Source organism: Symsagittifera roscoffensis, chromosome 1 (genome assembly GCF_963678635.1).
Source record: "Symsagittifera roscoffensis chromosome 1, txSymRosc1.1, whole genome shotgun sequence".
In the NCBI taxonomy this organism is placed as follows: Eukaryota; Metazoa; Xenacoelomorpha; order Acoela; family Convolutidae; genus Symsagittifera; species Symsagittifera roscoffensis.
In genome coordinates, this window is record NC_087062.1 from 235,238 (window position 1) to 307,326 (window position 72,089).

At 41.7% G+C, this 72,089-nt stretch overlaps 1 protein-coding gene across 1 annotated transcript; it reads left to right on the forward strand.

The window, feature by feature from the left end:
- Positions 1–4,626: 4,626 nt before the first annotated feature.
- LOC134856878 (uncharacterized) lies at positions 4,627–17,019 on the forward strand. Its single transcript, XM_063873173.1, has 7 exons — positions 4,627–5,082; positions 5,223–5,296; positions 5,362–5,408; positions 5,482–5,928; positions 6,076–6,359; positions 7,667–8,075; positions 15,643–17,019. The coding sequence occupies exons 1-7, from the start codon at positions 4,676–4,678 to the stop codon at positions 15,997–15,999; spliced, it is 2,025 nt and encodes a 674-aa protein (XP_063729243.1). The 5' UTR covers positions 4,627–4,675; the 3' UTR covers positions 16,000–17,019.
- The last annotated feature ends 55,070 nt before the right edge of the window (positions 17,020–72,089 follow it).

Consider the following 72,089-nt stretch of genomic DNA (forward strand, 5'->3'; position numbering starts at 1 on the left):
GTCCTTTTAACCCAGGCCCAAATGGATATTTTCCGTTTCTCAAATTGCCCTAGAAGGTTTCTCTAAGTTTTCAATAAGGAGGGTTGCTAAGAGGTTCAAGTCACTCCGAAGGGTTACTTCGGAGGGTTGTTAAGACACTTAGCCTACTTCGTAGGGTTACCTCGGAGGGTACCTTAGCCACCCAAGAGACTTCGGAGGGTCCCCTTTAACTCACTAAGGAGGGTCAATAAGAGGCCTTATATGCTCCGGAGGATTACTTCGGAGGGTTCTTTCAAAATTTTCAAATTATTGAACCTCACTTAGAAGGGTCTTCAACTAGCTTCAGAAAGCGTCAAAGCAAGCTAAATTCTCTATGGGGGTTGTTTTAACTTCTTCGGAGGGTCTCGTGGAAAATTTCTACTAAGGACGGTTGCTAAGGGGCTTAAGTCACTCGGGAGGGTTACTTCGGAGGGTTCCCCAAAAATCGTAAAAACGGGTTATTCTACCGCGGTAAAGTCCCCGAAAGCGGTCTAATTGACTCAAAACTAATTTGGCTGACGCGGTCAACCTTCCCAGTTGAATAAAAAGGTAATTTTATAAAATTTTCTGCCGCTCGGAGGGTTCCCTATAATTCGGACTCTCCGAACCAACAAATTCTAAAAAATTTCTCTTCTCCAAGACTATCAACCCAAAAACGGTTGTGCGGTTGTGGTCCGGAAAAGTGGTCAAAAACTTCGACTTATGGTACCAAAATTATCCCGATCGGTTGGCTAGTCTTTGAGAAATCGCCAAAAACGCGATCGTCAAAATGGCCTTTTTTCACCACCTATATAGGTTCTGAAAAACTTTTGACGCAATTCTCAGTGAAAGTGCCCAAAAATAATTAAAACGAGCGTAGTAGCTCCGTACGGCACTGGAATTATGCAAAAACCTGAACCAAAATTGGTTTGGAAACAAAAATTTGGCCAATAACTATCAAATTTGGACCCTCCGATTCCTTCTTTTTCCAATCCTGAAGTCGTTAGCTCTATCCACGGAGCTAGTCGGAGGTTTATGCAAGCATATTTCTGGCAACCGAGCACGCTATGCTAGCACGCTCCTAACGCAAAAAATTTTATTGCTCTACTCTAAAAGCTCAAAAACTTGATACCCAAAACAGATTGACAAAATTCAGAAAATTATCAAAATTTAGATCGAAAAATTTTCGTTCCCTCTAACTTCTACTGAGTCCTTTTTCACGCGGTTTCGTTAGTCAGGGGGATCGATCTACGTAGCAACTCCCTGTATAAAAGCTTTTTGCTGTTCGGAAAAGCTCGGATATCCAAAATTTTGAGGGTCTATAGTTTGGTCAAAAATCAGTAATTTTCGACAAAATTTGGGTGTTTCTTGGGTCTAAATAGGAGATAAGTAGTATATAATAAGGATAATAACCTATTAGTAGTCATTAATGAATATTACAATACCCTCCTTTGCACCAAAATACCCGAATTAAGACCCTTAACTCGGAAATTTGTGATCGATGGAGGGTACAATCGGACCGCGCCAATCGTGCACCCCACCAATTAAGTTTTAATGAAATAGTACCCGAACAAAACTAAAACTGTTTCAACGATACCCAACAGTCGTTGTGGATGTTGTCACTGATGTCCCTGTTGAGTGTGGAACACGTCGGTCAGCTTGCCACTCTACCCTCCGGCCACCTGCAAAATCACCATTAACGTGCTTAAATACTCATATTACACTCAAGGGAGGGTACCCAACCCTTCACCAAAACACACAATCTTTCTATCAGAAATGATATAAATCAATCTGAAACAGCAACAAAAAGAAATGTCAGATCACATCTTGTCCGGAAATAACATATTAACTGTCACTTTATTTTTTTTCTGTTTTTGGTCTTTTTTGGATTTTTTTACTGTTTTTGGTTATACACTATTTTTGTTTGGTTTTACACTTTCTCTTTAATTTTTTTTGGTTACGGGACCTCGGGACAAGCGGGCTCATGACTTCCCACCTAACCCTCCGGCCCCCGGATTTTTCGGTCATAACTAAGTTAAAAAGCTAAATAAAACTAGGCGGAGGGTACGCACCCTCCCCCTAGCGCAATAAAGGTCATTAAGGCCTCTAAATTGGGCATACGCCCGGAGCGGAGGTTTCGTCGCTGAAACGTTTGCTGATCATGATGGTCTTATGCCTTTAACAGGCCCACCCAGGAGCGCCATAAAAACCTCTCTGTAACATTCGCCCAAATACTACACAACGAAGGAGCGTAAAAAAAGTACCTATTAACGACTGGTGAGCGTCAGTTACCTTCATTCTACTCGTTTTTTGCCGTCTCGGCCTAGCCAGTTGATTTTCTGGTCTGTTTCCGGCTAAGTAAAAAGTTACTATTTTTAGGCCATCAGTCAAACGACTTTTGATCAGCTTTCGTTTACATGTGAAAACAACCACATAGCTGAGTCTCGGATCCTCAGACTACGTGATTGCTATAAAAAACACGGCTCGAACACCCTATTTTGTTAAGTTTTTGTTGACAGTTCTATTTTAAATACATTGGAGATGGATTGACACTTTCCTCTTTCTAGCTACTCATATTCTAAACTATCAGATAATAACGGTGTCAATTTAAACGTTTATGGCATCAGAGTAGATAAAAATTTAGTTTACTACAGTCTTTCACCATATATCAGTCTCTGGAGGACCAAGCCTCCGCTTCCGTGTCTTCCTTGTAATAACGTCGTTATTACTCTCTATTCGTGGCACGGGAGGGTTCTGTTCAATACGCCTTCCCCACTGAAGCCTCCTTTCCCACTATCTTCTTCTGCTAAGGGTCTTATTATGCGTGATCGTCACGATAAAAAGCTTCAATTTTCTGCCTTCACGTCCGACTGTTTTCCACTATTTTTGGCGCTGACTTTTTTACCTTTTTCAGTCAAAATGGCCGCTTTTCGTATTTCTGAGAAATATTCGTTCGTCAATCGAATATTGAAAATGGAAATTTCTAGAATATTTCGACCCTCCTTTTCAGCGCTTTTTCGTCGTTAAAGCCTTTAATCGTTCTTTCGTGTTCAGCCGGAAGGTTGCGCTGTGCCAGTCTGGCAGAATGGCACATTGTTGCAATTATATATTTGCATTTTGATTTTAGTTAGTGGCTTTAGAGACACTTACTATTCATTTAGAAAGGTTTGAGTGAAGAGTTTATTTAAACATTCCAGACTGCATGACTGTTTGTAATCAACTAGGACGACTGATCACTTTGTGGTGACATGAAAGACTTGGGTAATCTCCTGAAGAGGGAAATTGTTTCATTGTTCTTCCCCACCACAGAGTTCCGTAATGTTAATATTCAGGACCAATAACAACTAAAAATTCCGGAGGGAAGAAGCATAGTAGGATAATTTTATCTTTTTGGTTGGCAGGGTTGTCCTGAAACTAACACCTTTTAAAACCTAGGAGACAAAATTTTATATCAGGGCACCGACATTGGAAGTCGGAAAATTTTTTTTATCTTAGGTCATATCCTTGAAAGTGCAGATTAGTGAAAGAATTTGGAAGGCTATAGTAGTGTAGTATGATGCCATTCATATTCTGCAGTGAGTCGATATGACGTGGATAAAAGTGATTTCGAGCGTTTTGTAAATTATGTTCGATGGCACTACCATTCTTACACAGACTACGCGATTCAATGGGGACATTGACCGGGCCGTCCGGGGAGTATGTGACATTCGACCAGAATTGACAGAAAAAGCCAGTTTGAGTTATTAGCCATTGACCTTGAGAATTGGCAGTTTTAACAGATTAGCGACGTTATTGGAACGATTAGACAAACTGTGAAGGTCAGAATATTTTGGTATTTTAAATTTTTTTAATTTCGAATGGTGACGTCAGGTTTCCGAGAAACATCAAAAGCGGCCATTTTGGAAGAAAACAGAACAACGACAGAAGTTGCAAAAACAAAAACAACGATAGTTGCGAGAAAAACGACGACGAGAAATAGAAAAATACGACCGAGTATAAGCAGAGACCGCTCCGAGTTGCAACGATTGTGTCGCTACCATCGTTGCAAAGCCATTCACGCTAACGGTGAAGGGTGGAAACCAGCCTTCCGGAGAGGGAATAAGGGTGTTATTTCCCCGGATTCAGGAATCCGGAGGGGTCTTGAGACTTGAACTCAAACTGTTTCAAACTAAGTGTTAGCTGCCTGGTTATGTCCTGAATTGAATTTAAATAACACCTGGATTCATTTTCTGACGATGAGAAGCTAGGAGTTAAGGGAAAGGGTTGATCCATCTTCGATGGAGTTGATGATTTTTATCTACTAAACAAAAACACGAGTAATATAATAAATAGTAGTAGCCCTGTTTTTAGGAGTGACCTCGTGGTCTGGGGATACTGAGACCCAGCCTCGAGCTCACCATATTTGCATGTTAGTAAGTTAATTTGAGTGTTTTGACCGAAGCCAAAAGCAGTAACGTTTTTGTCGACCCGATCTTAGAAAGACCACCAAAAGAACTGGCTTTGGCAGAGACGGTGAAAAGCATGAAGAGCTTTGGTTAGACGCTGGCCAGTCGTTTTATAGCTTAGTTTTATTTTCCGTCGATATGTACTTCCGGGCGAATGTTACAGTCGCTTTTTGTCTTCAGAGCAGTTGATTGCCGTTCCTTTGGTGTGGAAAGTGCTGCATCTTTTAAAATCGATGTTTGGACGAACTGGCAGCAGCGCTGGGGAAACCAGGCCCTTATCTGTAAAAACTGACTCTTCGTGCGAACTATTCAAACCCCAAGATCGTGTTTTTTGGTGTTCTTACAAAGCGTGCAATGAAAGTGGAGTGATAGAAACTAGAGTGGGTACGTCATCTGGTGATCCCAGTACGGCATCATATCTGATAACCAAGCTAAGTGATGGCTCCAAATTGGAAATACCTGGATACTTACTCAGAAGAAGTGCGAAATATCATGCGTACCATACGAGAAACAGAAGCACTCACTCAACATGTAGCGCACACACAACTGGGGCTAATTGTAAGAACATAACGAAAATTCCTCACGAGCGTAAGAGACGTCGCCATGCTAGTGGTCATCCAACAATGCATACAGATACGACGTGAGATATTTTCGTATGGCCACCATATTTTTGCACGCAAAATATATCATTTCACGCAATCTGAGAAATATTTTGCATGCAATCTTAGAAAGCACGCAAAGTATATCATTTTAATAACCTTATTGGAAGTCTGTTTTTAGGGCTAAGAGCTTAGGCAATGACAACAAAGGAAAGAGTTTGCAGCACAGTATATTGTCTCCACCAGATCGAAACGGTAAAAAAAATGCTGGGTTTAAAGTTTAACATCGCGGCCAATTCGTCTTGTTGTGATTTGCTTAGGTCTAGAATTGGTCAACAGTAATCATGAAGAACTCCCTGGTGCAAATGTAAGAATTTACTCAAAACCTAAACGCTTTTAAAACCAATAGCTGCTGATCATCTGAATCGTAAACTTTACAGAACCCCTGCGGCTGTGTGATAAGACGATCCAACTCCGGGATGCCTGCAGATGCTCCGGCGGCAACTACATTCACCTTCTCAATTCCTGATGCAGATAGCGAAGAGGCAGGCCCTCTCTCTACGTCGCCCTCTGCCGATGAAGGCGTTGATCTGAGTGACGCCATGTTTAGCTTTGACGATGACATAGTGCAGTCGCCTCCGAAGAACTCCACGCAGAATCCTTTCCATTTACGCGGAAGACAGCTGGACCAAGAGTCAACGAGTGCATTTGTTCAGAATAGGAGTACTAGCGAAGAGGAAACACCGCGCACACCTGTCGCCGTAGCAACATATCAACAGACGGTGGCAATTTCTGGTTCTTCGTGCTCTGGTGCTAGTTTGTTTCAACATCATGTAGATACAACTGGAAGATACTTCTCAAGGAGCCAAGTACACAGACAGGCTGAAGTTAGTTATTTTAAAACATGATCCTGTTCATAAATGTACACGAAGTGTGCATTTATGAACGGGCATATCAATTGGAAGCAAAGTTGCTTGGATGTTCTCGCGAGTTCTGAAATGATGAGTTATCACAGTTAATTCACTGTGCTTCAGATTGAAACAGTTGGCTATGATGAAAACGGAACGGAGGATCTTTTTCCATCTTGTGATGATCCCAACTATCTTTGTGGTGTTTCTCAAAATGATGCTGTTGAACAGAGCACACCAGCTATAGTGTCAACGAGGGGTGTCTTCGGTGCTTCATTTGTTGCTAGTCTCACAATAAACGAGAACAGTTGCGGAGTGTCTGATGAGGGGATCGTAGACAACGACAATGACAATGCCACTGTTGCTGGAAGAGGTTGCCAAATGACAACAACAACAACAACAACAACACAGTTAGTTGATGCATTAATCGCGTTTCAAAATAAGAACTGTCTTGAATTTTTTTAAAAAATAAACACATTAATAAAAACTATTGGGCCATAAAATGTCCTCGCGGGCCTAGTAATTGTTTCTGATGCTGTTTTTTTTACACTCGAGCGTGTCGTGTCATCATTAAAACTAAACATGTTGGCTACTTTTCTTAAGGGTAGATGCATCTTGAAGTGGAGTCTCATTAAGATCTTTGTGAGATCATTTTCTCTATAGGATCCCCTTCATGCTCTTTCTTGAAATAGCTCCTTCTTGACTGACTAAGTTTGGAGCGTATTCTTTGATCTGAGGTTTCCAGACGCTGTCTAGTTTTTTTTCGTTATCTTCCACGATTTTTAGCTTAAGGGGTTGGTGCTTGGTTTTGTATAGAAAGTAGCTGCGGTAACTTAGAGAAAGTGTATTCTCAATAATAAGTATGTCGGTCTACGATCAGAATGATCAGCAATGTCGCAACTAACATGATTAAGTAGACTTGTATTAGGTAGGCCTTCGCTGTAGTAAATATCGGGTAGAAATCGCGCTACGGGGCGCTGACCCCCCTGGATTAATATAGGCTATAGAGTATCCGGTCAACACCTTATGTATTAATCTAGGGAATGGAATTTCCAATGTTTTAATATAGGTTAAAGGTTTCAGAGTTGCAGATGGTAAGTTTTTTTTGGCGCCCGATTTTGCCAAAACAGCGTTGTTTAAGATGCTCTAAAGCAATGTATGAAATCCTTTGTATTAAGATATGGAATAGCTTATTTTCTCAAAATACTTCGGGATCTGAAACTCGCCACTGAGATGGCAAGTTTCAGAATACCTTTAAATTTTAATTGCAAATGCATGTTTATCTTAAATATTCGAAAATTGCTTTTCGATGATAAGTTTGGACAGAAATGAGGTTTCAAATTAGAGAATGAGAATGTGAGCTAAAATATAAATGTTTCAATAAACTTTTCCCATATACTTCAAGTTAGATCTTGCTTGTTTTTGCGTGCTCTACCTTCTTGAAATTGAATGAATTTTGAATAAAACTTTATTCAAAAGTTGACTTTTAAGCAGAAATATTAAAGCAAAGTTAGCATGAAAAACCTTTCTTGCTAAGCACAAAAATACAAGTTCAGAAAAGAAATCTCTGAACCAGATAATTGTATGTTTTTGTTTTGTCCCTCAACTTCTATTTCTGAAGCGATCTTTCAGACCAGAAGCATGTATTTTTTATCTTGAAATTTTGGGCAATTGTTGCGAAGCTGCGGTTTGCCTCTGTGAAGAGATTTTGACCTAGATTGCATTCACCTGAATCATATGGGGCCGCAGATGTTTCGGAGGACATGAGCGATAGGGAAGACGGAGAGAGCAGAAAAGATGAGGTGGACAATGACAATGAACAAGCAGATAGTCGGAATCGAGCCATGTCAGTGGGGCCAAAGAAGCAACATTCCAGTACAGGGGACACTAACTGGACCACGAATAGCGGCGGGGGTCTACATGGAGTGACGAGTTCGAGGAAAAGTAGCAGAGGCAGTGAGAACAGCAGCTGTGGCGGCGGCGGGGGTGGAATACCCGGCAGCGGAAGTGGCGGCGGAGGCTCCTCCGGCTGGTCCGTGAATTCTGTGAGCACATCTAGTTCTTTGGATCAGCTGACCTCGAGCATTGCCAAAATGAAGACCAAACTCTCACCTTGTAATCCTTGTGTAAGTGTTGTTGATGATGGAAGAAGAGGCTTGCTTCCACAATAATCACTAGTACAAAGCTCGCCCTGCCTATTTTTAGAAAGTTTTGAACGCAACCAATCAGCTGTTGAATGGTCGAATCAATACTTATGTTCGTTCGGTTTTTCAAGTGTCTATGGATGTAGTGAAGACGTTTATACAAGTCTTAAAATTTCAGCTGTGATGATTTTTTTCTGAAGTTGGCTTTGTTATTTTTGTTTGTTTTGTGTGACTTTTTTTGGCGAATTGACCTTCAAAGTTTTTTTTTCACGAATGCACAATTTTAATTGATTTAGCTATATCCGCTTTAATAAATGGCGGCGATTTGTGCTGCCTCATGTCATGGCTAAGATTAGGCTCGAACCCCATAGTTGTCAAGTTCAGTTCATATTACTTTGCTAAGGGTAAACGCCGCTCTGCAACTATATTTCAAATTATATCTTCATCTATTTTTCTCAATTTGGTTTACTTTTATCTTAAAGTGTGAAGGAAATCAGGTTCTAGAAATTCATAGACCTTTAAATTGATTATTTTTTTTTCTGTAACTCAAAAACTTAAGTTTTTTTGAAAATTCGATCACTCCTTGCCGATCTTTTAGAAATCATCTAAACGCTTTTTATTTTTCTGATTCCTATGGTTAATGCTAAGAAATTTCTGCTAAGAAAACGCTTAAGTTAATACTTTGGTGGTTTGATCGTTGTTTTCCATTCCCTTTGCATACGCTCAAATTGCGATCTTCAATAACAAATATGTAAGCGTGAATGGTTAAGATCAAAGTTTTCCTCGGAGTTAAGTTGCCTTATTGATCCAGTTTTTTCCTTCTTGGCTTTTATATAAAAAAGTGTAAATAATGACAGGTTTTATTTTCAAAGAGACGCTGGTATATATTTTTGAAACCTTTTAATTAGAGACAAGCAAGGGTATTGTAATCGGGTACCAGATTTTTTTGCTGTAAATAACTTGGCTCAGATTTATCAATTTTGCAGGATTGGTAAATTTCAAACATTCTCAAGTTCCTGAAAATTGATTAGAGCTACCTTCATTTAGGTAGTAAATAGGCGGAGTCCGTTTCAGGCACTAAATTCCATCGGTTCATTTTCCGTTTTTTAATTTGTAGTGTATTAGTACGAACTTTATTTTTACAAGCTAACTAGCCGAAGTGTTCACTTTATTTGGTGGCACGTCTGCTGTACTCAAAATCTGGAGCATTCGAAATGTCATAGCATTTGTTCGCTGCTTTAATTGCGGCTAGTATCGGTAATTTGTTAAGCGTCCATGGCTGAGCTGTTCTCATATTCTCTTGGTCGCAGATCGAATCCGAGGCTTAGTCGATTTTTTTTTACTAATTCGAGACTTATTTCTACTTTTTCTTGTTGCACTTTGTAGAGGTGCTTTCTCTAGCCTTGGACCCTAACCCCGCCAAATTTAATACGAAGAGTTCAATCCAAATAAAGGGTTCTAGGAATCTTTTGAGCTTTAGTTGATTTGCCCTTATTTTGCTAGAAAAAAAATTCCCGGGAAAAGTCAAATTTTTGAAACTTTTTGATAATTTTATAAAAACTTTTTGACATATCGCGAAAAATGTGTTGCCTTCATAAGTTAGAGTTCTATCGAAAAACCCATTGGAGTGAATCTTTTTTGTGTTAACAGCTACATCATATTTATTGTAGAAATACAGGCTTTTTCGGAAAAGTCACTTTTTATTTTGGACAGTTTTTGGAAACTTAAAACAGTTTAAACTAATGGGTCAGTTATATAGCAAACTTCTTCGCTGCATAAAGTTCCTCGAAAATCTACCCTGCCAAATTTGAGTTCAATCCAGAAAATTGGTAATGGGAATACTACCTCTCAATTCGGCTCCGTGACTATAGAAACAACAGCTATTTTTGGAAAATTTTCCCTGTTTTAAAAACTATTCGCACAAATCTGATATTGAGCTCAATTAAAAGAACAGAAATTAGACTTCCCCTGCACCAGCTACTAAAACCTAATTTTAGTAGAAACCCCTTAGGGTATGAGTTAAGACCAGATTTTGAATTTTGAAATTTACGCATTTCATCCCGCAGCAGTAAAACATTCTTCAACCTTATAGCTCAAATAGCGTTTTTTCGGCTCAACAGGTGGAGGTTGCTTTTTTTGCCTCAGTGGCCGCACGATCATGCAATTTTTTCTTTTTAATTTTCCGACCTAATTTTTCAGAAAAAAATTTGACTTTCAAAGCTCTGGTTCGCCTCTGCTCAAATATGTTTTGTAGAGTCAAATTTTGTTCCGACCCATGAAAAAAGCTGGGGATAAACGAAGGACAATGATATAAGTCCTCCTTTATATCAACGTAAGAGTGGTTGAAGTCTTAAAATATGTTTTGAAAAAATCTAAATCAATTTCCCTGACGTTTTTAATGAAAAAGAAAAATTTAAACTTGAAAAAATTTTCGAAACTTTTAAATTTCCTTTCTTTTTTTAAAAAAATTGCCTGATAAATTTAGGCTAAACCTTTAATGCTTGTGATTGTTCAATCAGTTGTTTTTTTTTTTAAATTTTTTTCTGCAATTAATTTAGAGTTTTTGCAGGTTTTTCTACTATAAGTGAGAATATCGGTTCATCACCTTTCACTTTTTTCTTTTGAAAAGTAGCCATCTATTATATATTTAAATTCGGGCTCCACTATCTCGCCATGCTTAAGCTTTCTCAACATTTTATTCTTGCATCTTTAATGAAAGAATTTTCGCACGTTTAAGCTATATCGTATATTGCAATTGCTAAGAGTTTTTTTAACGTTTTTCCATTCTGAATTCAGTGTTTATTTCACAGAGTTTAAAATGAGCACCTCAAAAATGGGATACTGTCAGGGCTGTCAACTATGAATGCCCAAATCCTTTTAGTTAACTAGATACGACAATTTTTGTGATTTTTCAGAAAATTTTCAGAAAAAGCAAGTAAGTAATTCACAAAGTTTGAAATTCCCAACATTGTAATTGGCTTCTGTAAAGGTACTCTAAGGAGATCCAAGTTGCAAATTTTGCGTCCAAATGCGACTACTCAAATTCTTGTAGTTTTTGAGATATGACGTTTTGTGATTTTTTCTTAAAGATTTCAGAAAACTTAAATTTGATTTTTTTTTTCAAAATTTTAAAATTCCCAATCCTGTAGTTGAGAGCTCATAGATTACTTTCAGGGGTTGCGAATCTTGCCTCCAAATATGACTGGTCAAATCATTCTAGTTTTCAGACATGACGCCTTTTGTGATTTTTTGAAAAGTTTTTCAGAATATGTAAATTTTTTTTTTTTATTTAAAAGTCTTAACTCTGTATTTGGGGGCTGTCACAGTACTAATAGGGGCTGCGAATCTTACCTCTAAGTTTTTCTGCTCAATTTTTTGAGATATGAAGTTTTGTATGGTTTTTTCAAAAAAATTTTTTAGAGAATACAACTTACAAGTTTCTCAAAATTTGAAATTTCCAATGCTGTAGTTGGGTACTGTGAGATTACTCTCAAGAGCCGCAAATCTTGAATCCAAGTGCGACTGCACAATAGCCGAGTTTCCGAGCGGTGACATTTTTTATTAATTTTAAAATTTTTCCAAATAAACTACACAAAAATTTATGGTTTTTCAAATTTTGAAAACTTGAATATAATAAGACTTCAAAAAATTGAAATTGTCGACGTTGTAGCTGGGTGCTGCCAGAGAATAATCAAATGATGCATATCTTATTTCCAATATGTAAGTTTGGGGTATCAACAATCAAAGGCCCCGGAGGTGCGTTACACGCTAGTTTCAATTGATAAACGAGAACCAAACAAGCCTGAATTGCCAGCAAACAATTTACTAAATTCAAATTTTATGATAATTTCAATCAAAATTGCTCGACCAGTTCATCGTTTTGCAATGTCAAGTTGAGTTGAGATCTGCGAAGTTTCCTAATGCATTTGAGTTACTCCAATTTTTCCTAATGCATTTGAGTTACTCTTCTGTTTTCTGTTCGCTAATGATAAAAAATTATGATTTTTACTGACGTCTGCCTATGTTTGATCAGTTTTTGGGCGTTAATCTGTTTTTAAGTGTTCTTTGTAGGTTCAGGGAAGTGGACTTAAAGTTTTTTTGAATCATTTTTTTCCGGCTCAACGGGTGTCTGCTCAATGATTGTCGGGTTAGTTGTGACATCACTGATTCTTATTCTTGTGTAGTTGTTTCTTCGATTTTTTTCTTGTTTCTACATCATTCTACTTGAAAGGTGGGGTTTAAAACTGAAAAGGTATTTTATTAAATCTTTTTTTTTCTGCTGAAATTGTGTCTGCTCGAAGATTGTCGTTTTTGTTTTGGTTCCTTTGTTAATTTAATACTCATTTTTTTGGCATGTTGGCCTTGAATGAACTTGTATCGAGACATACGAAAATTTAGCTTGTGGTGGAATTAATTTTTTTCACCGTTTTCTATTTTTCGACTTATATTTTTGACTTATATTTTTGAATTTCAAAGAGTTTTAAGGTGATTGTTTGATTCGAAATTCAAAGTTAAATTTGTTGAGTCTGTTTGAGTTCATTGAGACTTCGAAAGTTCAAGGAACGTAGTCATCGTTTTTTCTGTTGTGTATTGCGGGATTTTGTCTGAAAATTTGATCACGCTCAACGTAAGTTTTAGAAGTCTGACTTTTGTTTCTTTTAGTTCAATTTAAAATATTTTGCGAAAAGAAAGCCGAGAAGCTGTTCAACTCAAAATATCTGGCAATTTTTTTCGAAATGCGCAATTGATACATAATTTGGTTTCATCCTTTCCAATTTTTTTTAAGCAAGTGTTTTATATTCCAAATTTTCAAATGCAAAATTTGTGTCTACAAATTTTGGTGTGATGTTCGCTGCATAGCATTGAAAATTCTTTAGTATATGAATCTGCTTTATTGGTGGCTGGTGTTAGTGAGTTTTTAAAGGTTCATGGCCCAGAGGACGTGCGACTCGAAATCTCTTGGTCGTAGGTGCAAATCGGTCACAGTAGTTTTAATTTTCAAGTCTTATTTTTTCGTTTCTTATCTTAATTTTAAAAGCTAAATTTGTCGTTTTCTCCTTGGTGTTTGCGAAGCGCAGATTCGCCTTTGTGTATTCTTTGGATTCTCCTTTGGAATAAAAGATTTTTTAATCCTTTTTTCATATTGCGTTGTTTTTATCGAAGAAGCGTCAAGCATAAATATAAATAAACATAAAGATATTTAAGGTGATGTAATGTTTCTTTGAAACTCGAAAGTAAGTTGATTTTTTCGAAAATAGTCTATCTATTTTTTTCAAGTTTTCTTCGCAATTTTCATACTTTCTTACTAAATCGCAAATAAAAAAGTTCATTTATTTGGAATTTTTTTCGTAGCATTGGAAATTTCATAGCATCTGTTCTCTGCTTTATTTGTGGCTAATATTTGCCACCTATTAAGCTTTCGTGGTTAGTGTGCTTGACCCTGAATCTCTAGGTCGGAGATTCAAAACTCCCACGTAGCGGGGTTTTTGCTACTTCGAGGCCTATTCCTGCTTATTGCCTTTTATAGAGCTGCTTTTTGTCGTGTTATTGCTTCTGTGTGAAACTTTTACAACTGTCTGTTGGCTTAGTTTCTATCCTTATTAATTTGCTGAAGGGATAGGAAAATAACGATATCCAATAACAAAAAGGCGCGAAAAAGCGTTGATTACTTTTAGTTTGGCAAAAGATTTTTATTTTTGAGTTGATGAACATAGTGATGACTCTTATATATAGGTTCTTATGATTGTTTTAGTATGTTTTTTTTTTGGAAAAAGTTCAGGCTCAAAATTGAGTTTTCGCGAGTGACGTTTGATTTCTTTTCAAGTTCATTTCTTTTTTGTTAAAACTAAGGCAAAACTCCACTGACGAAAACGTGCACATGGGTCGTTTTTCGGAAATTCCAGCGGAATTAGAAAATTACCCATTGATCCAGGTTTCGTAAATTGGGTTAATTTATCAAAAAAGTGTCAATCATAAGTTTTTCTAAAAATTCGAAGGGCTTTGAAGCCATCTATGTTTTGCTTTGAATTTTTTTACGTTCGTTTACTCTTTTCCAACCGTTTGTTGGCTATGTTTTCACTTGCGTCAGCTTAGTGTATTATTAAGAGCGTTTTTTAATACCCTAAGTCGCAAATATTGGTGCCACTTTTAGAGCACACTTACAGCTTTTTGATAGCATGTGCTGTGACATTCGAATAGTATTAAATGAACTCAGTTGATGACTTTTTAATTCATCAACTGAACCGAAAAAAGCTGTTTGTGTCAAACAATGTAACTCAATAAAAACTCGATTTCAGAAATTTTCTAACTCAATGTATCTCGCAATTTTTTGAAATGCATAATTTATTCATAATGTGGCTTAATGCTTTGCGATTTGTTACGTGCAAAGTTAGTGGGGATGACCTCAGTGTGTTATAATCCGAATAATTAGCTGCAAAATTGTGTTCATTTGTATTTGGTGCCACTTTTGCTGAATGGCATTGATAATTTATTAGCATATGTAGCTGCTTTATTCGCGACTAGTTGTCGGTGGTTAAGCATGCGTGACTGTGTTATTTTTGCGTGAGACTCAAAATCTCTTGATTGCAGTAGGTCGCTGATTGAATCCTAGACCTAGCCGAATGTTTGCTAATTCGAGGCTTCTTTCTATTTTCTTCCGACCATTGAAATGGATAGGCTTTTTGTATTCCGGTGTTTCAGTTTTATTTTATTTTTAATTTCCATGCAGAATCAAGTACCTTAAATAATCATCGGAGTGGGTTGATTGATATATCATGTTAAAGCCCTTACAGTGGTGATTCCATTACCACATTAAAAAGTTAAACCACATCAAAAAAAATCGATCCACATTTAAAAAATTCCCTAGTGTCGATAAAAAATGGTTGATTTTTTTTTCGGGCGAATAAAGCGAGCGAGCAGGCTTACTAAAAGTAATGCCCAAAAACTTAGTTTTAAGCAAATAAATAAAGTTTTTTAATTCCATTTTCAGAGCCTAAAATTTTCATAAAAATTTAAACCTTTTCTGCTAAATAAATTGAAAAAAAAAATGATTTTTTTTTTATTTTTTGTTTTTAGTCATTTTTCTTCAAATTTTTTTGTCCAATTGACCTATATTACCCTGACTGTCGAAGCTGCCTAAATGATAGTTTTACATCAGATCCTTTTATCGCACCTTGCTGAAAAAACTACACTAATGCGAAAAAAAAACTTTTTTGTAGTTTTTAAAGATTGGTCGGAACATTCTGTGCTACTTGCATAGTAACCAATTATCCTTTTTTCTTATTGCGACTTTGAGCTGCTTTTTGTCGTGTTCTTGCTAGTGTTTGCGAAGGGAAGCTTGGCCTCTGTCACAATTCCCAGAGGAATAATAAAAAATCTATGATCCAGTTTTTTCTAATTCTATGATCCAGTTTTTTATTAAGTAAGTTTTCTTTGCAAAAATGTCAATCATGAAGATCTTCAAATTAGTTTGGTTTGTTTGGTTTTAGTTTTCATTGAGATTTTATTCCAGCTGTGGTCTGTTGCTGGCTATTTGAAGTGGTCCATTTAGGATAGCGGCGAGAACGCTTTAGCCCGACTGGGTGTAGAAGGAAGAGGGATACCGGATAGTACTGCTCCATCAGACAATTATGGCAGCTGCTCCTCTGCTGTGCAGCTAGACTGGACTGGCAGTGAGATGGGTGCCCAAAATAGACTGGCGGTGGGGGGAAGTGTAGGAGGAGGAAGAAGTCGGCTGTCCAGTTGCAGCAGTGAAGGTGATGAGGAGACTCCGTTGGCGAAGAAGACTCGACTGCAGCGTAGAAACCACTGTTATAACAGGAGCAGCATTGAGAAGGATGCTAGTGGCAGTAGTAGCTGTAGCTGCAACCACAACCACAAGAAACACAGCATCATTCCAAGTCAATGAGAGGCGAAGAGAAGAAGTGGCGTAGAAGGGAAGAGTGAGTGAGTGGGGGGAGGGGAGGGGAGGGTAGAGTTCAGTTGTTATGGTGAAAAAAGAAGAGAATAGCTACAGTAGTAGGAGTAATACATAAAAGAAGAAGCAGCAGCAGTCTCTTCTCTTCTCTTCACTTTCATCCCATCCCATCCTTCCTTGCTCTCTCTCTCTCTCTCTCTCCCTCTCCTCTCATGTAATGATGCCACACAAGAGCACTTGTTCACCTCTCTCTCCCCTCCACACTGTATACTCATTGCATCTACATGTATTATTATTACCATATGCCCCCTGCCCCGTCCAGCCGTCATCTTCACTTGAGGAGGACACTTCAAAGCAGCAGCCGCAGAAGAAGAAGACAGTTACCAATGGTGGAGGGATGAATAGCAGCAACTAAAACTTTGTTCACCTGAAAACCGTTGTTGTCGCTTACAGTTGTGGAAACAGAAGCTCCTCGTAAAAGTGAACATGTACTACTTAAACTAATCAAATATAGCTTGGAGATCTTTGGTTATCCAAGCATCCATCCAATCGCTATCTTGAAACGCTAATCTACTTTTTTGCAGGCGGTTCATGCGCCATCTACGCTGCTAATTATGTATTTTGTAAACTTTTGTTGATTTTATTGCATATTTTGCTTGAGACAAGCAACAAAAAGAATCGGTCAAATTCTATATTTTTAAGCGTTAAATTATTATCTGTCGAAATAGTTGATTTTAGATGAGTTTGGTTTTTTTCGAAATGGAATTGATGTTTAAAATTTAGGTCATAGTTTATTTATCATCACGATATAAATTATTAACAGTTTAGCTGCTGTGTTAAATTCCCGTGCTAATGATGTCGTGCTTTTAATTGAGTTTAATAGTGTAAAATATAAATGAATCATCATCCATTATGTTCCTTCCCATTGGGTCCCTTGTAATCCTTTTCTCTCATTTGCATCAACGGCCATTCGTTGAGGGCAGTGGCGAGGAGGGAATAGTTTTATTGTTTCGAGAGTTTCAAGAGGAAGAGAAGATGTTCTGATGTGAGTGTCTGTAAATGAAGTCAATATCCTATTGGGACAATGCATCTGCTGGCTAATGCAGCTACAACTGTCCGCACCGCATCTCACTCAGTTAAACGCGTAACTAAAGACTGCTCTTGCTATTCTCTCACTGATAAACATGGTCAAGATCATCGACATCGCCAGCAATTGGGCATTGACTATCAATACAGGCAGTACTGGTTTACTACCTCATTGTTCCTTCTTCTCCTCTCTTGCACTGTGCTACATCTCCCCCTCTCATCCTCTAAGTTATGAAGCTTAACGGGGGGGGGGGGTTGTAATGGTATATGGTATGGCGATGAAGGGGAGAAAAGAAGAGGGGAGCAGGGTGCTGGCCAAGTTAAGTATTAGCCTAAGCTAGTCTAGTTGTCTCCTTCATTTGATTTAGGGAAACTTATTTTATCCAGTGCTCTATGCATATGTACATGTATAACTACTACTTTTGGTGCACTTTATTATATTAGCAGCAGGACTGAACAGATTCATAGTTCAACTTCAACAGTGGCATTTGAGAAACCATTCATGATGATGTGATGTGCTACATGAATGGTTACAACGCATTTCTTTCCGTCTCTACCTCTAGCCAAGCTCAAATCACATTAAGTGGGCACAGCAGCAGCATCCTACATCCCCTCCCCCCTCTGGTTGATCGAATAACTTGAGGGGTTTGAAAATGTGGAACTCATAATAGTTAGGTGGGCTGCTGTTTGTTCTATTTGGGCTGGGCGATCTAGCAACCGTGCGGGCGCCTTATTTTATTATCTCTCATCACAATCCTACTGCATTATGTATTGAATGTGTTTTACTCACCAATGTCACCTTGTCGCAATGTTTTAAAGAGAATTTGTGAGAATGTATTTTTGAGTAGCAGACAACAGCTAATGTTTTTTTACTCGACAGAGTAAAATTGAAACAAGCGCGTGGATCTGAAGAGGAGCCGCGAAATATAAAGAGTTCAAAAAACAGTTCCACTGAATGTCTGATAAAAAAAGATTGGTCGTCTAGAAGCTGGTACGACGACTGAGAGATTATCAAAAAGCCTGAATAATTTTGCTGTGCTTCGGCACAACATAAATTCATTCTTTTCTTCAACTCCTCACCTGCTAATCAATCTGACGAGGAAGAACTGTCAACACAGGTTTTCTCCGACCAGAGATAATAGTTTTTACAATCAAACCTTTCTGTTGTAATAGGCCTTTCAAAGAAAAAAAGCTTCTCCATGTTCAATTTTTTTCGCCAGGGATTAAGTCGGAAATATATCCGCTTTATAAGAGCACATTCAATGTTCCTTGCAATTACTATTAGACGCTGTGTAAACGTTTCGAAAACAGTTTGATCATAATCTCTCTCAAAATTAGCAATTCTTGTTATCGGCAACTAGATTTTTTCATTTAGAATTTTAAAATAACAATCACGTGCAACTGCTAAAATGCTCACTTTCTTATAAATACAAATGGAACTACCTGGTTCATATTATGTGTTAAATAATTTTACCTATAAAAAGCACCGTTTTTTGGTAATTACTTCCTATTTGCTCACGCAGGCTTGCGAGGATGATGGTGTTATATTACGAGTCGACATTTTTCTAACCCAACATGAAATAGTGCTAATTTTCATAGATCTTTTGCTGCACACCATTATAGCATTCAAAAAGTTAGCCTTATTGCTGACACATTAGAAAAAACATCTTCAGGCCTTAACAAAAACAATTATCAGATTTCCAGAAATTGAGTTTCAAGTCCTCGCTATTACGCTTAACAACCTCAAAAACGTTTTTTCTTAGTTTGTGATCTTCTGCCTTTCGAGCTATTTAATTCAGTTTTTGCTCTTAATGTATGCGGAGTGTAGATTTGTCACTGCTGACAATTTGTAACTTTTTCTAATGCCAGCTGTTTTTTAAGAGTTGCGGCACGTAGTTGAGACTCTTATACAGGTCGTGACGACTCTTTTTAAGAAAAAGTCTTAAAATTGTGCTTGTTCAATTTCATTTTCGCGGTCTGATTTTCGGTTTCTTGTTAAATTTTATTCATTTACTTTGTAAAAGGGAAGGCAAACCCCACTATCTAGCAGCTAAGTGTAAAAGTCACGAAAAACGTGATCGACCACTAGTATCGCAATTGGAACTTAATTTTCAGTATTCCCACCGGAGCGAAAAATTTACCTAATGATCCAATTATCTTAAATTACATTAGTTTTTTCAAAAAAAAGTGTCCAGCATAATTTGTTTTTGAAATGCAAAAAATTTAAACGGGATAAATATAATTTTTGAAGTGCGAAAGGTTTTTTCAGAAAACATTGTTTCCCTGCCTTCATTGATTATTATCTCTGAATAATCTAATCCTTAATTTAGTCGGACAACTTTTTTTGTACTATGCAGGGTAAAAAGTTTTAGTTGAAAAGTAAGGTTTCGTCAACACACGAAGTCACTCGGGATGTCTTCTGAGGTAGTTCAAGGAAAATCGAATGTTTTAATAGACTTAGTTCGCAGACTAACTTACAAAAAGCATTTTTCACAGTTTCTAAATGATAGTCAACTAATCAGGCTCGAATTTATTCTCGTAAAATTGTTTTTAATTTATTGGAACAATGTTTCTCAAACTTTAGTTATCAGTCTTTTCAAGTGACAGTTTTTCTAGAAAACAATTACAAAAGGATATGACTGATGAACTTAGACGGTTTTAAAAGGAAACTTGCAAACCGGACCTTTGTTTGACGTACAACTTGTATATACCAGTCTTTTGGATTGCTGCCAGAGGCTTTTAACTACCTTGGATTTTTCAGCGGATGCCTACATTCTTACATAGATGTTGGCTCTGTTTTTAATGCAGCTGGTTTGAGTTGCTGCACGCCGCTCGACTGTTGAACAAGTCTTGACGAGTCTTGTCTTCAGGAAAACCTCTTGAAAATTTTGCGCGCTCTATTTTGATTTTTCGCGGTTTGACTTTGGTTTCCTCTGAAGCTTAGTTCATTTTCTTTGTAAACTCCCCTATCGAGCATCAAAAGTGCAGAACTCATTAAAAACATCGACTTCTAGATTTGAAAATAAAATTTAAATTCCAGGTTTCCTAGCGAAACGAAAAATATATCTTTTAATACAGTTTTCTCAAATAACGTTAGTTTTATCGAAAAAGAGCCTTCGTCTTTAATTGTTCTTGAATTGATAACACTTTTAAAATCCAATTGTTTTTTCATTGGAAGTCGAAAAATAGAAACTTTTCAAAAAATGATTTTTTTTTGTTTCCTGTGTATAATAATTCTTTCCAACTGTCTGTAAACTAAGATATATAATACAGCTTTTCGTAAATAAAATTCGACAAGATTGTGCATGTTTGTAAATGAAATTTTTGAAAAGAGTCACTTTTTCGAATTATAAATTTTGACTGTTTTGGTTTATTTAACTTTAATTGCGTGAATTCTGCAGATTTTTTCAGCGCATTGTCAAAAACTCGCTGTTTTATTTCACTTTAAAAGAAACGGTAACTTACAAATGGCATAAATTTTAAGTTTTCATTGTAGTTAAAACGTTTTCTGTCAATTTTTAATTCGAAAATTTTGTCAGGAACAAAAGCATGTGAACAAGATTAGGAATTAAGTGCTTCCAAACAAATTTAGGCAACAAAATTGTCAAAAAAAATTGACCACAAGAAGCTTATTAACAATCGCAAGATTACGCTTCTTGCTGTTGATAAAAAAATCTACAACTTTTTCAAGATAAAATGTCAATCAACATCTGAATTGATAATTTGACTTATTTTCTCACTTTGTTCACAAAAAAATTGAACTCAATTTTTTCAATGCAACTGTTGCATGAAAGTTATGCCAATTTGGATATTTTTCATTTTATGCCATTTGGGAATTATGCCATTTGAGACGTAATCAAAGAAAGGATGTAATACGTACGCGTGTTGTATACAATTTAGCCAGACAAATTTCAAGTAACTTCACCGCTGGAAATATGTCTTGAAATTTCAACATTTCAAATCTAAAACTGTTATCTGTTTGGAACTAATTTCGCTAGCACTTTTTTTCATAGTTTAAATTTTTGCCTAGTTGCCCGCTGCCATAAAATCAACTTGAAGTTGAGAGAACAAAAAATTATTATCAATAAACGTTGTGACCATTTCAATGAAGATCATGATAAATTTATAAGCTTTCTATGCATTTAAATTTTCTTGAAAATGCTTATGCTTATTGTTCATGTATATGTATCTATTTTTGTTCAATCAACTTCGCAACAAAAATTACGCTTTTTATTTGGGAAAATTGACTGATTTTGATAAGGACTTGAATTAAAACCTAAGGATTTGATAAGGATAGTGAATAGTATTAACTAAGGATAGAGTTGAATGCCTTCAATGGTTCTTAACGAAAAAGGAGATAGAATAATTGACGACACAAGGTGGTTATTATCCAACTTATGAACCTAGATTTCAATTTATTTAATGCAAAATTGGTTGTGCAGCAAAACTGAAGTTGGTCTTTGAGTTTGTATTGAGCAATTTTGAAATCTGTGCATAGCGCTTTTTCCACGTTCATAAAAACACGCTCATCAATATATCTTTATTGGTTTGGATTAAATATGACTCCAAAAACATTCAGAACAAAGGCAAGCACGGGACCTGTCAAGTTTGATAGCTGAAGAGGCAAAAAAACTATTAGAGTTGATGAATAACATGGGAGTTTTTGCGGTATTGCTCAAAAACGTGGTATTGTTGTCAGAGTGCAGCGATACCTGGACTGCTTCTGAGAAGTTAACAAATTGAAGAGTGAATATTGCCGTTGTGGTAACTTGATGGACTAAGAGAAAATTCGTAAAGATTTAATTCATCTTGTTAGTATAAGTAAATAAGTAACTTCAATATATAATGTCATGACAATTAAACTGTGTCTACTTATATCTTGCATAAGTTGATTAGAGAGTGAATAAATAAGCTGCATAGAATTGAATCGTTGTTTGACAGGTCGATAACGACCTTGATATCCAAAAATAGATTAACAAATAAGATAAGCATGACGTCATGAATAACACAACTAACACTGCTTGACATTTCTCCCTCCAGAGAAATTTGAATTGGGACATATGAATTTAGAAGGAAAATGACTATTGTAAGAACAGTTAAAGCAAGAGAAAACTTAAACAGCTATTGATGAAGGTAAAGTACTCGGAAAAATATAACGTTTTCGGACAAAATCGCCAATGTGAGATTAATGACTATTGAGTTAAAAGTGATTGAGTTTAATTTTCGTTTCTTCGCATCGGATTATCCGACGACGATTTAGCCATTGGAAAGCGAGTGAATTTTCGAGTATATCCCATGGCCTTTTTGGATGAATCCACCCTGAGCGGTTCCGCTTGAGCAGACTTCTCTTGACCGGTTTGGACGAATCCGATCCACTTATCCGGAGAAACCGCAACTTGACTCCTTGAAGCTTGTGGCGAAACAGAAGGTGAACCAATCAGATTCACAGAGTGCCAAATTGGGCTGCCGTGAAAAGAAGTTTGCTTCTTCTGACGGGACGCTGTGCGAGAGGAGTTGGATGCCGAAGAAGTGTTGCCATCATTATCTGAACCAGCTGCCGAAGTATCACGTCGCAAAGGTCCTAGTACTGCTTAATTCGAACCGACAGAGCACTCTTGTGATTTGGGGACCGAGGAATCATCGTCTAAAGAAATTGGGATCAGATCCGGACTGAGGATTTTGAAGGTGAAGGAGCCTGAGTTTCGATAAAATTAGGCGCATCCGGGAGTAAATTTCCTGACGTGGAGGAAGAGGCCGTAAGATCCACAATAGAAGTGGTGTCGCTGATAATGGGGCATCCAGAATAGAGTCCTGCAACGATTTGCGTGATTACGTATTTGCACGCAGAGGCGCTGATGAGGACAATAGGGTCGGAGGCCGTGAGCGAACGGAATTGAAACCGCTTTGGCGGTGATACGCGTCTTCTGAGTGGCCGGGTTGAGTGGGTGGTTATCCTCTGGCGAAATCGAGGAAGATGAAAACACAATGGGGAGATTCTGCCCCTTTTTGACCGGCGTTGCCTGTTTTCTTGAAAAATTTACAGAAGATGATTTCAGACGCACCGCAAAATGATTCTCCTTATTACTTTATCTTTATCACTAATGAATGTAGACCCAGTACTTCTGACAAACTTACCTTTGAAAGGTTCGAATAATTCCCGACCCGACTTCCTTTTGAGATGTTTGCGAAATTTTTCCACCAACTAAATAATCTAAGCTACGTTTTGGCTGAGACGGACGAATTTGCTCTGCCGACATTCCGGAATCAAAGAATGGCAGACGCTAGGTTCGACCTGAGAGTAGCCGCAAGCACTTGATTTCGTTCGGTGAAAGTTTTGAGAGTTCTGATGCCCTCATCATGCGAAAGGGTCTTCTTTCTAGCCAGCCACTGGTTTGCTGACTTAGCAAAGTTCTCTAATGCTCTGTAATGAGGAGTTTCTGAGACCGATACCGAAGGTCCCCCAAAATATTGCGACACTGCTGGGCTGAATAGCCCCTTCTTGACAAGCTTGATTCTGAGTCGACAGTTGCATTGCTCCCGACGCTGTTCGGCAGTGAGAAAGTCTCGCTCCAACTGTTGATTATCTAAATTAATACGCCAGGATAGACGCTCCGCCGCAAGAAGCCATTCCGTATTTGATGTTCGACCAAAGTGTAATTCAAAAGGTGAAAACCCGTTACCGAGTTTTTAGTCACCCCAATATCCTCAATGATGTTCAGGAGTGTGTCTTGTACATTAGAAAAACACCGGATTTAATCGAGAAGCTCCCAACTGACGCTTGATGGTGTGCATGGAACGTTCTACCAAGCCGCAACCACGATGGTCACCGACCGGACAGAATTGTTGATAAATATTCTTCTTTTTAGAGAATGCTTGAACCAAATTATTTTTGAAATCTGAATACTGGTCTGTCTGAATTGATTTTGGAATACTTTGATGTTGGATATAAGATTTCAAGAACTTAATTATCTTTTTACCCCCCGTAGATCGATTGACCATAGCCGACGGATACTTGAAGTACCGGTCGATCGCGACCAAGATGTATAAACTATTACATGCAGAATCTAGAAGAGGACCGGCATAATCGAGCTGGAGCTCCTCATTCGGACCGTACAAGAGAGGTAAGGTTTTGGACGAATTAAACGAGGCGTTAGCATTAAGGTTCTTACCAAACTTAGTACACTGAGGACAGTCTTTACAGAGCTGAATAATGTCTCGGTGCGTCCTGGCCAACTTAATAAATTGTGCCGCGCCCACCATGGCAAGTTGTACCGCGTGTGATCTCTGAAGTCGGGCAAGAATGGGTTTTCGAAGACAGTTTGGGATAGCAATTTGGTTCTCCACCACAACACAACCGTCTGCTACAGCTGAACACTGCAGAAAATTTTCAAATACGCGTCGATTCGACTAAAGTTTTCGTAATCATTGTTAAACAAAGCCCGTTTCATCAAACGAAGACTAGGATCTTCGTCTGTAAGCTCTGACATTACATCTGCGTCCAAAATTCCTGAAAGCGACTTCCGATCTATAGCTACAACAGGAGACTTGAGAATGTCCAAGCTGAGGAGTGGTTGTGAAGGACGACCCACTGGACCAACCTTCCGCAGCCTCCGCAAGCGAAAGTTTGCCAGAACCCAGGCGTGCTAACACTTCAAAACCTCTGCACGCTGGGTTGATGTTGGTCGCTTCGGTCGAACTGCCCCTAAGCGAAAGCTCGGCCTTGCACGATCGGACGAGAACCACCGTTAATTGATTGGCACAATCTGATTTAGTAATTGCTCAAAGCTATCATCTCTCATGGTATTCATACTGACAGTCTGCAAAATGAATAGCGTGAAGAAAACCAAACTTCAGTAAATCTAAAACGATAAAAGGAAACGAGGAAATTCCGAGGAGATAAATGAATGACAAAAACAAACTGACCTTTGCGGTGTTTCACTCTGAGAAGAAAAGCAATTAAAACGGTTGGCCCAGAAATCGACGCCCTCTAGCGTTTGAGTGCAATTCAACAATTTATATTGGTAATCACAGTTAGAAAGAAGAAGAAGAAGAAGAAAGAACACTTGAATTACTATACAATTAAGAGCCGAGGCATCAGTGTAGCAAAGTGTAAATAATAAAACTGGTTATAAATTCATTGGTTACATCAAACAAAAAACAAAACATCAGAAAACAAGCAATAAACAAAACAAAAAAAAACAAAATCGGTTACAGTTCGGAAACTGGTTGATTAAAGTATATGAAGTTTTGGATACTATAGAAAAATAAAGATTTAAGAATTAGGAACAAGCTGGTAATAAAACTTTACAAACAATTTTACAGATATTCTAATTATACAGCGTATATACAGAGTATATACAATTTCTCTTTCAAGCAATGTGTGAAAAATTAAACTGAATTAAAACATATATAACTAGCAAAAACGGAAATCACGCCACGTATTTGTATTAGTACATACAGGATTGTTTCTCAATTCACTCACGTAAAATTCTTTCAATTTTTTCTTGAATTCTGTTTTCGATTTTTCTAAATTGCGCAAAATTATGGGCAGTGAATTCCATTTTTTAGAAGTCAAATGAAAAAATGATTTTTGTAGAGAAGCAGTCGAACAATGTTTGTCAAAAATAACTTGTTTCGTTCTTTCCTTGAGCCTATAATTGGCAGTCGGTAGTCTCAGTGTATTTTCAAAAGCCTTCTTTTTGTTTGTAAGATATTGGTATAAGTATGTTATACACTTTAACTCAATTCTTTTCTCGATTCCAATGAACGATTTGCTAATGCGAAGAAGGGAAGAAGATTTAAGTTTCGATCTGAAATATGTTCTTTTTAGCGCCCAGTTCAACTGTTTCTCTAGAGATAGCATCAAAGTAGCATTAATTTGTTGTAAAAAAATTGCTGAATAATCTAAATGTGATAAAACAAGACAATGAAGCAAGGCAACTAATGATAATGTCGGCAGTTGTTGTCCAATTGTATCAATAGTTTTAATCCCTTGGGCCATTTTTTGGAGAATTGTTTTGATTTGAGCATGAAAAGATAAACTTGAATCAAGAATTATGCCTAAATATTTGCATTCTGATTTTTTGGCTACATAATGCCCACTAATTATTAGTTTATCAGTATCCACATTTTTGCTATCATTTTTCTGACAAAATGTTATAAATTCCGATTTAGATGCATTCAGATTCAATTGGTTCTCTGCAAAAAATTCCGTTAGATTATTGAGAGATTTTTGCAACCGATTCAAAGCATCCTCAGAAATTATAGAAGAGGAAAAAACCATACAGTCGTCAGCATATTGAACTAAAGTACAACCTTCATATAATCGCTCTTGTATGTCATTAACATATAAATTGAACAACAACGGACCAAGTACCGTTCCTTGTGGGACACCTCGTTTTATTTCAATCCAGTCTGAAAAAATTCCATTGACATTTACTCTTTGAATACGTTTGTTTAGGAAGCTAGCAATTAAAGCATTTGCTCCATTTGAAAAACCGAGAGAAAGCATTTTTTCAATTAAAACTTCATGCGAAATAGAATCAAAAGCCTTGGACAGATCTAATAAAGCTGCATGTACGATTTTTTTTGAATCTATTTGATTTCGAATACTTTCTGTCACATAAACAAGAGCATCTTGTGTTGAAATTTTTTTGCGAAATCCGAATTGAAATGGTGTCATTATTTGAAATTTGTCAAGATGTTCTGTTATTTGGGCATGTAAAATTTTTTCAAAAATTTTAGAAAAAGCACAAGTTATTGATATTGGCCAATAATTTTTTGCATCCATTGGGTCATCTTTTTTAAACAAAGGGGTTACGTTTGCTTTTTTCAGTTCGATCGGGAAAATATTCTCATCTAAGCAAGTATTTATGACAAAAGTTAAATGTGGAACTATAACTGATTGACCGTCAATGATTGCCCAAGCAGGTACGGTACAAGGTCCGAGAGGTTTTCTAACATTGATTTTTCGAACTATATCAAAGCATTGCTTCACTGTAATAAGTTGAAAATGGAAAGGTGCAGATTCAGAGGCAGATTTGTTGTAATTCGGAGGCTTTTTAGCGCCGAAAAGTTCGCCTAAGTTTGAAAAAATATAATTTAAATGATTGGCAATTTTTTTGTCTTGGGTTATCATTTCACTGAAGGAATTTCGTAGAACTGTAATTCGATTATTGCCAGAACATGTACCTCTAACTTGGTTAATATATTTTCATTTTTGTTGGATAGTGCTGAGAAGTGAAAAACAATTTTTTGAATGATCGAGTTGTTTACTTCTAATCAATTGGCTCATTTGATTACGTAAAAACTGGTACTTTGACCAATTATCGCTTGTGCTTTGACTGCGATATGATCTGAGTGAATTCTGTTTCTTAGTCAACAATTGCTGACATTCTGAATCGAACCATTCCGTTTTCAACACGTTTTTTGGTTTAAAATTACGAACAAACTTTTTTTCGATAGGAGCATGTTGCTGTAGAGCACAAGAAATTAAATATATCATCGTCGAGAACATTTTTTGTGCGACTGTACACTGATATAAGAGAATTTCACTTGCGGAAGAAATCTCCCGAGCGTGGAAATTATTACTGCTCGAAATCGAATTATTTGAAGCAGGAAAAGTTCAAGGCTGTTTATTGATCGAGTTAATCGACGAGATATCAGATAAAGAATCCAGTGTGAGAGAGTCATGAACCCAACGGTCCAGGAAATTGCAAGCATACAGAAATCAGCTAATATATTTAACCACATTGTTCATCAAAAACACTCAAAAGATGGAAAGCGAGATAAATAATCAACTTTTCCCAATTTGCACCCGGAATTATGCAGAACGTCGAAATCGGAAGGCACTAACCGATCAGCCCAACAGGTTAAACGTGATTGATGGGTCTTATTTCCCCTGTTGGTCTTGAGTGCCGAAGTTATGTATTTGTGATCTGTAAGAACTTCGAAATGATTGCCCAGTGAATAGTTGCGGAAATGCTCAATTGACCAGACAGTGATGAGAAGTTCCAATTCGTTCGTGCTATTTTTCTTTTCTTGGTCGTTACGAAATCAGGGTGCAAATGCAATTGGGACCCAAATATCTGATTCTAGTTCTTGCTCTAACGCCGCTCCCAGACCGCTATGACTAGCGTGGCATTTAACTCTTGTCTTCCGATTTTTGTCATCATGAAATTTTTTCGTGGTATTGGATATCAGCTTAAGAATGTTGGAAAAGGCAGACTGTTGCACGTCCCCCCACACGAATTTGTTCTTATTACTCGCCTTAAATGATGGCCTGAGTTGGTCTAATTGGATCTGGAGGTTCGGCAAAAACTTCTGTAATTGATTGAGTGTGCCCATGAATGACCGAAGTGGTTTTAATGTCTTGGATGGTTCAAGCGGTAACACAGCATCTGTTTTTGATCATTTCGGTCTTTATGCTTCTGAATCGATATCAAAGCCCAACCAAGACAGATGATTCAATGAAAACTCACATTTCAAAAGTTTAAGGGCAAGCCCTTCCTCTTCTAACCTGACGAACACTTTATCCACAAGAATATTGTGATCAGCCACTGAGCCTACCGAAACCATATTAATATCGTCCAACGAACAGAAAACTCCCGACAACCCTTGAAGATTATAGTCCATCGCTTTCTTGAGTTCTTTGGGCATATCTGTAAGTCCATAAAAGCCAGTCTTGGACGATACGTGCAGGTTTGTTCCCCGTAAAGAATGTTGAAATTACATTGACTACTAACGCCATCACTCAGTGAAATTTGGCCAAATGCTTTTTTCAAATCCATCGACGTAAACCATCCCTCACGATTATTCGATGTCATTATCTGAGCAGGTGAGTTCAACAACGCTAATAAATTCGGCATCTGGTATTGGTTCTTATGGATTTGATCGTTCATAAGCTTCGCATCCATTGCTAATTTAACCGAACTATCTTTCTTCGCTGTTATCACAATCGGAGAAATAAAGTGTCCACTCGTGCACTTGTTGAGTTTCAAAATGGGACCTTCTTGAATTAGATTCCGAATTTCATTTGCAACTTTGTGCTGAATATGAACAGGAACCCGCCTCCCCTTTTCTTGAACGGGGATTAGCGGCGACTTTAGAGTGGAGAACACTTGATGACTCTTTGCTCTGCCGATGCGAGAAAAAACATGTTGAAACTTCTTTTGATAATGCGATCTCCAAAACTCTGGCGTATCATTTGTCTCCGACTGGGAAACCTCGCCCACCAGTGGCCTGGGCGGTCTTCTTTGTGTTTTACGGACCCTCAATTAAGATTTCAAATCTAGACCCAGCAGACAACGCGTACGATTCTCCGAGATGAGAAATTTGGTTGACTTCACAGTCCAGCCCAGGGACGCCACCTCTACGATCAGAGTGCCCATCAGCTCAATTCGTTTTTGATTATAATCAACATACACTGTGTCTATCGGAGATTCCGTTTCACTGAGTTACTACTCCTGAAGACACTGATTTTACGATGTAGTCTGCCGCTCTCTTATTAACAAAGGAAGCTTGGCTTGCAGCATCCACCGTGGCCTTGAAAAATATCTTATTGCAACGAAGCGTGATTTGTAAACATCGCAATTTACCTGTAGCTGCATTGACAACTTCTAGTTTCTTCACCGATTCCACACTGGGAGGGAACTTAACTGGAGAAGATACACCCTCCAGGGCCAAGACTGAAAGTTCTGATTCACCGTCAGAAGTAATGAAATTACAGCTCTCCTCAAAAGTCTCATCCGATTCCGCGTCTACATTAGCTACACTTTTGTAATTAGAGCATTTTGCGAAGTGACCTTTCTTGCTGCAATTCCTAAAAGTGACGATCCTTGCCAGACAACTTTGTTTGTGGTTAGTGTAAAATCGATTCCCACAGAAATAGCAAGTCTTAGCGTCTTTAGAATTATCAATTACAATCTAACAATAAAAAAAGTCAAGTAAAATGGGCCCTTCCATAATGCGACAGTCCGTGCCAAGCTCGGATAGGGCCATACCAATGCTTCATGAATACATCGGCAAAATTTTTTATGAACAATTCAAGTCGATTTCAAAGCATCCAGAGATGTGCGATTCCCTCGGATTGGCACAGCGGAACCTTCCGACGCAGCACGAAAACAAAATTGGAGGCCTTCTTGGTCATAAATTGATGAAAAGGAGGCTAGATTGATCTGGAATTTTTTATTTTCCAAATTTCGATTGGGGACAGAACAATTCTGAGAAATGCGGGAAATGGCCATTTTTGGCTAAAAAATGACAAAAGACAGAACAACAACTGAAATAGCAAGTGACAGACGGTCGGAAAATAGAAGAAAACACAAAGCCTCTTATCGTGACGATCGCGTACGATAAGACAACTAATTGGAGACCATAGACTGAAAAGAGGCTTCGGTGGGGCAGACGGAAGAAGCAGTACCCTCCCGTGCCACGAATCTGGAGTAATAACGACGTTATTACAGTGAAAGGACGGAATCAGAGGCTCGGCCCCAGATACCATCATTTAACGAAGGACTGTAATAAACTGACTTTTTAGCTACTCTGATGTCAAGACTATTTGAATTAACACCGGTATAGTTTGATATTTTAGAATATGAGTAGCTAGGAAGAGGAAAGGGTCAATCCATCTCCAATGGATTTAAATGGAACTGTCACCAAAAACATAGTAAAATAAGATGTTTGAGCCGTGTTTTTAATGATAGTCATGTAGTCTGGGGATCCGAGACTCAGCTATGTGTTTATCTTCGCATTTAAACATAAGCTGATTAAAAGTCGTTCGACTGATGGCCGCAAAATGGTAACGTTTTACTTAGCCCTAAACAGACCAGAAAATCAACTGGCTAGGTCAAGATAGTGAAAACCAGCAGAACTAAGATAGCTGACGCCAGCCAGTCGTCCATGGGTACTTTTTTACGCTCCGTCACTACGAACAATTACAAAAAACAGTAAAAAAAATCCAAAAAAGATCAAAAACAGTAGATAAAAAACATAAAGTGGCAGTTTATATGCTATTTCCGGTCGAGATATGATCTGACTTTCGTTTTTGTTGTCGTTTCAGATCGATTTATAACATTTCTGATCGAAAGATTGAGTGTTTTGGTGGTGGGTTAGGTACCCTCCCTTGAGTGTTGTTTGAGTATTTAAGCACGTTAATGGTGATTTTGCCGGTGACCAGAGGGTAGAGTGGCAAGCTGACCGACATGTTCCAGACTCAACAGGGACATCAGTGACAACATCCACAACGACTGTTGGGTATCGTTGATACAACTTTAGTATCGTTCGGGTACTATTTTCTTAATACTTAAATGGTGGAGGGCAAAATTGGCGCGGTCCGATTGCACCCTCCATCGGTTGCGAATTTCCGAGTTAAGGGTCTGAATTCGGGTATTTTGGTGCGAAATGGAGTAAAGTAATATTAATTAACGACTACTAATAGATTTTTATCCTTACTGTATTTTACTTATCTCCTATTTAGACCCGAGAAACACCGCAATTTTGCCGAAAAATACCGACTTTCGACCAAACTGTTAACCCCCAAAAATTTGGATATCCGAGCTTTTCTGAACAGCAAAAAGCTTTTATATGGTGAGCTACTACCTAGTTCAATCCCCTAACTAAAGAAACCGCGCGGAAAAAGACATTAGTAGAAGTTAGCGAAAACAAAATTTAAAGTTAAAGCGATGAAAATTTTTGGGTTAGGATCGTGCTAGCATAACGTACTCCGTTGCTAGAGAGATCTTTGAGTAACCCTTCGAATAGCTCCGTAGATAAAGCTAACGACTTAAAGATAGGAAAAGGAAAGATTTGGAGTGTTCAACTTTGATAGTTTTTGGCCACATTTTTTGTTTCTAAACCAGTTTCATCCATTTTTTTGCGTTATTCCAGTGCTGTACAGGGCTACTACGCTCGTTTCAAGTAGTTTTAGGCACTTCCAGTAAGAATTGAGGAAAAAGTCACTGAGAACTTATATAGGTGGTTAAAAAAGGCCTGCCGAAATCTAGTGAATACTGTGGACCGATCAGAAAGAAGTCCTACATATACGTGTCCGGAATCAAAGGGATAGCGTACAAACCTTTCCTAAATGAAGACATACGCGATTGCTTCTTTGATTACGAGCAAGCAATGTTGCTAAGATTCGGGACGTCGAGAATTGCAACGAAAAGAAGCGCCGCTTATCAAGAGACCAGGCTGGGACTAGTCTTGGAGGAAAAGGTGGCCGCACCTTCAGTGCAAAAATCTGACAAACGAGTAGATTTTGGATTGGGATTCTCTTACGAACTGCTGAGAACGAGCTTGATGGTGGTGTTAGAACTGATGAAACCATCATGGTGTCCTAGTCCCAACGCTGATTCGATATTACGTGCAACACAAGACGTACAGAGGGAACTGAACTCAGACTGTAACCTGCGTGATCTTAACATCATCTATAACGTGATAACAACAGCCTCTAAGAGCAACGGAGAAGACAAAGTAGAGTCTTCTGGGGAGGTCTGGATTGCGTGAAGACCCTGGAGAAACAACACAAGCTATTGACGGTAATGTTTGGGAACATTGTGATGAAGGCGAAAACGGAAACGGAACTGATTGCAGACTGCCATGTAGGAACCGAGGTGAATCTAGTGACTGCACTAGGATTCTACAGCATGTTTGGTTCTTTAGAGTCACTATTGCATCTAGAACAAAAGCATGAGATGGTCACGACCATCAGCGTAAAAGTGTTCCCAGGAGTTTTGCAGACTGAGCAAAAGCACATAGGAAAATGGAGGGCACCGGTCGAGGCGGAAATGAACATCCGACACAGTGAAACCATCGGGAGCGCTATATTTGGTGGGATCGACATTAGCTCCAATGTGCAAGTGCAGATACCCAGTGCATTTCGTGGCTGTGGATGTGAAAAGTACGAGAACGATCGTGGATCAAGCCTTCTCGGTGTCAAAATGCGTAAGACTAGCAAAAATTACAGAAAAGTCTCATGAGTTATTGTGCAAAATGTTCTCAGCAGTTTCAGAGAGAACTAAGGAGGAGTTAGAATTGATACTGGGAAAGAAGTTTGTGGGATACGCCAGTGGGAACTTCAGTGACTTTGAAAGACAAAAGCAGAAAGGATCAATCGTCACGGATTACAGTGCAGTAGATGAGAATGACGAAGTCCAGTGAGTGATGATGGAAGTGGAACCACTACTGGAAGCTTCGGGAAAGCGGAATTAGAGGAGCATCATGTCAACACATGATGAGTCCCTGCCCTTGCTTGCTGCACACATGGTGGTACCCCGGGCGTAGTAATCTGTTCTTGATCTGCGACTGTGGAGACCTGCTCTCCATGGGTTTACGAGACTCATCAAGGCCCAAAACGATAGTGATAGTGGGAGTTATGATGGCGATACGATGGCTGGAAGCTCATGTGAAAAAGAACAATAGACAGGAGGCGCCGACGAGAGAACAATTGCAGAGATTGAATTGTCGACAAGATTTAGATCTTTTTGAGACAATGTGCAAAATCTTGAACATTCCGATGGAAGTGAAAAAGATATTGGCCAGAAGACGTCTGATGGCATGGTTTGGAGCAAACATGACTGCATGGTTGTACGAATATGCTAAGAAGCATATGTCGAAGCACGGCAGAGTGTACAGTGCGTATCAGCTGGACATTGGAGCAGGAGCTTTCAAGCGAGCTTTTGTAACTAATTGGAATGCAGTGACCACCGCAGCAAAGAGGACTTCTAGGACGAGTGAATGTAATGGAAGGGAGAAAGAAGAGATGTTCAAGGAAGATTTGGAGAGAAACGTGACGTTGTGCCTCCACAACAGCTTCTGCCGAAACAGAGAATCTAACATTGATCCCTTACCTTGTTGTAAGCAAAGAGTAGAAGAGCAGAAGTGTTGGAGGACTGCTTCCAACAGCGTTAGAATAGCTACCGATGTGTTGCAAGACACAGAAACGGAAAGTGCAGAGTCAATGTCGTAGGAGGAGGAGATGGAACATTGACCGAAGAACAAGATGAAAAAAGAAAGAAAATTAGAAGAATTTTGAAGTTTTAGAACTTCTAAACGACGTAGAAAGAAGAAACAAAGAAGTGACGAAAAAGAAGAAGTTAAAACTCAGAACTGTTTGGAATGTGACAAAAACTCAAATGATAATCAAAGCAACCAAGTTGTAATTGAAACTGAAAGAAAACAATTAGTTGAGTTTTGAACATTAAAGAATTTGTTGCATCTATAAATTTGCATTTTGATTTTAGTTAGTGGCTTTAGAGACACTTACACTTACTATTTATTTAGAAAGGCTTGAGTGAAGAGTATGTTTAAATATTCTAGCCTGCATGATTGTTTTTAATCAACTAGGACGACTGATCACTTTCTGGTGACATGAAAGACTTGGGTAATTTCTTGAAGAAGGAGATAATTGCATTGTTCTTTCTAACCACAGAGTTCATTAGTTTTATTATTCAGGACCAATAAAAATTAAGTTTCCGAATTGATGAAGCATAGTAAGATAATTTTAGCTTATTGGTTGGCAGGACTGTCCTGCAAACTAACACCTTTTAAAACCTAGTAGAAAAAGTTTTAAATCTGGGCATTGACATTGAAAGTCGGAAAAACTGTTTTATCTTAAGGCATGTCCTCGAAAGTGCAGATAAGTGAAAGAATTTGGAAGGCTATAGTAGTGTAGTATGATGCCATTTATATATCGCAGTGAGTTGACATGACGTCCGGAAGTACATATTCGCCCGGAAGTACACATTCGTCCGGAAGTACACATTCGCCCGGAAGTAGATATCGACGGAAAATAAAGCTAAGTCCTAAGACGACTGGCCAACGTCTAAACAGAGCTCTACATGCTTTTCACCGTCTCTACCAAAGCCAATTGTTTTGGTGGTCTTTTCAACATCGGGTCGACAAAAACGTTACTGTTCTACGGCTTCGACCAGAATGCTTAAATTAACTTAATAACATGCAGAAATAGTGAGCTCATGGCTGGATCTCAGTATCCCCAGACCACGAGGTCACTCCTAAAATCAGGGCTACTACTATTTAATAAATTATATATGTTTTTGTTCAGTAGAAAAAAATCATCATCTCCATTGAAGATAGATTAACCCTCTTCCCCCAACTCCTAGCTTCTCATCGTCGTGAAATGAGTTCAAATGTTAAATAAAATCAATTCAAGACATAACCGGGAAGCTAAAAGTTTATGTAAAATAGTTTCAGTTCAAATCCCGGGACCCCTCCGGATTCCTGAATCCGGGGAAATAACGCCCCTATCCTCCTTCCGGAAGGCTGTTTTTCCACCCTTCACTGTTGTTGTGAACGGCCTTGCAACGATTGTAGCAACACAATCGTTGCCACTCAGAGCGGTTTCTGCTAACTCTGCTTTCTCTCCGATTCTGATCTTCTATTTTTTCGTAGTGATCTTCGTCGCAACTATTGTCGTTCTGATTTTCTACTGGTTTTCTTTTAAAATGGCTGTTTTTGCGACTTCTTAGTGCGATTTTTAAAGTGCAATTCTTAAAATTTCAAAATACCAAAATATCTTGACCTTCACCGTTTTACTAATCGTCCCAATAACGTCACTAATCTCTCAAAACTGTCAAGTTGGAAGGTTAGCTGCTAACTATTCGAAATCGCCGAATCTGAGTTTTTGTCCATTCTGGTCGAATGTCACATACTCCCCGGACAGCCAGCCCCATTGAAGTTCGCAATGTTCGTAAGATTCGTACAGTATCATCGAACAGAATTTTCAAAATGCGCGAAATTACTTTTGTCTACGTCATATCGACTCACTGCAGAATATAAATGGCATCATACTACTGGCATCATTCTCTCTGGAACTGCTGAGAACATTTTGCACAGTAACTCGTAAGATTTTTTCAACATTCTCGTTAGTCTCACGCACTTTGGCACTGAGAAGGCTTGATCCACAATCGTTCTCGTACTTTTTACATCGACGGCTACGAAATGCACTGGGTATCTGCTCTTGCACATTAGTCGATGTCGATCCCACTGAATATCGTGCTGATGGTCATCGATAAGTTTCACTGTTACGGATGTTCATTTCCGCCTCGATCGCTTCCCTCCATTTTCCTATGTGCTTTTGCTCAGTTTGCAAAACTCCTGGGAACACCTTTACACTGATGGCTGTGACCATCTCATGTTTCTGCTCTACATTCAATACTGACTATAAAGAACTAAACATGCTGTAGAATCCTAGTGCAGTCACTAGATTCACCTCGGTTCCTCCATGGCAATCTGCGATCAGTTCCGTTTCCATCCTTGCTTTCATCACAACGTTCCCAAACAATATCGTCAACTGCTTGTGTTGATTCTCTAGGGTTTTCATGCAATCCAAATTTCCACAAATGTGACCTCCCAGTCCACAGACTTCTGCCAGACAGCTACCAGGTTTGACCCAGTCTTCTGACCCCCAGCCAGGCAACTGCACTCTGTCTTCCCCGTTGCTCCTAGAGGCTGTTGTCATCACATTATATATGATATTCAGGTCACGCAGGTTACAGTCTGCATTTAGTTCCCTCTGCACATCTTGTGTCGCCCGTAGTATCGAGTCAGCGTTGGGACTAGGACACCATGATGGTCTCATCAGTTCCCATACTACCATCAAGCTCGTTCTCAGTGATTCGTTTGAGAATTCCAAACCAAATTCCACTCGTTTGTCGGATTCTAGCACGGAAGGTGCAGCCATCTTTTCTTCCAAGACTAGTCCCAGCTTGGTCTGCGGATTAGCAGCGCTTTTAATCGTTACAATTCTCGACGTCCAGAAACTTAGCAACACTGCTTGCTCGTAATGAAAGAAGCAATCGCGTATGTTTTCGCTCAGGAAAGGGTTGTACGCTATCCCTATGACTCCGGACACGTAACTGTATGACTTCTTCCTGATCGGTCGACAGTACTCACTGGGTTTTGGCATTGCTCCCATAGATTCCTTAGTGAGTCTCAGCTCCTTGTTTGAGAATCTCCTGATTGCATCTTTTTTTTCTCATGGGTTCTAGCTCCTCAGGTTCTTTCATATTCATCCTCATTGGCTTGCTTTGATGCATATCCAGCAGAGCTAGCAAGAGTAAGGCTTTCACTCGTTCGTCGCCCTCTCTGGTGGCACAGCTGTTCTCAGTGGTGAACCAGACGAGGCAGCCTCGCTGTTCATCTCTTGATGCATTCTCCTCAGCCCAGGCTTGGGGGGCAAAGGCATCTCACCTGGTTGGTAAGTCCTAGTACTTCCCAATCCAAGCTCGTTCGCCAAATCATTCCCTGAGAGAGCCCCGTTTCTCCACCTCATCACTCTCATGGTCGGGTGGTCTAGTACTCCCCTTTCTCTGTATGCTGCCATCATTGGAACTCCCGTGGCGCGGTCCCTACGGTTGTCATGCCTCAAGATGTTTATCAGGGCGGTCAGCAACATGACTACCTCTGGGTCCTCCAGAGCGAAGTCTTGATCCATTAGCCGACAATAGATCGCATCTACCATCGGTCCTACATATGCCTCTGCCAGGTCCATCAATTCATCCAGTTTGAAATTATCCATTCTCTTTTCAGGTTCGATTCGATTTGATTTAACGATTCGACTCAAGTGAGTAATTAAACAATCAATCAGGATCTAGAAAAGAGGTCACGAATATCCCACTTGTCAGTTTTACCCTAACTTTTCGTTAAAATTTATTTAAAACAGTCCGATAAAAAGATTTTGATCCTAAAATTTATTAAAATCAATCGGTCACTAAAATTTTGGAATTTGACCTAAGATTGGACAGTCCAAACTTTGGATCTATTCCTAAAATCTTCATACAGTGGTTCATGGTCACTAACTCCTTCTTACCCAGAATCCTATTAACATAACACATAACATAACATAACACACATATCACAAACCACATATTTTGGCCTGACACCCTCTTGCGTGTCACCTTAACTCAGCCTATACTTAAGTAAAATTTCTTATTCAAGTATACTTGTATATTAGTATCAGAGAAGATTACGTGTATCAGCGCGTACAGATCCCGTGGATGCAGTTGTCCTCTCTTCGGATCGTACACTGGAAGCGAAAGCTCCTTCACTTCTCTTTCCACAAGGAAGTCCTCAATCTCGTCATGGCCAAGACTAGGTTTTCCGATCCTACGTGCCGCTTCTCCGTTGCCCTCGTCGCCAAGAAGTATAGTATTTTCACGGTAACTGTGACGCCGCCGGAGGCAAGGGTGCTACGCCCCCTATTCCTGGTCTTTGCTTCCAAAAGAATTCTATGTTTTTATATTCTCTCTCAAAATGGTCGGAGCCAATTCGGTTCACTTTCGACATGAGACTAAAACCCGTTACAGCTTAAGGGCCGCTACCAAAATACCCCCCACTCTAGAAAATAAGAACGTCCCCAAACTTAGGTCTCAAAATACCCAAAATACACGAACGCCTTTAAAAACAGGGTCGGAACAATCCGTGCAGTTACTTTTTGTTAGACAGTGGAACTTTGATCCATCTCAGATGGATCAACCTAAAACTCGCCTTATCTCAACATAACAATCATAAAACACACTCAAGAAAAATAAATTGGGTACGTACATACTAGCACACTCGAGAATTAGAGGTAACTAAATTAGTAAGCAGCTCGAGAACTAGAGGTAACTAAATTAATAAGCATCTCGAGAATAATTGGGGAATTAATTTTGATTGAATAAGTTCTAATCGAACAAGTTTTATCTCAAGAATTAAGTTTTGGTACTGGACCATTGGGACACTTCGGTTGTCCACCTTTCCAGTGAAGCTTCACTCCGGTCCAATTGAATCTCGGTTTTCTCGGTTTTCTGTATCAAGATAGGACAGCTCTACTCTCGTGTTACTTAGATGTCGGAAATTGCGAATAGCAATTTCCCGCTGTTTTATTTTGACCACTTTCCCGTGATTGTAATTCGGTCGTTCTGATCTTGTTTTTCTGAAATTTTCAGTTTTCGCGAGAAAGTTGAGCATGACAGGCTCAATTCGAATTTTTGAAAAATTCCATTTGACCCCAAAATCATGTTCTCTCCACACTGCTCAAGATCAAACTTCCAAATATGACCGACTGGCACATACTCCCCGGACTCAAGCTCGATGTCCTCATCGCGTGTTGCCGTCTGCCAGTGAGTCCCCAGAATTCTGAGTGTAGCTCAAGATACAGTGCCATGGTCATTTACAGAAGTTTGCAGCAGACTTAAGTTTATCTACACCCCAAAATTCACAGCTATGTAAAATTTTCACACTATCGCTAAACAGCAATCAAAATTCGCATACACCTGCACCTTAGGTTTCAGCTTTTTAAGCTAATAATTTTGAAAATTCTTTTGTCCCATTTGATCAGGAAATTGTCATGCAACATTTATGTTTATATAATAGACATAGCATTTTGTAACAATATCTCATTCGTTAAAATTTCTTTTTCGTGAACCCAGATTTCATCCGAGTTCACCCTCGGGCCGCTTTCCTTCCCTCTCAAGACTCAAGCCTCTAGAGTTTGCCATTTAGCCACCTGCTCATCTCGCGTTCTTCGCCTTCGAGGTAATAGGCCCAGACGTATTTGACACCGCAATATGTTTCAACAGTGCCTCTTCATCATCGGAGCTAATTACGATGTCCTCCCAAGCCTTCAGCTGTTCATAAGACCGCATCCATTCCCTCTGCTCCTGCAACCTCTTCACCCTCGATTCCCGGTTCAAACAGAAGGCATTGTGCAGACTCAGGCTCACATTCTTCGCCAAGTCTTCCTCCAGTATCGACTCTCTCGCCTTAGTATTATTTCTTGACACCCTGCCGACTCTTTTCCACCCCGTCGTGATCGCATTTCGACTGGTCAGCAGAGGTCTCTTGAAGGCTTCCGGTCCTACATTACGTCGCCAATCCGTGTTATTTCAATAGTCAGATTTGACTATTAGTGTACATGGATTCCGAATTCAAAAGATATAACATGCACATGCCATGGATTCCGCGTTCAAATACTCGCATGGCGGCACGAACAGGCATATACGCAAAATCCCGGAATCCGGGACAATCAATTAAACCACCGAAAATTGGCAAAATCTTATTATGAGACTCAAGCTTAAGTGTTGAATAGTTTATGAGACTCAAGTTTTAGTGTTGAATAATCATGAGTAGTATTCATATTCAACTCACAGGTTGTTTTTCTGAACTTCAAATGTTGAACATCAAATGAAACTAGTTAAACTAAACTAATTATAAAATTTGCTAGAATGCTGAAATCCTGTAAATGACAAATGGTCCCCATTGTCACGTTACGGTAACGGTTACAATTACCTGTTTTGAAAAAATGCAAGCCGAAATCCTGTACATTTTAAATGTTCTAGAAGAATGAATATTGTTGTTCTACAACATGAACATCAAATACATGTAAAACTAGTGAAACTAAACTAATTGAAAAATCTGTATATACAGTATACAGTATAGAGTATATAGTATACAGTATAGAGTGATACAGTTGAACTGTATAGAGTATACAATAGTTTTTTAACCTCTTTCTTTTCGAAAGAAGTCACTTAAGTCACTAAAAGATTTCTTTTAGTTGTGTTAATCATGGAATCCATGGCAAAACACTAAACATTTCTAATTTTGTGTATTGATAATTGTTGTAAAATGTCATGGAATCCGGTCCCTTTCATCTTGGTAAAGTCCCGGATTCCAGAACACGCAGAAGCCAAAAGTCCAGAAATCCATGGTAAACCCGTTTTTCAATGCGTTTTAATATGGTATCGGATTCCATGGTTTTTGTCATGGATTCCGGGATTGGCCACAAAATTGGTGGTCTTAGCTGTCCCGGAATCCATGACAAAAGCTGGTCACATACAAACTGGTTTGAATTAGGAATCCACGGAATCTAAAAACATCAAAGAAAATGCGTGTGTTCCGGAATCCGGGACACACAATTTCTAGCTTTTTGGCACCGATTCCGCAAAAACCAAATAACACGGATTGGCGACGTAATGTATCTCGGCCAGGAACTGTCGATATTCCTTTTGGTATTTCTTCATGTGATCTTTCGTCAACATGCATAGCCAAGATGTCAACGTCGCTCGAAACCACGGAAAGAATCTTATGCGGCTCCACACGTGCCTGACTTCCATTGGTATGGCGAATACTTTGCATGCAGTCTCAAACAACTCAAGTCTCCTGCTGTAATCTATCGCGAAAGTCGACTCTGCTGTTAGCGTCTTCGACTCCCGATATTTCGTCACATTTTCCTCAGTCCATCGTAAAGCCAGCATCGTGCTAACCACCAAGAGCGTCACCTTTTGCCTGTGATCTGGTAACCCTATCGACCGAATTTCTTCCACATCCCATACCAGGCAGAGGTTTGCGTGATCCGGATACCACACCGTTTGTGCCAGACAGTGGCATGGGCATTCCCCATGCGTGATGTCAATCCTCCGAAGGTTGCGCTCTCCCGAAGCTTTTAGGAGAGGTTCAAGTTCCATCATTTTCTCGTGTATCGCATCGTTCTCCTCCAAGTTTGGAGCACCGCCGTTGGGCTTCCCGATCACGTTTTGTCTCTCGTGGTCACTTGTGTTTTCACTTTCCAAACCCAGAAGTTCTTCCCCCAGAATTCAGTCAAGTCGTCCCTCCGCTCTCTCGGCACCGTTCCTCGGATCTTTCTCAATAGACTGTGTGAGTGATGCGACATCTGAGCCAATCTTACACACTTGGGCACCGGGAGGGCTTTGTCTATTAATACCCTTTGGCTGGATACCTCCACCATCGCCATGTGCAGTGGGTAGTGGCTGCCGCATAGGTTGGCCATCACTGACCCCACCAGGGATTTCGCATTCAATGGCAGACCATAGGCTTCGCTCATGGGAAATCCCATCCTTGAGAAGAATCCGAGAGCTTTTGCTATGTTCACGGTGGTATTCGTGTAACACTCAGCCACTATCTGTACTTCACTCTTCTCTCTCTCTCTCTCTCTCTCTCTATGATGTCTTCAAACCAAGTGACTAGATCTTTTTTTTTGAAAGGATTGTATCCTGACGCATGATCGTCCATCACAAGTGTGCTCTCCACTCCCACACGTCACTTCAAGACAACTACCCGGCTCCATCTTCTTCGCCGACCCTAGCTTACTCGTTGCCTCGCCTGACTCCCTCACCTGAGGCAAGATCAGCTTGTGCACTATACTCAATGTTGCTAGGTCTTCGTCTTCTGTCGGTGCTAACCTCACTCGCTTCGTGACCTCCTCGATCAGGCTTGCGTGGGGATGTGGGCACCAGGAGGGTCTTAGCAATTTCCACCAAATTCGTAACCAACATGCCGTTCCCGCTACCCATTTTCAATTCCACTCTTTTACTTGAGCGCGGCACGCTTATCACCTCTGGTGTTTTCTCGAGAATCAAGCCGAAGCTCTGTCTCTCTCTTTCCACTGTGTCTGTCTCTATTATCTTCTCCGTCCAAAACTTCAGTAGCTCCGCCACCTCGTGGTTCCTGTGGGCGCCTCCTGCTTCCGAGTCCAAGAAGGGGTTGTACGCTATCCCCACCACTCCAGACACGTACTGATATTCTCCCTTCTTGTTGGGTTTCGAGTACTCCCCTGAGGAGGCCAAGTTGCGGTGTACGTCATGTCCCTTCTAAAACCTTTTGTTATAAAACCTCCGTATCTCATCTAGCTTTCTGTGACTCTCTAGAGAATGCCTGGAGCCATCCTCCTTTTCTATCCCAGTACTCTGATACACGTTCAGGATGACTGCTGAGGTCCTCCTTTCCATTGTCTTACTTCCGAATGCTCTCTCTTGACACGCTAGGAGGGTACTGTCGGTCATCACTGACATTATCCACCTCAAGAAACAAGTATCATCTTTCCTCCTTGCCAGACTCAAACCTGAATTGTCCCTGGCAACGTGTTGCATCAGCATCTGATAAACTTCCAGATTTTTGCCACCCAGTTTCAACTTGTCATGCGAGATCAACGTCTCCAGCTCTACTCCCACCAGGCTCCACGCGAACATCAGCTTTCCGCTGTTCTAACGAAGGGATTCGTCATCAATGGCAACGCCGATGAGGGTGTCCTCATCGCTTCCTCAAAATGATCCCGTAACAAGTACTGCCAAGTTCGTTTCAGCTGGCTACACAATTCTAACTTGTTAATCTCAGCCTTCTGCTGGGTAGCCCAATTGCGTCGCTTGCGCGACACTCCACGATCAAGTTTCTTTAGGCAGTCTTCCAGCTCCTTCAACGTCTCCAGAGCCACCCACCACGGCCGGGAGGTGTTCCTCGTTTTGTTCTTCTTAAGAGGATCACTATTTACCTGTTTTCCGGTGGCCTAGTGTTCACTTGAGATCCATTACTTGCCGATATCCACTTCCCACGTCTGTCCGCTCGTCGAACCCCTCTTCGCATTCGTCCTCTGGGGTCTGAAGTCTTCTTCTGTTGTCAAACTGGTGGAAACCTCGATGTCTTTTTCTACCTCGAGGAATTTCCTTGGCTCGGAGCTACTCATGTAGGCTGCTGTCTTCCACCGCGCCAGAACCATGGGAGCCGTCTCCCCCAGGTTTTTCTCTGAGACCGCGTCCGCCGAAGGACTAACCAACCCCTCTGTTTCTCTCTATATCTTGCAAGACTTCACGTCTCTACTTCGGGGCGTTGTCGTTATCATCACTGATTCGACCTGCTTGTCTCCATCCAACCCTTCCAACTCTTGCCTCCCCCACGCTCGAACCTTAAGGATATTTGTATTTTTAATTATTTTACTAGTTTTAATTCTACCCCACTTTATACTTTCAATTATTTTATCGTCAGTTTTTCGTTTCAGAGTAGAGCTGTCTTTACATTCATCATCTCTGGTCTTCTGTCGCGTCTCCCTCAACTTGACCATCTTGCTCAATAACTCCTTTCTCGCTTTCTCATCCAGCACGGCGGCCATCAACACCGGTTCCCCGAACTTGACCACCGTGTTCCACAATTCTTCCTTGAAGTCATCTAGTGCGGTCACACTCTTGGTCTCTTCCTTGAACTCACCCAGGAATTCCTGCCAAGCCTTCTCCTCCAGAGTCCGCAGAAACATGTTCTTGTTTCCTTCAAAGGTGTTCTTTTTGCTCCCTACTGTACTCAAGAGTATCATTCCCATGTTAGAAGTCTCACCAGTCAGAGGCAATTCCAAATTTTTCCGAGGGGAGGAGGTCAGAGGTGGCGTGGCAGTGTCTGCCCAATCGTCTCCGCTCAGATCTTTCAATAGTTCCTGGGCGGTGAAATCTTCCTCAGCTGGCTTCGGCTCAGGCGTATTCCCCACCTCAATTTCCTCTTCTGTCTCACTGAGAGTCTCATCCATGCTTTCTTCTTCTGACTCCCTCACCTGAGGCAAGATCAGCTTGTGCACTATACTCAATGTTGCTAGGTCTTCGTCTTCTGTCGGTGCTAACCTCACTCGCTCCGTGACCTCCTCGATCAGGCTTGCGTGGGGATGTGGGCACCAGGAGGGTCTTAGCAATTTCCACACCACTCCCAAATTTGTAACCAACATGCCGTTCCCGTTACCCATTTTCAATTCCACTCTTTTACTTGAGCGCGGCACGCTTATCACCTCTGGTTTTTTCTCGAGAATCAAGCCCAAGCTCGGTCTCTCTCTTTCCACTGTGTCTATCTCTATTATCTTCTCCGTCCAAAACTTCAGTAGCTCCGCCACCTCGTGGTTCCTGTGGGCGCCTCCTGCTTCCGAGTCCAAGAAGGGGTTGTACGCTATCCCCACCACTCCAGACACGTACTGATATTCTCCCCTCTTGTTGGGTTTCGAGTACTCCCCTGACGATGCCAAGTTGCGGTGTACGTCATGTCCCTCCTCAAACCTTTTGTGATAAAACCTCCGTATCTCATTTAGCTTCCTGTGACTCTCTAGAGACTGCCTGGAGCCATCCTCCTTTTCTATCCCAGTACTCTGGTACACGTTCAGGATGACTGCTGGGGTCCTCCTTTCCATTGTCTTACTTCCAATTGCTCTCTCTTGACACACTAGGAGGGTACTGTCGGTCATCACTGACATTATCTACCTCAAGAAACAAGTAGCATCTTTCCTCCTTGCCAGACTTGAACCTGAATTGTCCCTGGCAACGTGTTGCATCAGCATCTGATAAACTTCCAGATTTTTGCCACCCAGTTTCAACTTGTCATGCGAGATCAACGTCTCCAGTTCTACTCCCACCAGGCTCCACTCGAACATCAGCTTTCCGCTGTTCTAACGAAGTGATTCGCCATCAATGGCAACGCCAATGAGGGTGTCCTCATCGCTTCCTCAAAATGATCCCGTAACAAGTACTGCCAAGTTCGTTTCAGCTGGCTACCCAATTCTAACTTGTTAATCTCAGCCTTCTGCTGGGTAGCCCAATTGCGTCGCTCGCGCGACACTCCACTATCAAGTTTCTTTAGGCAGTCTTCCAGCTCCTTCAACGTCTCCAGAGCCACCCACCACGGCCAGGAGGTGTTCCTCGTTTTGTTCTTCTTAAGAGGATCACTAGTTACCTGTTTTCCGGTCGCCTAGTGTTCACTTGAGATCCATTCCTTGCCGTCATCCACTTCCCACGTCTGTCCGCTCGTCGAACCCCTCTTCGTATTCGTCCTCTGGGGTCTGAAGTCTTCTTCTGTTGTCAAACTGGTGGAAACCTCGATCTCTTTTTCTACCTCGAGCAATTTCCTTGGTTCGGAGCTACTCTTGTAGGCTGCTGTCTTCCACCGAGCCAGAACCATGGGAGCCGTCTCCCTCGGGCTTTTCTCTGAGACCGCGTCCGCCGAAGGACTACCCAACCCCTCTGTTTCTCTCTATATCTTGCAAGACTTCACGTCTCTACTTCGGGGCGTTGCCGTTATCATCACTGATTCGACCTCGTTGTCTCCATCCAACCCTTCCAACTCTTGCCTCCCCCACGCTCGAACCTTGAGGATATTTGTACTTTTAATTATTTTACTAGTTTTAATTATACCCCAATTTATACTTTCAATTATTTTATCAAGAGTTTTTCGTTTCAGAGTAGAGCTGTCTTTACATTCATCATCTCTGGACTTCTGTCGCGTCTCCCTCAACTTGACCATCTTGCTCAATAACTCCTTTCTCGCTTTCTCATCCAGCACGGCGGCCATCAACACCGGTTCCCCGAACTTGACCACCGTGTTCCACAGTTCTTCCTTGAAGTCATCTAGTGCGGTCACTTTCTTGGTCTCTTCCTTGAACTCACCCAGGAATTCCTGCCAAGCCTTCTCCTCCAGAGTCCGCAGAAACATGGTCTTGTTTCCTTCAAAGGTGTTTTTTTTTGCTCCCTACTGTACTCAAGAGTATCATTCCCATGTTAGAAGTCTCACCAGTCAGAGGCAATTCCAAATTTTTCCGAGGGGAGGAGGTCAGAGGTGGCGTGGCAGTGTCTGCCCAATCGTCTCCGCTCAGATCTTTCAGTAGTTCCTGGGCGGTGAAATCTTCCTCAGCTGGCTTCGGCTCAGGCGTATTACTCACCTCAATTTCTTCTCCTGTCTCACTCAGAATCTCATCCATGCTTTCTTCTTCTGACTCGGCTCTCCTCCTCTCAAGTATCTTACTAAACCGGTCTTCTACGGCGCCGCTTCTCTTGTCTCCAGGGGTGCCTACCGATAGGGGTGATGGTGTCGCTGGGTCTGACTTTTTGTATTCCGTCAGAGCCACATATAACGAGCCTGCCGCATCCAGCTCCTTCCCTTCCTGTCTCATCTCTACCTGTTCTTACCCGTAAGGCGCCCGGTACTTTCTTGTGGCAAACTTCATCTCGTCCATAATCGCGATGTGCCCTTCTTCTACGATCATCCTGCCATCATCCCACACCGGTAACATGTTTTCCAAGCTCGCCCGATTGAGCGTTCTCAAGACCTCTCGCACCTCGAATTTTGGAGGCATTGAGCCTCTCATCTTCTTCGCTTGAGTCGGCCATGAGTTTTTTTTATACCACAAGTGTGGAAATAGACCGCTGCTGTATACCCGATGAACAGGGGGTCCCAGCCATCGGTGAGCTCCCTTTGCTGCCTCTCTACCGCAGCTCTAGCGAACAGGGATGGAACCACCAGGGAGTTATTCCTTCCCAGGGTCATTCTCCTGACAGTTGGAAACTCAGGAATGGTTGCGGGCAAGATTTCCCTCTCTAGCGTCGCCTCCAGCTCCCTTTTTTACCAATTCGAAGCTGTTCTTCCATACGGGGATTCTCAGGATCTCTTGTCCGTTCGCTGTTAAGGGATTCAGGTTCCAGAAATTCGGATAAGTCTCAATGGGGATTTCACGTTTCCCCCCCCCCCCCCATCCTGCATTGCAGTTGCCCCGGAAGTTATCTCGGGATCTTTCGCTCGGGATCTTTCTCGGGATCAACTCGGGATCTTTCACTTTCCCAAAGAGCACTGTGTTACTCATTTGTGCCCTCAGTACCTCTTGTCGACACCAGTTGAGCGCCGTCCCATCCAACACACTTATGAAGCTCACATGCACCACCGAGTTGCGGTAAGCAGCCACTAGAGGGTCCGGAAATGCTTATGTGACCGCTGGTCTGTAAATGCAAGTTACGACCTCCTCCAGTCCCCTGATTATTCCCTCTGGGTCAGATCTCATCGCCAGTCATAGGTCCGTCAGTAGAGGTATGCCACCATTCACCTCCCTCCACTCATCTCTCGTCTTCGGGTTCTTCTCCTCGTCGGTCATGTGCCGATTTTGCATCAAGAGATACTCCACCAGCAGCGTCTTCAGTCCTGTAGCGCATTCATTTGTACAAGTGGGTGTCTATGCTTGTGTGGGTCTTTCCCATCGACAGGGGCTCCCCATATTTCATCAACCGATGAAATGACACCAGTTCAACATGGGTCAGGAGCACCAGTGCCAGATACCCATCAATCCGTAGTGTCTCTACACCCCGACTGAACATAAACGCTGGACCCATGTTAAACAGATGATACCTTGGGTAAACTAAGTACAGGGCCAGCAAAAAGCTTATGGGCATGCTCAATAGTTCTTGCACAGAGGCCCCGAAAATGGTCTCTTTCGCACTAAACACTCCAGCCATGTATTCCTTTTCCCAACAAGGACTCAAGAATTTCAGGATCTCGTGATCCTTTCTCGTCCTTTGCTCGCCTTTTGCGTGCTCCCTCCAGAATCCTCCGTTGGTGACCTCGTTTGCTGCCGTGACGAACCTGGCCACCGTCATATCCTTACTCTCAGCTACCTCCAAGTCAAGTCCCTCACAAAGGCTTTGCCGTTGTCAGACTGAAAAGTCATTGGACAACCATACCGTGATATCCAATGTGTTATCAGGTGGTCACAAGTCTCCTCTGCCCAGGCTGTCTGACACGGCACCGCTTCTGCCAGCTTTGTGAAGTGATCTGTTATGACTAGTATCTGGTTATATCCCGACTCTGTCATACAGATCTTTTGGTGGTCTATTTGCACGACTTCGTTGAATTCCGAGCTCTCAACGGACTTTAGTGGGAACTTCATCTTCCTAGGGTCTTTCACTTGCAGGCACGCCAGGCATGCAGTTACCCATCTCTCGCAAGCTTTCCTCAATCCTGGCCGATCAAACCTGTGAAGTATTCTCTGTTGCACCTTGTCTATCCCCTGGTGCCCCATTTGATCGTGCGATCTGATTAACACTTCGGTTTGATACAACTGTGGCAATATGATGAGGTTATGCTTGTGTAATATCTTCTCCTCATCCTTTCTCTTGCTCGCTACCACCCCATCAGCTGTGTGATAGAGTAAATCTTTTCTTTCTTTGTAGAACTGGCTCAAGATCTTGTAGCTATCTTCTTCCAGGTCCCCTTTCTCTTTGGACCCCCTCCAGATCCATTTCGAGAGGCTACTTGTCATCTTGCCATTCTTTTGGGCCCTTATCAGATCCGACAGCCTATATCTCGCCTTGACATGTTCTTTCAATGCCGTTATCTGACCATTCATTTCCCCTGGGTTGTGGAGGTCATCCTTCAGCTTCACGCATACTAGCCTCCTCATGATCTTCCTATCATCTTCTGGCACCAGGTTTGTTCTGACATTTGGGTTGCACAATAGTTCCCTGAACGGTTTCCTCGATACCGCAATTTTCTCAAGTTCTTCACCTCCTCGCACTTCCTGCTGATCCAAGTTGTACGTTCCTGAGGAGGGATCCTCCTGCAGCTCCCTGTCGCGGTGTCTCATCTTCTCTTCCGCCAGTATCATGCACAGACTATCTTGGTCGTCGCTGCTGCCCTCCGAATCTTCATCCCATTCTTCACACTTCCCGGACAGTTTTTCTTCTCCAGCATCTCCTTCCTCTGTGGGCCACTCCCCGGACTCTTGACCTAGTCCAAGGTGTTCAGCTTCCTCTTTGAACGTCATTTTCTTTTCCTAACCCGAGTCCGCTCAAGTATGTCATCAGGGATTTTGTCAACCAGTGACTGCACGACTTCTTTCCCATCAGGATTACTCTCTACTAAGATGTTTTCGCAGCCAACTGTCTCACTTCTTCGCAGTATCGTGACTTCCGGTTCCTCCTTTCCCTTTCCTTCGATCACGGGTTTCTCATCTGCCAGTTTCTCGAATAATCTCATCAAGTCCTCATCTATCTGTGCATCCCCCGTTTCTACCTGGTTGAGATCATAGCCTTTTGTCTTGAGCGTCTCCCTCAAACTTTTTGACTTGAGCATTATCAATATCGGCATCCCTCGGGTCTTCTTCAAGATTGTTTTCTCTGGAGGCTCTTTTGGTAATTCGGGGTGATCTTCTATCGATTTGCCTGACTTTTCGAGCCATCTTGTGAGTGGAAGACTGTCATACGTTTCCTTATCCATGAAGGAGAAGCCCTTTTTTTCCGGCTTATTCGCCTCCCTCTGTTCCTGTCTCTCGTATAACTCCGTCTTCTTACTCAAACTATCGGCATTTTGATGTTTGTCTCTTGTTCTGTGCTCAATTATCATCTTGTACCCGTCCAGGCGAACTATCCACCTCCCAATGTAGCTCTGGTCCATTGAGTACGTCTTCAGCCAGCTGAGTGCCCTGATGTCAACTCGCAGCTTGAATGGCTCACTGCCTATGTATGCTCTCTATTTCTCGACAAAGGTAACCACCGCGACCATCTCTGCTTTCGGCGCCCCCTATTTCCTTTCCGTATCACTCAAGACTTTGCTCCCGTAAGCTATTGGTCTTAAGACTGTCTTCCCGTTCCATTCCTGTTCCTGATGGAGAATTCCAGAAATAGCGACTACCGACGCATCCGTATCCAGCACGTACAACCCTTTCTCCGTTGGCATCCCTAACACCGGTGCCTCGCACAACTCTTTCTTTATTCTCTGGAATGATTCTTCAGCTGCGTTGTTCCACGTGAACTTCTTGCCTTTGTGTCTCATTAATTGTTGCATCGGGTATACCTTGTCCGCGTAGTCCTTGATGAACTCCCTGTAATAGTTCGCAAAACCCAGGAAGCTCATCAACTGGTGCCCCGTTTTTGGCGATTTCCAAGTTATAACTGCTTCTACTGCATCTGGATCTGGTCTGATGCCGTGCCTGTCCACCATCGTTCCCAAGTATTTTATCGAATCCTTGAGTATCTCGCACTTTGATGGTTTGCACTTTAGCACCGACCTCTTCATGCATGCAAACATCTCGTCCAGTCGCTCGATGTGATCTTCCAGTGTAGGCGTCGCTATTACCACGTCATCCACGTGGCTATTACCAGATTGCCATACTTCTTTGTCACACCTATCAATGCATGTGCCATCAACCGTTGAAATGTAGCCGTGGCCTTGCAAAGACCAAACGGCATCCGTTTCCATTGAAACAGCAACAACTCGCAGGCGAACCCTGTTTTGTCCCTGTCCTGCTTCCTCAACGGGACCTGCCAAAATGCCGAACCTAAATCAAGAGTCGTAAAAAATTTTGCATCACCTAACTTCGAGAGGCTCTCATCAATCCTAGGTATGGGATAGGCATCCTTCACCGAGACGGAGTTCAGATATCGAAAGTCACAACCAAACTTCAATTGGTCGCCTTTTTTTGGCCATCACTACTCCACACGCCCACGGTGATTTGGATGGTTATATCATATCATATTCTAGAAGTGTCTCTATCTCTTTCCTACACGCATCCGATTTGTGTGGAGTCATGCGCCACGCCCCCTCCTTGTGCGGTACCATAGACTCCTCAAGCTCTATTTCATGTTCAACAAAATTACAACATCCAATGTCTGCCTTATGTCTCGAAAAAACTTCCTCGTATCGCTCTAGTACGTCCTTGATGGCCTCGAGCTGTTCATCCGTTACCTTAGCCTTTAGCTCTATTTCAGGTAAAACTGGTTTGTCCATTTCCATTTCCTCTAGTCTTGGTCTTTCTGGGAAATTTGAACAACTCGATAGTTCATCATCTGTCTCTGAATTAAGTGACTTCACAAGACCTGATGAACCTTTTATTTTATTCAATCGTCTCAAGATACAAATCTTGTCCCTGTGATTGGTACATTCAAGTACTTCATTCTCTGTTACATTTTCAGTCATTTCATATCAAGTTCTCACGGGTAAGGCATATCACAACTTCATTCTCCTCTAGACTGTTATGGGTATGTCAAGAGCATTCAACAAGACATTGACGCAGAGACCGCTCTTGGTTATCGAGAAGGATCTTCCTAAAACAGCAGCACTTTGATTGTTCGGATTTGGAACTATGCATACTTGCTTGCTATCACTTAATTCATAATAATTTTTCATCCGTAAGCCTACAACTGCCGCTTCGTTCGCCTTCAGTCTTACCCTTCTCTTCAAGAACACCGGCGCTTTATTTTCATTTGCCATTATCAGATTTACCGGTGTAATTACGTACTTCCTATCCGGGTTTCGAATCCTGAACATGGCATTGTTCAGCTCAATCGTTATGTCGAAGTTCCTGATGAAGTCTCTGCCTAAAATGAACTGGTCAGACTCGTCTGGGTTCTCCAACACAAGAAAGCTCATCCACAGGTTGCGTTCCCCAAGATTTAGGGCTATTATTGGTGTTCTGCCTAGTACCCTCAGCGCCCCTTTGTTCGCAGCTGATAGCCGTGTTCTTGAGTCTATCCAGTCATCTTTGTCGAAACCCATTCGCTCCCAAGTCTCGATTGGTATAACACTCAAGACTGCCCCCGTATCAAGCAACCCGCGCAATTGAGTCTTTTTGCCATTTATGTCAAGCACATGTGCTGATACGTCTGCCTCCGTCCCGATATGCATTGTATCCTCTTCTAACATTGCGCAGTGTCCAATCAATCTTACTTTCAATTCTTCTTTACCCACGTAGATCTGTCCGACTAGATCTTCATCACATGTTTTCATGGTTTTCGTATAGATGTTTATCCCATCTATATTTAGCATCACCTCATGTGGACCATAAGCTTCTGTATATTTGTTCTCAGCACGGACTGACTTGCTGCCACCTCTTAAGAGTAGCGCCCTCAAGGCTCTAGAAGTCGTCTGTGGACTTATCGCACTGAAGTAATCTGCGTACACATCAAAGTGCATTATTGTCTGGTCGCTGGGTTCGCTCAAGTTCCTCGTTACTTCATGGTCCCACAGTGATTATTGACATTATCCTGGCTCCGATCTTTGTTATGCCGAATGGCTTTCCCAACACTATTTATTTTCAGCGTGTTGCAATTTCCACTCTCTATCGATCCCGCTACGACTTCTGGCACTGGCACCGACCAACCTAACATCTCGTTTAACTTCTGCTTTTCGATCTCCTGTTTCAATCGTTGCTCTATTTCCTTCGTCGCTAGGTCCTGTTTCACTTTGTTAATAGCCTCTGCCGCCGCTTTCTCATAATTTAGCCCTTGGGCATTCCTGGCCGTGGCCTCTATTGCACTGTTTACTTGCGTTACAGCTTTCACCGTCTTCGTTGGCAGTTCCGCACTCGGTGCTTCCGAATTATTGTTTCAAATTCAGTTTGTCTGTTTATCTGGTTCTGCACTGCCATTAAAGCCAACTTATGCTTGGGGTGACTCTGGTTCTTGACTGCCTCCCAAAACAAAGGACAGTCCATCCTGAAGTGCCCCTCTTGATTGCAGAAGAAACATCTGGCACCTATCTGAATGATCAAGCCCCTATAGAACTCGTGTTCTTCCGTCTGGCTCATATCTTCTTCATCGGGTGCATATCCCAGACTCTTGAAGCCCTGCTTGTATGTTGTGCAATCCGCCACGTGATGATCAGCTGACCCGCAGTTCGCCCATGATCTACGTTTTCCATGTCATCTCTAGGCTTGTACCATGACGACTTTTGTGGTTGACTCCCCCCTTGCATGTTCCTCTTATCCAAATATGAGTATTTCTTGGGTTTCATTAGCATGTACTCTTTTGACTTCTGTCTCATCTCTTCTTGAGTCGGTGTGCTCTTTCGACTGTGTATAGTACCTTGCTAACATTGTTCTCAAGTTGTCACTTTTCACTCCATCAATGAACTTTGAGGCGATGCTAAAGTTCCTTCTGTTTGTTGACTCTTCAGGATCACTCCTTCGTCTCAAGCTCTCAAGATTATCCAGAAACCGATTAAATGAATCATCGTCCCTTTGCCTTCTCTTTTCAAATCGCATCATCGCTTGGTGACCCTTCATGCCTGACCCGAATCGATTCAACAGAATCTCGAAGATTTTGTCCGAAGTGTCGCGTTCCTCTTCCTTCTTTGCAACTACGCAGTTCAACGCCGTGCCTTCTAAGTTGCTGAGTATCGCTGTGCAGGCTTGTCTCTCGTCGTTCAAGTTTTCTTGCTCCAAATGTAATCTCATTACTTCTACCCAAGTATCAATGCATCCGTCTGAATCATCTTTGAATTCTTTCGGCTTATTGAAAGTTTTTCTGAATTTGCCACCTGCTCTGTCGCTCGAGTCAGTCTTCTTCGTGGCAAAGGCCTCTAGTGTCCTGTTCATCATCTCCAAGGTGCGCGCCCACGTCATGGCTTCCGGTCCCACGTTATTGTACGTCGTGGAATCTCCTGGGCCACTCGTCGTATTTGCGGTTCCACTTTTCATTATTGTCTTTGCGCCCCCCCCCCCCCCCCCCGGTGCTGTGCTCGCCGCATCCCGGGGCAATGGTAACGGTGTTGACTCCCGTTTGTTTCGTTGTGGTTCCACGAAATCAACTCTGTTACCTTGCGTTCGATCCGTTAACGGCCTGTCTTGTGATGTAGAGTTTCTCAAGATGGCATCTAGTTTTGCCTGTATGGCACATGAACTCTCATCCTGGTCCTTTCTCATTGTGTCCATTCTCGTTTCCAGACTCTCCAACTGACTGTTCATTTCTTGCTCTCCAACTGACCGTTGCTTCATTTCTTGCATGTCTTTTTTGATGTTCTTATCTCGATCTTCGTCAGTGGCTTCTACCTTGTCTGACATCTGCTGAAGCTTTTCCTCTGTCGCCCTCGCCAGATTGAAGTAGTTGTCCAGGTACTCGTGTTTGTTGTATCTTAATTCTTTCTTTATCACCTCTCTATCCCCCTCGCTGTGCTTCAGTTTCTTGTCGATCTGATCTAGCTTTGCGATCAAATCGCCCAGTTCAAGAGGAGTTGTTGTTTCATGGTTAGGTGTTGCTCTATTGCTGGCTGCTGCCTGTTCAACTTGGTCATCCTGTTGGTTGGCCTGTGTTGTTATCGTGAAAACTGTTCCAAAGGTTTTGCCTTTCTCGGCTTTCGGATTCTTCCGCCACTACGTCTCTCGACTTCATTCCGACCATCATCGCTATCCTCTCTGTGAATGACGTTCTTTTTGCTTGAGACTCGTCCTTTACTGTTTCTGGCGTGCTGCCCGTCGTGTCCTCCCCAGTGTCAATCGGCGAGAATTTCATTGACTTCTGATTTTGTTCCTCTGCATTTGGCATCGGTGTCGAATCCGTTGTCTTCTTCTCCACCCCATCAACACTCTGGTCTTGTGTTTCTAGGTCAGTCTCAATGGCGGTTTCCGTTTGTATCCCTCCAACGCCCTCTTTTGTCTTGTTCTCTTTTGAACTTCTTTTGTTGACCAGCCTCACTGAAAAGTTCTTCCTTGTTATCCTTGGGCCAACCGTTGTCACTTTTCGCTGCGACGAGTTATGTTTTGTCTTTGACCCCGTAGCTCTTTTTTCAGTTATCGGTACCCTACTCCGTCTCATGATTTTTATTTACACTTATTTCAATTTACAATATTACTATTTACAAAATTCTATTCTAAGGACAAAATTTTTGATAAGAAAAAAATGTAATAATAAAAAACCACGTTCCTATTCTTTTTGAGATTTATAAAATTTTTACTTATTCGTGATCCCAACAGAATCGGATCTATCGCGATTTAACGTTCCGACTAGTCCTATCGCTTTTAATTTAGCGATTAGTTATTTCGACCTGTCTTAGGACCCTTCAGTACCGTGACACCACTTTTTTTGCCGTCCCAAGACCTCCCGGTACTGTCCCAACTCTTCTTTGTACTGTCCCAAGCTTTTTCTCTACTGTCCCAAGACTGTACTGTCCCAAGACTGTACTGTCCCAAGACTGTACGGTTCAAGACTGCACTGTCCCAAGACCACCGTCCCATGACTGTACTGTCCCAAGACCACTGTCCCAAAACTGTACTGTCCCAAGACCGTACTGTCCCAAGACCACTGTCCCAAGACCACTGTCCCAAGACTGTACTGTCCCAAAACCACTGTCCCAAGACCACTGTCCCAAGACTGTACCCTCCCAAGACCACTGTCCCAAGACCGTACTGTCCCAAGACTGTACTGTCCAAAGACTGTACTGTCCCAAGACCACTGTCCCAAGTCTGTAGTGTACCAAGACTACTGTCCCAGGACCACTACCCAAAACTGTAGTGTCACAAGACTGCTGTCCCAAGACCACTGTCCCAAGACTGTACTGTCCCAAGACTGCTGTCCCATGACCACTGTCCCAAGACCACTGTCCCAAGACTGTACTGTCCCAAGACCGCACTGTCCCAAGACCGTCCCAAGACTTTACCGTCGAAAGACTGCACTGTCCCAAGACCGTCCCAAGACTGCACTGTCCCACGACAACTGTCCCAAGACCGTACTGTCCCAAGACTTCTTCGGTACTGTCCCAAGACTTTGCCCCCAAGTGCCTGGATGGTAGGATTTCTTCTTTTTTGTTGTGGGGACTCTTGAACCACTGTATCTGGTACCTCCACTTGAGCTCTTGTAAAAAAATCTACCCAAAAACCCAATCTTAAGGGCCAAAAGCTTCAAATATTGACCCCTCTGTATTTATCTCCCCCTTGATATTTCGAAGCAAGTTGAAACCCAACTTGTTCGCAGGTATCTTGTGATCACCTGTTCAATCAAAAACCAACACAAAAAATTTCTTTACCAAAACGTAAAAATTTAAACAGGAAAAATAATAAAAACAGAGGATGAACCACCTAAAATTCAAAGGTAACTGATGTCAACCTTTTTCCGAAAAAACGTCTGGTACCGGATTGCCATGCGTTTTCCTCCCCCCTGCTAGCCATCTTATGGGGTATCACAAAAATTGTCTACTTCCCTTCCCCCCACCCGATCCGACCAGGGTGCCTACCTTAATTCGATCCTACAGTTGGATATCCGCTTCTTATAATTGACGCGTGTAAGATTCTAATGTAATTAAATCGACGATGTCGATTAATTAGTTACTCTAATGTGTCCTCCCTTTTTACAATTTACAACCGCCAACCTCTAACCTAACCAGCCCCATTCTAACCTCCCCCCTCTTTAGCCCCCGTCTTAAGCCGAAAATTACCTTAAGCGCCGGGTGCTAAACCTCTTGAGAGAAAACCGTAGAAACCGTTTCCAGGCCTGCTTGTGCAAAAACGTTCCTCAAACCGGGGGATTCCGCTTATGCAATTTTACACTTATCTCCTATAATGTAATGTGGATTTTAACGATACCCGTTTTGACCAACTTGAGAAAACCCCTGCGCGTCCTCCTATTGTTGTTCTGGTTCCGTGCTGGTTGTCTCCTTGACGTGCGCTGCACTTGTCACCAGCACCACCTCCCCACTTGGCTGGTCGCCTCTTCCAGTCAAGTCTCCTAGTGGTTCAGCTTAATCCTTGTGAACCACTTTCCCAATCGGCTGGTCACCTCTTCCAGTCAAGTCTCCTAGTTGTCCAGCTAAGTTTCAAACTATCTGAAAACCCTTAACAACGCCCCACACTCGGGAAACGATCGGTCTTATCCAACAGTATGGGTATACTATTCAATTAATATTATGGTTTGATCCAACTAATCTGGTGTCAAAGTCACTGTCATTATTGTTTTATAGTTTTGTTCCTTTTTCTAGTCTTTTTTGGTCTTTGTTTCGCTTTTTGTCTTTATGCTAGTGTTTTTGTTCCCCTAGTTACCCCCCCCCCCCTCCTATTCGGTTAGCTAAGCCTCTTTCGAAGAGCGTACCAGGAAGTTTTCTCGAGTTTTCTTAAAAAGCTATCACGGTATAACCGGAAGGTTTACACGTTACCGCTGAACCGTACCACCAGTACTCTAGAATGGGCATGTAGCCCGGAGCTGTGTCAAGTGGGTTCGACTCCGTAGTCATGATGTCGTAAAAACACCCAGGAGCGCCAAAAAACACTATGTAACAGTCGCCTACTTCGGACACATATGAGGCTTAAGAAAAATAGGCCCTATATCCATTGACTCAAGAGTCAGGGACACTATCTCTTGTGTTTTTCTACCTCAAAATGGTCGGAGCCAATTCGGTTCACTTTCGACATGAGACTAAAACCCGTTACAACTTAAGGGCCGCTACCAAAATACCCCCCACTCTAGAAAATAAGAACGTCCCCAAACTTAGGTCTCAAAATACCCAAAATACACGAACGCCTTTAAAAACAGGGTCGGAACAATCCGTGCAGTTACTTTTTGTTAGACAGTGGAACTTTGATCCATCTCAGATGGATCAACCTAAAACTCGCCTTATCTCAACATAACAATCATAAAACACACTCAAGAAAAATAAATTGGGTACGTACATACTAGCACACTCGAGAATTAGAGGTAACTAAATTAGTAAGCAGCTCGAGAACTAGAGGTAACTAAATTAATAAGCATCTCGAGAATAATTGGGGAATTAATTTTGATTGAATAAGTTCTAATCGAACAAGTTTTATCTCAAGAATTAAGTTTTGGTACTGGACCATTGGGACACTTCGGTTGTCCACCTTCCCAGTGAAGCTTCACTCCGGTCCAATTGAATCTCGGTTTTCTCGGTTTTCTGTATCAAGATAGGACAGCTCTACTCTCGTGTTACTTAGATGTCGGAAATTGCGAATAGCAATTTCCCGCTGTTTTATTTTGACCACTTTCCCGCGATTGTAACTCGATCGTTGTGATCTTATTTTTCTGAGATTTTCATTTTTCGCGAGAAAGTTGAGCATGACAGGCTCAATTCGAATTTTCGAAAATTCCATTTAACCCCAAAATCATGTTCTCTCCAAACTTCCAAATATGACCGACTGGCACAACTTAACTAATATTTCTTATGTAAGTATACTTGTATATTGATATCAGAAAAAATTACGTGTATGAGCGCGTACAGTTCCCGAGGTTGCAGTCGTCCTCTGTTCGGATCGTACACTGCAAGCGAGAACTCCTTCACTTCCCTCTCCTCAAGGAAGTCTCTCAATCTCGTCAAGGACAAGACTAGGTTTTCCGAGTCCACGTGCCGTTTCTATGTCACCAAGAAGCATAGGTATTTTCCCGGTATTTGTGACGCTGCCGGAGGCAAGGCTGCTACGCCCCCTATTCCTGGTCTTTGCTTCCAAAGGAGCTCAATGTTCTTATATTCTCTCTTAAAATCTGCTGCTAACGCTGTCCCAAAACTCATATCTGCTGTGATTGCTATCGCACATGTTCTATTTGTGAGTATGAAATCGCTATCTGTTAGTACTATGTATTGAATATTCATTCGGTAAGTTAAAATATGACTAAACTACCCTCCCTATGTCAGGTTTCTTTGTTTCTTCGCCTGTTTCTGTTTTTAAGTCTCCTGTCCCTCTTACTATTCTTAATTTTTTTTATCATTAAATTTTCAGTGTGGGTAAGTCCTACCCCCACTCCCCGGACAAAAATATCCATCGAAGTTCCCGTCGATTGCATACCGGATATCAAGTCGAGGTTGGAAGCCGGAATGAGTAGTTGCCCTTCCTGGGCAGCCCAGGAAGGATCATCTCGTTCGGTTTTCCTGTATTTCATGCTTTCACGATCTACATCTTTGACCTGTTGGCATGACAGACACGCTGTTACCCACTTCTCACATGCTTTTTTCATTCCAAGCCACTCAAAGCGCTTCAGGATCCTCTGATACACCTTGTCGATCCCCTGATGGCCCACCTGATCATGCGACCTGAATAATAGTTCTGTCTGATAGAGTTGCGGCAACACTATCGCATTATATTTGTATAGGACTTTGTCTTCTCCTCTTTTCTTGCAAACCACAATTCCGTCCTTGTTCAAACATAACCTCCCCTCTTTCTGCATGAAATACTGTCTCAGAATACGGTAACTGTCTTCTTCCAGGTCACCTTTGTCTGGTGCACCATTTTCTATCCACCTCTTCAGGTTGCTGGTAATGCGGTTATTTCTCTGCGCCTTTAGTAGGTCCACGAGTCTGTATCTCGCCTTCAAGTATGTCTTCATGGCCCTCATCTGACTATTCAGCTCATTGGGCTGGTGCGTGTCTTCTTCCATCTTAACGCACCAAATGTTCGCCAACGGATGTGTTTCTTGTTTGAACGGCTGAAGATCAGTCCTGACTACCTCTTTTTGTGGCAACAGACTTATCGAACGTTTCGATACCGCTATTGTTTCCAAATCGTCCGCTGCGTTGTCAAAGACTCTTTCGCTTGGTATGAGGTAGCGATCACTGTCAGGGTCCTGGTACACCTCTCTATCCAGATCCCTTGCTCGAGTTTCCACTAGTAGTGTGTGAATCGCTAGTTTTGACAGTTTGATCCCGAGCTCGAGTTCCTGTCTGAGTAGGTGTCAATTCCTGAGTTTCGGGAATTGTCATCTGTTGAATAGTCTGTGATGGAGTCTGCACCGTCCTCCAGATCATGTCTGTGCCTTCTTCGCATCCATCTGAACTCCCCGGACAAAACTTTGTTCGCCAGGTCCTGTTTCTCGTCAGGAACTTTTTCATCTATCTCAGAGTCCCCGGACAAACTTCCTTGTCCCGGGTTTTGATCTTGAACTCGCCGGCTCCTCTTATCCTTCGTCTCCCCGGACAAACAATCTTGCACCAGTTTTCATTCAACCTTCTCACTTTTTCTATCTTGGTCCTCAAATGTAGCGGTTTTCTTTTGCGTATCGTTCCCCTGCTCTTTCCGACCGTATGAAGTACTCTTTAAAACCTCGTGGGGTATTGAGGATACTAGTTGCTGAACTATTGACCTACAATCCCTCTCGTTGTCTTTGTGTTGTCGTATTGACGGCATGATCTTCACCTTCTCACTGACTGTCAGTGATGCCATGGCTGCTGCCCACTCGGGGTCATCTCTGGTCACTTCTCTCTCTAACAATCCACACAGCATCCGCATTATTTGTGGTGTCACCTGCACCGTTTTATCCAATAATGAGAGGCTGTTTATGTTCATGCGAGAGAGTTCCTGCTGGACCAGCTTTGAGCGCAGCAACAGATCCAAGGGCACCTGGTCTTTCCCGGATAGAATCTTTATCTCGGATGCCTTCTCTACAGGTAACTGAGGATGTCCTGGAATTGGATGTCCAGACTTGTCCAGCCATCTCGTCAATGGAAGCGCTTCATAAGTTTCCCTGTCCAGAAACGAGAACCCTTTCTTGATTTCTGCCTGATTGGCTTGCTTCTGTTCCAATCTTTCATAGAACTCGGTTTTCTTGCTGAGGTTGCCAGCATCCTGGTGTTTGTCGCGTAACATGTGCTCGAGTATCATGTGCTAGCCATCCAATCTTACTATCCATCTACCAATATAACTCTGATCCATCGAGTTTGTCTTCAACCAGGATAACGCTCTGTTGTCCACGAGTAACTTAAAGGGAGCACTCCCCAAGTATGCGCGGTACTTTTCCACGAATGTGACTACTGCAAACGTTTCTGCTTGTGGTGCACCATTTTTCATCTCAGTGCCACTCAAAATCTTGCTGCCATATGCAATAGGACGGAGAACCTATCTTCCACTCCATTCTTGCTCCTGATGCAATATTCCTGAGATGGCTGCTACCGATGCGTCTGTGTCAAGAACATACATGCCCTTTTCTGTTGGCATTCCTAGCACTGGAGCTTCGCACAAATCCGGCGTTATGTTCTCAAAAGCAACTTGTGCTTCGTCGTTCCCTTCGAACTTCTTTCCTTTGTTGCACATCAGCATCTGCATTGGATACACCTTGTCTGCATATCCTTTTATGAACTCACGGTAATAATTGGCAAACCCTAGGAAGCTCATGAGTTGTGTGTCCGTTCTTGGAGCCTTCCAAGTCAACACAGCCTCTACTGCTTCCCGGTCCGGCCTCACACCATGCCTGTCCACCATCCTTCCCAGGTACTTGATCGAATCCTTAAGGATTTCACATTTCGATGGTTTGCACTTCGAACCTGCTCTTTTCATGCATCCAAAGACCTCATTGAGCCGATCAATGTGGTCTTCCAAGGTCGGTGTTGCTATGACTACGTCATCCACGTAACACAACACAATATTTCCGTACTTCTTTGTCACTCCGGGTAAAACCTGAGCCATCAGTCTTTGAAAAGTGGCCGTTGCATTGCACACGCCGAAGGGTATCCTCTTCCACTGACACAACCCCAACTCGCACGCAAATCCGGTCTTTTCTCTATCTTTTTTCCACATAGGGACCTGCCAGAAGGCAGAACCAAAGTCCAATGTAGTGAAAAACTTGGCATCACCAAGTTTAGAGAGGCTCTCGTCTATTCGCGGTATCGAGTGCGCATCTTTTATCGTCACCGCGTTCAAATAACGAAAGTCTCAACAAAACCTTAGCGGCGCCCTTTTCTTCTTCGCCATTACCGCCCAGGGCAATTTCGAGGGTTCTATCATGTCGTATTCGAGCAGCATTTCGATCTCCGCTCGGTACGCTTCCGACTTATGTGGCGTCATTCGTCTTGTGCCTTCTCTGCGGGGAACGGCGCCGTCTTCAAGTTCGATTTCGTGTTCGACGAAGTTACAGCAACCGATATCCGCCTTATGTTTTGAAAACACATCTGCGTTCCGATTTAAAATTTCCCGCAGTAATTCAAAATCTCCCTCACCTATTTTCCATTTTAAGTGTTCTATCTCTGGCAAGACCAGTTTGTCAGATTCTAGTTCATATGACAAGGGGCGTTCCGGAAAATTCGAGCTGCTCGATAAGCCGTCGTCCGTTTCGGATTTCATTGAAGACAATTTATGAATAGATTTCAATTCATTAATCGTCTTCAAAATTTTATCTTTATTGGCATGATGGGGACAACCTTTCACACTATGTTTCTTCAAGTTTTTTGTCTCTTCATTGTCGGTCCTCATCAGCGAAGCGTAACCAAGCTTCTTTCCACGCTGGATTGAAACCGTGGTGTCCAGTGTGTTCAATAACAAAATGACACCAAGTCCGTTTCGCGTTACCGAGAAGCTCCGATATCTGACTATTTGGATTCGGTACTAAACAAACCTGTTTACTATCGCTGAACGAATTCAAATTCCTCATTCAGAAAATTGCCACCACAGCCTGCCCTGGTGGTAGTTTTACCTTTCTATCTAAAAAAATTGGTACCTTGTTTTCGTCAGTTATTATTCTAATAACTGGTTTCTTAACATACTTCCGATCCGGGTTTCTAATCCGTATTAGACCGTTGTTCAAGTCAATCATCACGTCAAAATTCCTGACAAAATCTCTGTCCAAGATGAATTGGTCGGCGTCGTCTAAATTCTCTTATCTACCAGGAAGCTCATCTATAGATCCCTTCCTCCCATGTGGGGAACTGTTATCGGTGTTCTTCCGGCTACGCAAGTCGCTCCTCGATTGGCGGCGGCCAGTCGGAGATTCGTCGGAAGCCCATTCTTTCCCAAGTTTTTATCGGCATCACACTCACTACCGCTCATGTGTCCAGAAGTCCTGTGACTCCGATGTTCTTGCCATTGGTGTCGAGCAGATGTGCAGTCACATCTGCTTCGTATCCAATGTGTACAGCGTCTTGTTCCATCATGGCGTCATGGCCTATCCTGCGGACTTTGAGTTCCTCCTCACCCAAATAGATCTGCCCTATTTGGTCACTATCTGTTGTCACATATGTCCTAGTGTAGATACTGACTCAATCTACGTTCAGCATCACTTGATACGGCCCATAGACTTCCACGTAGCATCCATGAAGCTTCTTTATGCGAGGGCCACCCGTTGTTAGGAGTGCTCGCACAGCTCTTGACTCAGTGCGTGGCTCCACCTGCCTCAGATAATCTGCATATGGGTCCAAATGCATCAAAGTGAACTCTGATGGTTCACTCAGATTTCTTATTACCTGGTGTCCTGCTACCGAGATTATCGACTGTATTTTGCTTCCTTGCGGCATCATGCCGAACCTCTGACCGGAGATCACATTAATCTTTATGTTCAAACTACTTGGTGCCTTTGTCTCTTCGACTTCTGTTGCCTCGGAGGTATTCAGTTTCTCCTGTAGTTTCTCATTTTCCAGTTCGAGTTTCACTTTTTGTTCGATGTCTTTCGTCACCAGTTCCTGCCGCACTCTATTTAGAGCATCCCTCGCGGCTGCCCTATAATCAATTTTGAAGTCGTCGGCCGCAGTCACTGGTTCCGGTTCACGTGTCTCTTCAGTTACAGCTTGCTTTTTCTTCGTCGCCAGCTCTTGCGGTTTGTCTTTTCTGCGAGCCTCCGCTTTACTCAACAGGCGAGCCTTGCTGGCTCTCACTCCCGATAAAGCTTCCTCATGCCGTGGATGCTTGATGTCTGCTACAGCATCCCAGAATTGCGGAATTCTGATTTAAAATGACCTTCCAAGTTACAAAAGAAACACCTCCGGCCGAATTTCGCAATTACTTCTCTCATGAAATCCTCATGATCAACTTCTGACGTATCTCCGTCCTCGAGGCTAAAGCCTATTACTTTCTTGTCTTGTTTGTAAGTTGGACATGCTGACACATGATGGTCCATTGAACTGCAATTGGCACAAGAGCGTCTCTTGTCCATATCATCCCTCGGTTTGTACCAGTTGTTCCCTTGGTTTGCCGGTCCGTTGTTAAAATTGCCATAATTGTTCTTATAATATCCAGATCTCGAAGGAGGTTTCAATAAAAGATATTCTTTTGACTTGAGCCTCAACTCCTCTGGTGTTGGCGCATTGGTTGTTAGTGGTGTGTAATGCGCTGCTAGCATTGTTCGAAGTTCATCATTCTTCACACCACCGATGAATTTTGAGGCTACTGCCAGGTTCATCCTTCTTTTTGACTCATTCGGTTGGTTGCGTCTTCTTAGCATTTCCAAGTCGTGTAGAAACTTTTGAATCGTTTCATCTTCTCGTTGTTTCCTTTTCTCAAAGTGCATCATTGCCTGGTGCCCCTGCATCCCTGATCCAAAACGATTTAACAAGATTTCAAAGATTTTCTCAGCTGTGTCCCGCTGATATTGCTTTTTGGCCATGACACAGTTCAGGGCTGTCCCTTCCAAGTTACTGGTGAGCGCACTGCACTCCTGCCTTTCTGACAAGTCCTCTTCCTCAAAATGCAGCTTCATTACCTCTATCCAGGTATCAATACAGCCATCAGATTCGTCTTTATAGCATCTTGGTTTCTTGAAGACTCTTCTGGACTTCTCACTGCGCTCATTGGTTTTCGCTAACCTCGTGAGGAATGTTTCCAAAGACCTGTTTAGGGGTTCAAAGGTTGTGGCCATTGTCGTAGCACCTCTTGAGTGCCCTGCTTGAGTATCGTCGCCCCCTGTTAAGGGTTTTGTGTTTGGTGCATCCCTACAATCCGAATCGCCGTGACTGTTTCCTCCTTGGCCCACATGACTCCTCCCTGGGCTGGCATGTCTCCTGTTGCTGGAATTACCTCTCCCAGTCGCATGTGTGCCTTGCGTCGGTCGTTCGTTTGAGGTCTGTCTGTTTCCTGTTGAACTTGCTCTGCTGTTTGGGCCCCATGTTCTGTTATCCCTTGTGGCATAGCCAGATGAGCTGCCCCTACCTCTAGTGGATCCATATGTCCTCCTCCTTTGATGGTGATGGAAGTTCACCTTCAGTTCCCTGCTGGGACCTGCCGAATTCGGTTCCCCTTCTCTCGGTCCACTCCTGCTGCCTAGTAGCCCGTCCAACCTGTCCATGATAGCCTGAATTCATCTCTCCGTCATCGCATCTATTTTTGTGCCAAGAGTCCCAAGAGTCTGCTCTTGTTGAGTTCTTAACTTTTCCATGTCGTCTCTTAACCGCAACTCTCTTTGTTCCGCTTCCCTTGTCAACCTCGACAAGTTCTTCGCCAAGTGTTCATCTGTTCTTTCCTTCAAGCGTTTTTCGCTTCTACCAGCTTCTTGTCTGTTTCGGTTTATTTCTTCCCGCAGACTTTCTCTTTCAACGTGGACTGCTCTCTCTAGTTCACTCCTTCTTATGGACATCTGTTCATATTGTTCTCCTATACTGCCCACTAGGTTGTTCAAGGCTTTTTCAAGTGATGCTCCGTTTTCAACCAGTGGTGTCACCTGTGGCGGTGTCACCGTGTCGATCCCAGGTAGCTTTGTGCTGGTCGAGATTCGGGCTTTGATTCTCTGACTCGACGTCATTTCATTATCCACCTCCGGATCCGCCGTTGCGTTGTTTAGCCCAGTATTTCTATTCTGCCCCGTTCGCATTTTCGAATTTGTCATACTCAAAAGTCTCTTGACTGGCCTGGTGTGTTTGTGTCTTTGCTTATCGTTCTCACCACACCAAATTTGTCCTTGGTTCCAGTCTCTCTTTCGGCGTATGCCTCATTCTCCTGGGTCGAACTATTGAGGCTGACACGAGATCCAAAGTCAACTTGCTCGTCATCGTCCTCTTATTCCTCCTGGGATTCACCTTCATCGCCTGTAACCGCTCCCATGGTAAATGGAATGATGTTTCTAAAAGTGCTCTTCACTCTTTTCGAAAACGATTCGGACGTTGCTTGTTTCTCCGACACGCCTGCCATCATGATGTTGTCTGTGGGAGATCTGCTAGTTGCCACAATTTCTGTAGAGATGTCGGACAGTTCCGACATCCCCTCTCGAAACAATGTTCCGGTGGAAGTGGCAAAATCTTGGCCTTGCTCTACCGGGGTAGATTCACTCGCTAGCCTTCTGTTTCCTCTCCCTTCCGGTCCATGCATTTCCTGATTCTCATGCACTACCCTAGTGTTCTCACTACCCAATCAGGCACAAATACTATTGATTTGAAATCAAAAATAACAAAATAAGAACATTCCTATGAAAAACGTATGTGTATTGTATTTTTAGTCGGTCGCAGTACAATAGGCGAACTTGTATTTTAAAGAAAGAGCTTTCCCTCCTTGGTGCTGCAACAAACAGACAAAACTTTGAAGGCAATAATTTTCTCAAGTTGGCGTCTATTGCACCCACCGAGTAGTGTGTTGCCTATCTGCCTTCGGGCTGCCCGAGCTGGACCTACTAAAATCCTCAGGGCAGTCACTTTTCTCAAAAAATCTTTGAATTTCAATCTACACCAACGAGTTACACACTCTTTTTTAATTTAGACTTAGTGTCGCGAATATCTGAGTTTGAAACTCTTTTGTTTTGGTCTGGTTTTTTTTGAAAGGTAAGTTACCAGTGCAGTCACTGGTTCCTAGCCTGTCTTCTAATAACCTAATACCCCTCACTACTATCTTTTCTTCTGTTTACCTAAGTCCTTTTAAAAAAATATTACCCCTCCGGTTTGACAAAAAACAGTACCCCTCCGGATTGCCAAAAATAGGACCCTTCCGGATTGGCAAAAATGAGACCCCTCCGGATTGTGACCCCTCTGGGTTAGCAAATGTATGACACCTCCGGATTGGGACCCTTCGGTTTTGTGAAAACAAGACTCCTCCGTTTTTGTAAAAACAAGACCCCTCCGGATTGGGACCCCTCCGAATTAGAAAACATTTGGACCCCTCCGGATTGGGAGCCCTCCGGTTTTGTAAAAATAGCTTTTCGGAGACTTCCTTGATTTTCAACAAATACCCCTCCGGATACGTTCTCCGATGCTATTATGCTATTTGAATCAACTAGGACGGGTATGTGGTCCTTCCCTAGACCCTTCCGGATTTAAGTTAAGCCTCTTATTTGGCAATTCTTACTAACGGTGAAGGGTTTTATCGCTATCACAATTTCGACTCGAAGAAGGTTTTCTTGTGCCTTTAGCCTTCCCTTTTTGTCTAGAACAGCTGAAAATTGCTTTATTCAACCGTGTTTACCTTTTGGTAGGGGTGTAGGGGCTTTCCAAAGTTTTTTTTATAAAACGTGAAGGGTCTACCCTCCCGAGTTCGTGAATTTGCTAAAAACAATCTCAAAAAATTTTCACGCTTACTTTTCGAATAATTTTTGTTCCTATTAGTAAGCTCAGCTAGATTCTGATCTAATGGTATCAAGATCAACTTCCCATTAATATGGGCTACATAAATAATAATATTAGTAATAATATACCCCTCCGGGTTTGTTCAATATCCGAATTAAGGTATTTGCTTAACTCGGATACTCGCAGTTCGGTGAAGAGTCACTACAGTGCAGCACTGTCGAGCCCCCCACAGATTACTATCATACTTTTTGTACCAAAAGTGATACAAAACTTGTAAACGACTCGATTGTTGTTGTCGTTGAGCCCCTTCTTGTTGCTCCTTGTACTGCTTGCCGGATCAGTCTTCTCCCAAGACCCTTCCGGATTGAGCGCAAATCAGCAGACCCTTCCGGATTGAGCGCAAATTAGCATTAACGTGCTTAAATACTCAAATAACCCTACAAAACAAGCCTCACAAACGGGCCACAAAATTTATCGTAACGATCCTGACTCATATAAATGCCTGTAACAACAATATATCTATCAACAACAAACTGGGGGGTCGGATCACATCTTGTCTGGGTGATGAATTCTACTGATTTTTTACTTTTTAACTGTTTTTGGTTTTCTCGGTTATTTTTTATGTTTTTTGTTTTTCTTGGTTACTATACTACTTTTTGTTGGGTTTCTTGTATATCTTTAAGTGTTTTTGGTCACGGACCATTCACCCCCACCCTTCCTGGTTCGTAAATTTTCGGTCTTAACTATGTTAAAAAGCTATTCACGGGAATCCTGAAGGCTCCCGCGTTCCGAACTACCCTTCCGCCCCGGCTGTTAGGGCCTTTTAAGGGCGTTAATGTGAGCATCCGCTCGGCGCGGAATGCTCGTTAACGGTTCTGCCGGTCATGATGCTAAAAAAGAATAACACCCAGGAGCGCCATAAAAACATCTATGTAACATTCGCCCGGAAGTACATATCGACGGAAAATAAAGCTAAGTCCTGAGACGACTGGCCAACGTCTAAACAGAGCTCTACATGCTTTTCATTGTCTCTACCAAAGCCATTTCTTTTGGTGGTCTTTTCAACATCGGGTCGACAAAAACGTTACTGTTCCCAGCTTCGACCAGAACGCTCAAACTAACTTAATTACATGCAGAAATAGTGAGCTCATGGCTAGGTCTCAGTATTCCCAGACCACGAGGTCACTCCTCAAATCAGGGCTACTACTATTTATTAAATTTTTATTGTTTTTGTTCAATAGATAAAAATCATCATCTCCATCGACGATGGATCAAACCTTTCCCGCAACTCCTAGCTTCTCATCGTCGTAAAAAGAATTCAGATGTTGAATAAATTCAATTCAAGACATAACCGGGAAGCTGAAAGCCTATGTAAAATAGTTTCAGTTCAAATCCCAAGACCCCTCCGGATTCCTGAATCCGGGGGAATAACGCCCTTATCTTCTTTCCGGAAGGCTTTTTTTCGGTCCTTCACCGTTGCAACTCAATTTCCATAATCGTTGCAACTCGGAGCAGTCTCTTCTAAATCTGTTTTCTCTTCGATTCTGATCTTCTATTTTTTCGTAGTGATCTTCGTCGTAACTTTTGTCGTTCTGATTTTCTACTGGTTTTCTTCTAAAATGGCGGTTTTTGCCGTTTCTCGGAAGTGCGATTTCTCAGTTCGAATTTTTAAAAGTTTAAAATACCAGAATATCTTGACCTTCACCGTTTGACTTATCGTCCCAATAACGTCACTAATCTCTCAAAATTGTCACTTCGGAAGGTTAGCTGCTAACTACTCGAAATCGTCGAATCTGCATTTTTGTCCATTCTGGTCGAATGTCACAGTCATGTGCTCGAAAGTGCAGATAAGTGAAAGATTTTGGAATGCTAATGAAGTGTAGTATGATACCATTTAGATTCTGCAGTGAGTTGATATGGCGTGGATGAAAGTAATTTCGGGCATTTTGTAAATTCTGTTCGATGGCACTGTACCATTTTAGCGAAGACTATGAGATTCGGACTATGAGATTCGGACTATGGAAAGTTGGTCGTCGCGGGTTGCATCCCATGCCCTTGAAAAAATCATCGGCGAGGGCAAAATTAAAAAACACATGGCTGAGAAAAAGGAGCCCTGTGATTATAGCAGTGATTCTTCACCCATCTTGACGGTCCAATTTAGGGATAATCACAGTCTGACATTAGCAAAAAAAAGTGGTGTACAGACTTGAAGGTTGTGGGTGCAAATCCATCTATGTTGGCCAGACGGTCCGACATCTCACCACAAGGATTGAGGAACACCGAAAAGAGGATGCCCCAGTTGGACAGCATATAAGGCAGTGTGGTAGTGAGAGTGGTAAGTCTGAGTTTAGTTGGAAAATAATCGACCAGGCGTCCAGCAGCATCAAGTTACTTACATTAGAGGCGCTGCACATTAGGAAAGAGAGACCGGCAATTAACACGCGCGACGAGTTTAGAAGTAGGGAGCTGACACTAAGGCTATAGTTCCAGAATCGAACAATTCTGGCTAAAACAACAAAATTTTGAAACAACTTACATGTTAGCATTAAAATTAGCCACAAAACGAAAATGCGAAAATAAAAATGAAGAAAACTCTCAAAAATTTGTGACAAAATGTTTTAAAATGTTACATAATAGTTGTTACATAATTTCAGTGATATTTGTAAAGTTTTGATTGGTTGAATTTAAAAAAAAAATTGAAGTTATGATGTGTGTGACACTTTTTATGATCTTTGATCATTTTGTACAGATAGTTTAGAGTTTTTAAAACCTGAAGATGCACAAAATGTGCGAAAACGTTTGTTTGAATTTACAATTTTAACGCATTCTCAAACTAAGAGATTCAATGGGGATAATAATTTTTTAAAATTGTTAATTCAAACGTTTTCGCACATTTTGTGCATCGTCAGGATATAAAAATTTTTTATTTACAATAAAATGATCAAAGATTATGTGTGAAATTCAAAAAGAACATGTTAGAAATTTTTTACCAATCACATTCTTACATCTGTTATTACGTAATCATTATTTCATCGATTATGACAATTTCCAGACTTTTTTGTTACTTGAGTCATAATTTTTCGATTTGATGTTTTATCCAAACTGACATGTCAGTTTATTTTTTCAAAAATTGCAATTTTAGTCATGTTTAAACATGTACTATAATTTTAATGTCAGCTCCCTGCTCCTGAACTCCTCGCGCGTGTTAATTCTGGGGCGTTCTTTCCAAATATGTAAGGCCTCCAGAGTGAGGAGTTTCTGTATGTTACTTGATTGATCTATAATCTCAGACCTAAGCTCAGCGCTCTTACCATCCCTGTCACATTCTCTCAAATGTTGCCCTACTGGCGAATCTTCCTTGTGATGCTCTTCAATCCGCGTGGTCAAATGCCGGACCGTTTGTCCAACATAGGTGGAATTACATCCACTACATGTGAGCTTGTAGACCACTCTGGATTTCAAATCTTTCGCAAAGGGAGATTTAAGGGATGGTAGGCAAGTCTTGAGCTTTCTCGTAGTAAATATCACTTGGGCTCCGGCGTTTTGACGCAGTTTGGCAGCAAACCACTCTGATGCATTACCCCGGTATTGTAATGTTATAATGGGTGCACTGACCTTTAAAGGATCTTCCTTAACTGATGTTACCGTTGTTCGTGTGTCAGTTTTTCGGTCGATGATCTTATTCAACGTTCTTAATACGACACCATCTGACCATTTTTCAGGGTATTGATTATCCACCCATTGTTCTTTATTAATCTTCATTGCCTTGTCAAAGTTTTCCCATGTTGATGTACTTCTAAAAATCCGATGAACAGTACCCTCAACTACATTGCGTTTATATTGCAATGGAGCGCAGCTTCTGAAGTTAAGGATAGTCCCAGTATCCGTTGGTTTTTGATACCATCCACATGTTACCTTTTTTCGTGAGTCCACATTAATTTTCAAATCTAGAAAGGCTAAGTCTCCGTTCGAATCCGGATTTTCGATAGTGAATTGTAAGTTGGGGTGGAGCTCATTAGCTGCTTTTAACACTATATCTGGATCCCCCTTTACCGTCCTCACAATATCATCTACATATCTTAGGAACGCTTTGACTTTTTCTGTTGGTTTTTCTTGATCTCGCTGCTCTTTACATCTCTTACAATACCAAACCATTTCTGAGATTTGCTCATATTCTTTGTCGGATACATTACTACACTTTAAATGGTACCAATTTAAACAAGCTTCGCATTCGATCCCCTTACTTCTGTATGTTACCCTCCGCTCGCAATCAGGGCATAGGCCATTCCGGTTTTCATTTAGCTGTGTCAACGCAGGTACTTCCTTCATTAATGCATATTCGTACTCCTTTAGCCATAAATTGGCAAGAATGACAGCAAGGGATGCACCCATTGCCAACCCATACTTTTGTACGTACCATAAACCATTGCATTTGAAGTGCACCTTACTTACAGCCATGTTCAACAATTTCTTCATAGTTCCGCGTGCCAGTTTAGGAGGAATAGTTTGTTCGTACAGTTTCCTCAGTGCTA

Bases quoted from the DNA above. Each gene is read 5' to 3' on its own strand.
- LOC134856878 (XM_063873173.1), top strand. From the start codon at position 4,676: ATGTTTGGACGAACTGGCAGCAGCGCTGGGGAAACCAGGCCCTTATCT. The intron at 5,083-5,222 runs GTGAGATATTTT...GTCTGTTTTTAG, and splicing joins ACAATGCATACAGATACGAC to GGCTAAGAGCTTAGGCAATG. The intron at 5,409-5,481 runs GTAAGAATTTAC...TAAACTTTACAG, and splicing joins AAGAACTCCCTGGTGCAAAT to AACCCCTGCGGCTGTGTGAT.